The 72,089-nt window shown below is 39.2% G+C and overlaps 1 protein-coding gene across 1 annotated transcript; it reads left to right on the plus strand.

Moving 5' to 3' along the window:
* The first annotated feature begins 41,267 nt into the window (after positions 1–41,267).
* LOC145013073 (G-type lectin S-receptor-like serine/threonine-protein kinase LECRK3) lies at positions 41,268–44,312 on the plus strand. The gene has a single exon (XM_078971877.1). The coding sequence runs from the start codon at positions 41,289–41,291 to the stop codon at positions 43,671–43,673; it is 2,385 nt and encodes a 794-aa protein (XP_078828003.1). The 5' UTR covers positions 41,268–41,288; the 3' UTR covers positions 43,674–44,312.
* Positions 44,313–72,089: the final 27,777 nt, after the last annotated feature.

A 72,089-nucleotide genomic window follows, 5' to 3' on the forward strand; every position in this document is an offset into this window, starting at 1 on the left:
GAGAGCTCTCACACTACAATGGTTAGGAATCAAACAAGAGCTGTGCAATAGCGATAAACCATAATCTTCTGAAATTATTTAGTTCCCATAATATGAAACGTTCATCTACACATAACTGCCAATAGGCACTAAGTCCATAACTGCCAATGTTATTTCTTAAGCACAAAGTCTATAGCACCAATGTTTACTCACATCATCTCTTATCTCTCATCATTCATCTACCCATGTCATACCCAACATAGTTGTATATATAAAATATGTATCCGGTTTAAATCATTTAAAACATGTATAAAAACGTTCATCTAGCATAGACAGTAAGTATTCAAATAATATGCACACATAGCACGTAGTTTATATAAAATACTTCATATCTATGTGTAAAGATGAAAGGGACCATGCACTCACCTGGTAAGGTGGTGAGTCGGCACTCGGACATCACTTTGTTTCTCTTAAAACAATTATCCCTTGACGAAACCTAGTATCATTACCACTAGAGTTTAGTCTAATGTTTGATGAGACTAACTAATAGTCTAGCTATTATTACTATTATATAAGCGTTAAACAATACCTATATAACGCATAATAATAACCCAAATACTCCTTATAAGGTCCTAATAACATTACTATATTGAAACATAAGCTATGCTAAAGATATGGTAGGCATAGCTCCCTTACAGCGGGTTTTATTGAAAACCGGGCTTCGCTGGAGCAGTGTTCCTGAGCTGAAAGCTCTTCTTTTCGGAGCCGTCGGGCCCTCCGAGGCTTCCGCCTCGTGCTAGGGGTTCCCTAGGCCTTTTTGGGGGTTTTAGGGCTTAGAGAGATGTTATAGAGAGAGAAAGAAGTGGGGAAAGGTAAGAGAAAATAGGAAGCCTCGAGCCTCTATTTATAGGCCTCCAGGGGCGTCACCATGTCGTGGTGTTGCGTAGGCTCCAAGTTTTCACCTGGTGCTGACACGTGGCATCGCACACATGGTGGAAATCAGCTGATTTTCAAAAATTCATAACTTTCGCATACAAGCTCCGTTTTTGACATTCTTTATATCCACGCGTAGGTAAAAATAGGATCTACAACTTTCATTTTGACTCCATTGGCTAATTCTTGACCGATGTTAAATTTAACAGTAGGAGGAGTTTAGACTGTTAAATGACTGCGAAGAATTCGTAATTCCTTCATACGGACTCCGTTTTGGTCTGTATTTTTGCCGTTGAGTTCCTATTAATAAGATATTCAACTCTCATTTAGGTCGCGTAAGCCAAAAAACCGCTTGAACTAAAATTCAAGTTTCGGGTCGTGCACTGCTAAGCCGAATCTTAGAAAAATCATAACTTCCTCATACGAAGTCAGATTTGGGCGTTCTTTTTATGGATGTTCTCGGTTTAATGTATACTAAAACTTTGGGTTAGATCAATAAGGCTAAAAAGTCCTCCATCATAAATTCACTATTTACGTCTCACGGTGTCGTGCTGGTTTTGCCGTAAAACTTCGACGGGCCATAACTTCTTCGTTATAACTCGGATTTCGGCGCTCTTTATATATACGAAACACTTGAGACATATTCTACAACTTGGTTAAGATTAATTATTCTAAATAATATTTTTTTGAAAAGTCATTTTCGACCCCTATTATCTCTAAATTAACTAGCTCGGATCAACGGACGTTACGCCATACATAATAAATAATATATTGGGCCCCAGCTCGACATCGAGTCACGCTCGGTATACAGATTTGTTATTCCCAGGCCTCACCTTTCACTGGGCCTCACCCGCTATATACATACAATAAATACCATATAATCACTCTAACACATATAGAAATCATAAACAACAACATATGTTCCAGTCCTCAGGCCTCACCTGGCATCGAGCCCCGCCCGATACGCGTAGCAGTACATAACACATGCAAGGGTCACATAGACTCCTAGCATCCTAACATACCAACAAGATCCGACATTGGTGCCTTAGACCCGCTAAACCCAGTGAGGAAACTCACCTCGAAAGTCGAATCTCACAGGAGGGAAGTCTCTAGCTGTTGCGCTGACGAATCCCCGAGCTATAAAAGATAAATATAACACCTAATCAAAACTTGGGTTCCAAACTATAACCAATAATCCATACTTGGGGTAAAATGACAACTTTATCCCTAGCTTAGCTTGATCCACAACTAAGGCCCAAAACCACAAACCACTAAGGCCTAAAACTAAATAATCATCCAAAACCTACTAGTTGCCCACTTATGGCTCGATTTCCCAAATTGGGCCCAAACCCTTCTAATGGGCGTTACCCTAAAGCCCAAATATATCCATAGCCCAGAAACCTATTTTTGATGGCCCACTATAACCCAAAGTAAAAAGTTCCAAGAAAATGGCCCAATCCGAGGCCCAACCAATGCCAAGCCCAACTACCAGAGTAGGCTAGGCATACTCGATTGTACGCTAAGCGTACACGCTGCATGGCTTGTACGCTGCATGTACGAGCTTGTACGCCCAACATGCTCACCCATTAAGCCTTTTCTCCCTATTAAATCCTTAACCACTTAAGTCCAGGAGTCCCAAACACATATCTGAATCATATACAACCTATTAATCCATAAAGTCGACATCTTGGCGGCTTTTTATGCCCCAATTGGGCCCAATCTCGAAATATGACAACCTACTTCTATAAAAATGGCCATTACTCATGCATGGTTGGATTAAAGCTTCAAAGGTTACAACTTTATGACTCTAGAACCCAAGTAACACTAAGAGTAGCAACTCTAAGCTTCAGAAACGGAAATAATCCACAAGAGCTCATCTACAGGACCAAAAAGGATCGAAAAACTACAACATGGAAATCTAATCTTCTAAAGATCATGATCAAGACTTTATACCTTGCACAAGCTAGACATGAAGCAGAAAATCAAGATCTACAAGCTTCTCCTTGAACCAAGACCTTACTCCAACCTTATCTTCCTTTAAAATGAGACAAAACACACCAAAATGCACTCAAAAGACCCTTCAAGCTCAAGAACACTCAATAATGAGGTTAGGGTATTATGGAGGTTTTTTAGGGGAAAAAGGGAGGCTGGTAAGGAAGATCACCATCTCATTATGTTCTTTAAATAGTGCTCAAGCCCTAAATATTAGGATTTTGTAATGACTTTGTAAAACCCACTTGCATGTGGAGTATTAGCCTTGTGACACATGAGAGATAGAGAGTGAGAGAGAGACATGTAAACACCTTTATATAAGGTGGGTTCATACCACTTGTAGAGGTGTGCTTGAGAGATGTAAAAGTGAGTGTGTAAGTGTGTGTTATTTATGTAGTCTAGATCTAGATCCTTTTTGTAACACCATATACAATCAATACATCTCTTGATCACCCAAATCACCATGTTCAATTGTGCAAGCTTTAATTCCGCATGCCAAACCATGTTCTTTGTCACTACAATTGATATCATAGCGGGTCTTCAAGATCAAGGTGATTTTTGAAGAACGATTCTCGGTTTGGCAAAATCTATCACAATTGGAGCAATTTTGGTGAGTCTCTCTCTATGATCTCTCTTAATTTCATTGAATCGTGCGTTACATTTTTTATTTGTGATCATTTGACTCTTTGGATCTAATTTTCTTTTAAAAATCCATTTGTTATGATCCAATATTTCTTTGTTGATCAAATCCCTTTCCAATTCTATTTATTTGTTCAATTCGATTTTAAATTGATAATGTTCATTTGAATCTATCATTAAATCAAATTTGTAAACAAATTGTTTGCATCTGTTTAGAATTCACGAGTTGAGTCCAAATATCAATTAAGCCCAAAATCAAATATCACTAGTAATGTTCATCATTTTTTAAGCCCAAATATCATTGAATCTAATTTTAATAATGGAGCCCATTGATTCATCGAAGTTCAATCAAATATATGTGTGTTCATCTTCATTTGCATTTCCAGTTTGTATAATCTGAAATCGCAGTCACTTTTTCTTGAATTCTTGAGTCGTATTTTCTTCTCATCATTTTTATCGATCGATGAGTTTTGACAGTAGTGATGAAATTAAGAATCGGTTGTTTATCACGACTTCCAATTACAAACGGATGAGGATCAATTGAGTCAATTGTTTATAGTTTTGGTAAAATTGATCAAGAAATTTGAAATTGTTGTGAAGAACATGTGAAGAGTAGTTGGTTGAACACTTTTTGATCCAAAATTAGCCATTTGAATCATCAATTTCATGTTTGTTTATCTTTGACTCCGAAAAGTCAAACTGTGAAAAAGTCAAAGTCAATGATTGTGTGATGAATTGATGAATTGGTAGATGAAATCGATAGATACAAGTTGTTTTGAGGTTGTGTGTGTCGAAATCAAGTTCAATTTGAGAGTTAATTTCGAAATTGGTTGGATTCATGGACTTGATGTTGAGCACTGTGAATAGGTTCATGTTCGCCTCTTGAACGTGATTTGGAAATTGAACCTCTTGTGGTCAATATTGATGTCGAACGATGGAGTCTTGGAAGTCAAAAGGAGTTAATTTCGACATATAGGGTCAAATTTGGTTTGGAATTGGATCATGGTGTCGAACATATTTGGAATGATGTTGATTTGAGAGCGAAGGGTTGTATTTGTGGTCAACAGATAAATTTGGGAGTCTATTGTTGCTTGGGTTAATTGATGTCGAAATCAGGTTCAATTTGTGGTGATTAGCTTGATGTCGAATGCTCCAAACCAGTTTGATATGTGAATAAAGTGATTTCGCATTTGTCGTCACAATCGTGTTTTGGTTTTGTGGGTCAAAATCAATTTCGCATATGAGGTTGCATTGATTCGGTTGATGGTCAAACAAGACTTCGCATCTAAGACCGATGATTGGGTTGCTGTGAAAGTGTTTCGTTCGCATCCATGTTCAGTATGCGAAGAATTGTATATTGACGTGCGAAGAATTTGACTGGAACGTGCGAAGCGTGTTACTGTGAATTCGTTCATTGAAGAAGAAAAAAAATATTTTCGAATTGGGTCCCTGATCCTTTCACAAAATGACACAATTTGTACAACTTCGCAAATGGGTAATAAAAGCTGAGAAATTACAAAATTTTCATTTATGGTCCCTGTAGTTTGTGCGAATTCACACATTCTACCCAGTTTCGCAAATGGGGGAGAATTTCGTATTTTTGGCTGTTTTGGGCGCAACGGGTCACTGCAGAATTTTGAAATTGACAATTTCTACCCATTTTTGAGAAATTTTGTAAAAGGCAATCCGTGAACGAAGATAAAAATTGATTTTTTTTGGATTTTCCGGATTGAAGCACAAAGTTTATGCCACATGTTAAGGGGGAGTTTTGACATGAAAAATTCCAAACAGAGTGCGTTCTTTTTACTTGGAGTTTTATAATTAAGTTTCGATTATAAAAAGGGGGAGAATTTTTATATGGAAATTTGAACTTGAATTTTTCATATTACGGGGATTTGAAGACCGAAGTGATCTTGAAGTTTTGAGGCCACGAGATGATGCAATTGGAAGTTCGTAAGTGATGTATTCGAAAAGGGTTTGGTTTTATTGAAGATTTTTGGGATGTGTTTTTATGCGCAACTTTAGGGTGATTATTTGGAGTTAATCATTCGTTGCTGCTCGGATTGTATGGTCTCACATCTAGAGCCCAAATTGAAGAATCATGGAAGAATTGAAGATTGAAGTTCATTTCGACATATGGCACCTTTGAGGCTCGAACCGCGTAGTTGCTCGACTTTGGAAGAACTGAAGTGTGTCATTCATTCCTAACTTTGAGGGGGAGAATGTTGGGGGTACAAAGTTTTCCATGAATGAATTTGTAATGTTTGACTTTTGTAAAACCCACTTGCATGTTGTAACAACCCAAAATTTCCGCTTCATTCTTTTTGTAACTTTTTCATAAATCAACTCGCGCAACCGATCGTCATTCCGATTTCCAATTTCTGATTTCTCCGTTTAATTAAGTCATTAATTAGGACACATTTAAAATGACTTAATGGGTGTCTTAATACATTTAGAAATCAATTTAACACCCAACTTTAGTGATCGGAATAATTCTAAAATTTACCGTATCGGGTTACGGTAACTCAATCGGGTACGACCAAAAACCCCGTCTAACGCCGGCATCGGGTAGAATTCCACCGTGTCCAAAACCTAAACACTATATAAACGTGTTTAGGACTTCATTTGAAGCCTTTGGTCAAATTATCACTAAACATTACCCACCTCTCTCCTAATCCAAGTTTAAGAGATCAAAACTCAAAATTAAGGCTTCTAATCTCTAAGGTACCTTCCTAGCCTTAATTTATAACATATTTAGCATCCAATTTCGAGTTTAAGACATGAATTAGACCAACATTCATGAGTTTACGGCCATGGAACCTTCATGGGCCGTAAACTCACATTTCAAGGGTTTTTAAGCCCTAAAACCCTTCCTTTGAATAGTTGGACACTAGATATGACTTAAGGGCTTAAAGGGAAGAACTTATAACATGTAGAACATGGATCTAGAGGGAAAAAAGTGAGTTTACAGCCAAGGAACATTCTTGGACCGTAAACTCATATACAAGGGGTATTTAAGCCAATTTACCCTTCCAAAACCTAGTTGGGACTTAGACATGAACCTTGGACTTGCTAATCTAGACTTGGAACACTTTAAACTTGATTTTTGTGTAACAAAGAAGAGTTTACGGCCAAGACACTCTCTTGGGCCGTAAACTCCTTTAAAAGGGTGATTTAAGGCCTTTATACATGTCCAAATGCTTCCAAACTCAATCTATGGCTTTGTGGTAAAATCTAGATGCATCTAAAAATGGTTTAAAGGATTGAAACACAACAAAAGTATGATTTATGAGAGTTTACGGCCTAGGAACATACCCTTGGCCGTAAACTCATAAAACAATGTTATAGATGCATCAAACACACCCAAATGGTTTGTATAAAATTCTAGAATCACATGTGATTGTTTTAAGCACCAAAAACTATCTTTTTCAAAGGTAAAAGAGAGTTTACGGCCTTAGAACATTCCTCTAGGCCGTAAACTCATACAAAGGTCTTCATTGATGTTCTAAAATCATATCAATGCCTAGAAAATTAGTTTGAATCACATGTGATTACCCTAAGTAGCTTAAATCAACTTTTCAAAGCCATTGTGAGTTTACGGCCGTAAACTCAAAGAGTGTGGCCGTAAACTCATGTTTTAAATGTTTTAAATCCATTTCAAGTGTTCCAAGGTGTTTAGATAATTATTTCTAGCAATCCTTAAGTCCAATTGAGCACTTAAAACACCAAAACCTCACCCACATGAGTTTACGGCCGTAAACTCATGTATGTGGGTATTCCAATGTTATAAACTCTTTAAAATGTTTACTTATGGGGAGTAAACTCGAGTCCCAAGTCCCTTGTGTCATTACAAATCCAAAGATGTCACCCGGGTCACCCCAAACGCTCGTTTTGAGGTGCTTAACCTCATTGGAGTGTAATGTTCCATATGATTAGTGAATGTATCTCTAATTGTACATATATGGACATTATATCATTTTACATAGGGTCATCGCGCGTAATCAAACCCCGAACCGACGTATAGCATTCAAAACCGACACGTTTCCGAGTCCGGTGAGTTCATACCCCTACCCTTTTTCACTGTTTTCACTGTTTTCAGGGGGGAACACAAGCAAAGTACAAGGGAATTCTTGTACTCATAACATGTTTTCAAATATGTGTTTCATATTCTTATGCTTTTATAACTGATAACTACAACTGATAACAGATCGAATATACAGATCACGTAACATATATTTGTGAAATAAGTCTTTAAACTAGTATGTTTTACATGTATTTCACAATTGGTTTTCCACATTCTATTAGTTAAAAGCATGACATTAAAATATTTGAATATAATACCTATACACTGTTTTGTCCTCGGTAACACTCCACGCACATACGCGAGTGGAGGACTTTCATATTATTACTAGTAAATTTGTTATTCCGGTACGATTGGAGACACGTCCTCGGAGAACACTCCACCTGGATTACGCGAGTGGAGGACTACACCCATAACCAGAATCTCTGGTATTTAGAGAACGTGACTTGAGTGTATAGATCTATACGGGGCTGACTACCCCACACCTGGCTGCTAGCTACAGCCGAACCGAAATGGTTCAAGGGTGACGAAAGTCATAAGTATGTGGACGACTTATTGCCACATGTGGACTACTTATTGCCACAGGTTTCAGTCTATTGTATGGTTATGGAACTCGCAATTAGGATAACAGAGATTTACTTACAGTAATAATGGATTACTTTATACATCGTTTACATCTTTTACATCTTTTACTTACTGTAACTAACATTCAGGAAGGTACGGGACCTCCCTGGGGAAAACATGGAATCTAATCACGATTACATCTTTTACATCTTTCACATCGTTTACATAAGATACATATATATAGGAAAGCATGGGGCTTTCCTGGGTAACACTTACATAACTAGAAAGAGTCACAGAATGGATAACATTACATCTTTTACAATTTGTAACATACAATAAGGAAAGTATGGGACTTTCCTGGTAACACATGATAAGTAAACAAAACAGTTTAACCAGTCAGATAACCAACTATACATTTTCACATGAGTAAACATGTTTTCAGTGTACAAACTTACTATACTTTACAATTGTGAAACAATAACCAACTTTTAAGAAAATACGGGATTTTCTTGGTGTACATAACATTTCAGAAACAGAAAGGAAACCGATACATTTTCGTAAAACAAAACCGCTTATGAACTCACCAGCTTTAAGCTGATTTTCAAACCGCTTGTGTTCTCAGGTCAGCGTTAGAACAGGTACCCGAAGATCCTTTTGCATGAAGACGGTGTACATGAAGACCGTTACATTTTGTCTATATATACTATGTATCACAACTATACAAACTTTACTTTTGAAACAACTGTAAAACTATCATTATGTAATGTAATGCTTGTTTTACTTTACTTACTATGTACATTGGATTTGATACTCAACACGGTAGTCAACCCCGGAAATGTATTCCGCCTTCGGTTTTCGGGGTGTGACAGATTGGTATCAGAGCCCTTGTTTATAGTGAATAAAGTATACCAAACCTTACATGGTATAAAACTATAAACACTAAAGGGGCCTAAGTGCTCTGAATTAAAAGTATCTTCACACTACAAGTATTTTCAAAAGTATACAAGTATACCAAACCGTCGCCATCCATAACCACAAGTAGAACAGAACATAACTAAATGGGTGTTGTGTACTACGGTTAAACCTGGGCAGTTATGTAGTCGTGTCTAGGGTCAATATGGCCTGGCCAACTATATTCATTCGAGACACGACCAACATGTGCTTGGGAGTGACTGTGGTATGTGGCATGCCTAAAACTTACCCTAATATTCCAAACATCGAATCATTGTCGTAAACAATTCATGAAATACTATGGGAGTATTTCTCGATCCCGATCCTCTGTATTAGTCCTTATTCAAGTGGTTTCCCTGTGATCACTCTTAGCGATAAATTATCTGTTCGATAACTCTTTCCTGCTTTACCGCTTACTCGAATCATATAACTGTCATATCTATCGATTCAATGTAGAGGACTTACCATCCTCTTTTCCTTGATCTTATTAGATCAAGATGCCTCCCCGAAAGAGACCTAGCTCAAAGAACAACAACAATCCTTCCTCGTCGCCACCTCCTCCCCAGTTTGACCTAGCATCAGTTCAGACAATGATGACAGCTGCAATGGTAGCAGCTATGTCACAAATGAACCCTGGTGGTTTGGGTGGTGGTACTCAATCTCAAAACCCTGAGGGTAGCCAGGGACACCAAAGAGGGGGTTCCTATAAGGATTTCATGAATGCGAAACCAACATCCTTTAATGGAGCTGGAGGTGTCATTTCTTTATCTCGATGGTTCGAGAAAATCGAGTCCATCTTTGAAATCTGTGCTTGTGCGGAATCCGATAAAGTCAAATTTGCAGCCTGTACCTTCGCGGATAAAGCTTTGACTTGGTGGAATGGCCGAGTCAAATCTCTGACCTTACCCGTAGCCAATGCCATGGGCTGGGAAGCCATGAAGGAACTTCTCATTGCTGAGTATTGCCCCCGTGGTGAAATGCAGAAATTAGAGCACGAGCTCTGGAACCTGAAAATGAAAGGTTCCGACATTGCTGCATATACTTCCCGATTTGATGATCTCGCACTTCTCTGCCCGGGGTTAGTCACTCCTGAAAACAAAAAGATCGAAAGGTTCGTTTGGGGATTATCTCAACCAATAAAGAGTCATGTTTTGGCTGCTCGTCTGGATACCTATGATAGTGCCAAGTCCTTAGCACAAATTCTGATTGATCACAACGATGATATTAAGGAAATCACTACCACTTCTGAGCCGACTCAAAGGAGTGGTGAAAAGAGGAAATTCTGGAAAAAGAAGAAAGGTCGATCTTCTCAAGGATCATCTAAGAAACAACAGACGGTAGCAGTTCATGCTGCTACTACTACTCCTGTTGTTGCTGTTTCTGCCATGGGATCCACTGCCTCAACTCCTACCAGTAAATATGCTGGTAACCTTCCTCAATGTGACAAGTGTAAATACCATCATCATCCTGGTCCCTGTCGAGAATTGTCTTGCACCAACTGTGGTAAGAAAGGGCACACAGTTCGGTACTGCAGAACCCCTACTCAATCAGCTAACCAATCGTCAGGAGCAGGTGTTAGTCAAGCCTGCTACAACTGTGGTGAAGTCGGACACTTTAAAAGGGATTGTACCAAGAAGTCAACTGCTGGTAACACTGGAAGGGTCCTAACCATGGGACGGGAGGAAGCAGTTGCCGATCCCACTGTTGTTTCGGGTACGTTCCTTCTCGACAACTCATATGCTAGTATTCTTTTCGATTCGGGTGCTGAAAGGAGTTTTGTTAGTCATGCATTCAAACATAATCTAAAACCAAATCCTCAACCACTAACTGAAACGTTTACCATCGAGATGGCTAATGGTGAGAAAGAAAGCGCTAACGACGTATTCATAGGTTGTACGCTTACCCAAAATGATCACTCATTTCCTATAGACCTCATGCACGTTTCCATTAAGAGCTTTGATGTTATCATTGGCATGGATTGGTTGAGTCCCAATCATGCTGACATTCTTTGTTACGAAAAAGCTATCCGTCTCAATCTTCCTTCGAATCAAACTCTCATAATCTATGGCGATAAACCCAGTTCCAACCTTCATATCATTCCTTGCATCAAAGCTCGAAAGCTCCTTCGAAAGGAGTGTGTTGCATTCTTAGCTCATGTGATCAATGAGAAACAAGAAGTTAGAGACCTCGCGAGCATTCCTGAAGTCTGTAACTTTCCCGATGTATTTCCCAAAGAACTTCCAGGAATTCCTCCCGAACGTCAGGTCGAGTTCTGTATTGACCTAATTCCTGGAGCTACTCCCGTAGCAAAATCCCCGTATCGCTTAGCTCCCGCAGAAATGCAGGAGTTATCCAGTCAACTCAATGAGTTGCTCAGTAAAGGATTCATTAGGCCGAGTTCCTCACCCTGGGGAGCTCCGATTCTGTTTGTCAAAAAGAAAGATGGATCCTTTCGGATGTGTATCGACTATCGTGAACTGAACAAGTTAACCGTTAAGAACCGATATCCTCTTCCAAGAATAGACGACCTCTTCGATCAACTTCAGGGAGCCAGTTACTTCTCTAAGATAGACCTTCGGTCGGGGTACCATCAGTTACGAGTCCAGGAGAATGATGTCCCCAAGACAGCATTTAGGACTCGGTATGGACACTACGAGTTTGTAGTGATGCCCTTCGGTCTAACCAATGCACCGGCTGTGTTCATGGACCTGATGAACCGGGTGTGCCGTCCCTTCCTAGACAAATTCGTTATCGTGTTCATTGATGACATCCTCATCTACTCCAGAAGTGAAGAAGACCATAAACAACACTTGAGGCTAGTGTTGGAAACTCTTAGATCCGAAAAGCTTTACGCAAAATTTTCCAAATGTGAATTCTGGTTACGGAAAGTAACTTTCCTCGGTCACGTAGTAAGCGAGGAGGGTATTCATGTAGATCCTTCCAAGATTAAAGCGATAGAGAGTTGGTCGGCACCGAAAACACCCACGGAAATTCGTCAATTCTTAGGTCTCGCCGGCTACTATCGACGATTCATTCAGAACTTTTCCAAAATCGCCAAACCGTTAACCACTCTAACACAGAAAGGTGTACCCTTTTGTTGGAGTGATAAGCAAGAAATTGCATTCCAAACGTTGAAGAGAGCCTTATGCAGCGCGCCTGTTCTGTCTCTGCCAGAAGGAATAGAGGACTTCGTTGTCTATTGCGATGCGTCTAATCAAGGTTTAGGTTGTGTACTTATCCAAAGAGGAAAGGTGATTGCCTATGCCTCTAGACAGCTGAAAGCACACGAAGTCAACTATACCACACACGACTTGGAGCTAGGAGCAGTAGTCTTCGCATTGAAGATTTGGAGACATTATCTCTACGGAACCAAGTGCACAATCTTCACTGATCACAAGAGTCTGCAGCACATCTTTAATCAAAAAGACTTAAACATGAGGCAACGGCGATGGGTAGAATTACTCAGTGACTATGAGTGTGAAATCCATTAGCACCCCGGCAAGGCCAATGTGGTAGCAGATGCCCTTAGCCGAAAGGATAGTACAAGCCACAAAGTGAAGAACCAGACGATGACCATCCATTCCAACTTACCTACGCAAATCCGAGAAGCTCAGTATACAGCCCTCAAACCTGAAAACGTGTCAGATGAAACCTTGAGAGGAATGGAAAAGAAACTTGAGATCAGAGGTGACGGAGTTCACTGTCTCATGAATCGAATCTGGATTCCCAAATCAGGTGGATTCAGGGAAATAGTCATGGAGGAAGCACATAGAACCAAATACTCTGTTCACCCAGGTTCGGACAAGATGTATCTGGATCTCAAGAAACAATACTGGTGGCCAAACATGAAAGCTGAGATAGCTACATTCGTGGGCAAGTGTCTGACTTGCGCCAAAGTCAAAGTCGAACATCAGAAACCTTCAGGTCTGCTCCAACAACCCAAGATCCCCGAGTGGAAATGGGAAATGATTACCATGGACTTCATCACCAAACTACCCAAGTGTTCTAGTGGGTACGACACCATTTGGGTAATTGTCAATCGTTTGACAAAATCCGCTCACTTCATCCCGATTAAAGAATCATACAAGATGGAGAGACTCGCGCGAATCTACATTCAGGAAGTAGTACGTTTTCATGGTGTACCTGTATCCATTATCTCTGATCGAGATAGTAGGTTTACCTCCAGATTCTGGCAATCTCTTCAGAAAGCCCTTGGAACCAAACTAGATATGAGCACGGCGTATCATCCTCAGACCGATGGACAGAGTGAGAGAACAATCCAAACCCTGGAGGACATGCTTCGGGCATGTTTCATTGACTTTGGAAAGTCGTGGGATACACATCTATCCTTGATCGAGTTCTCATACAACAACAGTTACCACACCAGCATTAGGGCTGCTCCGTTCGAAGCCCTATACGGTCGTAAGTGCAGATCTCCTCTGTGTTGGGCCGAGGTGGGGGATACACAGTTAGCCAGGAGTCGAGTCCCCGACAGTGCTCTCACTGGTCCTGAAATCATCCGCGAAACCACCGAAAAGATCATTCAAATCTGTAACCGACTGAAAGCCTCACGTGATTGTCAGAAAAGTTACGCTGATAATCGTCGGAAACCACTAGAATTCCAGGTTGGAGACCGTGTCCTGTTAAAAGTCTCGCCCTGGAAAGGCACTGTACGCTTTGGCAAACGTGGGAAACTTAATCCGAGGTATATTGGACCCTTTGAAATCCTCTCCAGGATTGGTCCAATTGCCTATAAACTTCATTTACCTCACAAACTCAGTAACATTCATCCTGTCTTTCATGTTTCAAATCTTAAAAAGTGCCTATCCGATGAAACCCTAACAATTCCCTTAGACGAGATCGAGATCAATGAAAACCTCAACTTTGTGGAGGAACCAATCGAAATCATGGATCGAGAAGTCAAACGTACAAAACAAAGTCGCATCCCGTTAGTGAAGGTTTGCTGGAATGCCAAGCGGGGACCGGAATTCACTTGGGAACGGGAAGACTCCATGAAACAAAAGTATCCACAACTCTTTTCTTATCCATGATTTGTATCTTGTCTTATATTCTAAACTTGAATTTCGGGACGAAATTCCCTCTATCGGGGGGATAATGTAACAACCCGAAATTTCCGCTTCATTCTTTTTGTAACTTTTTCATAAATCAACTCGCGCAACCGATCGTCATTCTGATTTCCAATTTCCGATTTCTCCGTTTAATTAAGTCATTAATTAGGACACATTTAAAATGACTTAATGGGTGTCTTAATACATTTAGAAATCAATTTAACACCCAACTTTAGTGATCGGAATAATTCTAAAATTTATCGTATCGGGTTACGGTAACTCAATCGGGTACGACCAAAAACCCCGTCTAACGCCGGCATCGGGTAGAATTCCACCGTGTCCAAAACCTAAACACTATATAAACGTGTTTAGGACTTCATTTGAAGCCTTTGGTCAAATTATCACTAAACATTACCCACCTCTCTCCTAATCCAAGTTTAAGAGATCAAAACTCAAAATTAAGGCTTCTAATCTCTAAGGTACCTTCCTAGCCTTAATTTCTAACATATTTAGCATCCAATTTCGAGTTTAAGACACGAATTAGACCAACATTCATGAGTTTACGGCCATGGAACCTTCATGGGCCGTAAACTCACATTTCAAGGGTTTTTAAGCCCTAAAACCCTTCCTTTGCATAGTTGGACACTAGATATGACTTAAGGGCTTAAAGGGAAGAACTTATAACATGTAGAACATGGATCTAGAGGGACAAAAGTGAGTTTACGGCCAAGGAACATTCTTGGACCGTAAACTCATATACAAGGGGTATTTAAGCCAATTTACCCTTCCAAAACCTAGTTGGGACTTAGACATGAACCTTGGACTTGCTAATCTAGACTTGGAACACTTTAAACTTGATTTTTGTGTAACAAAGAAGAGTTTACGGCCAAGACACTCTCTTGGGCCGTAAACTCCTCTAAAAGGGTGATTTAAGGCCTTTATACATGTCCAAATGCTTCCAAACTCAATCTATGGCTTTGTGGTAAAATCTAGATGCATCTAAAAATGGTTTAAAGGATTGAAACACAACAAAAGTATGATTTATGAGAGTTTACGGCCTAAGAACATACCCTTGGCCGTAAACTCATAAAACAATGTTATAGATGCATCAAACACACCCAAATGGTTTGTATAAAATTCTAGAATCACATGTGATTGTTTTAAGCACCAAAAACTATCTTTTTCAAAGGTAAAAGAGAGTTTACGGCCTTAGAACATTCCTCTAGGCCGTAAACTCCAACAAAGGTCTTCATTGATGTTCTAAAATCATATCAATGCCTAGAAAATTAGTTTGAATCACATGTGATTACCCTAAGTAGCTTAAATCAACTTTTCAAAGCCATTGTGAGTTTACGACCGTAAACCCAAAGAGTGTGGCCGTAAACTCATGTTTTAAATGTTTTAAATCCATTTCAAGTGTTCCAAGGTGTTTAGATAATTATTTCTAGCAATCCTTAAGTCCAATTGAGCACTTAAAACACCAAAACCTCACCCACATGAGTTTACGGCCATAAACTCATGTATGTGGGTATTCCAATGTTATAAACTTTTTAAAATGTTTACTTATGGGGAGTAAACTCGAGTCCCAAGTCCCTTGTGTCATTACAAATCCAAAGATGTCACCCGGGTCACCCCAAACGCTCGTTTTGAGGTGCTTAACCTCATTGGAGTGTAATGTTCCATATGATTAGTGAATGTATCTCTAATTGTACATATATGGACATTATATCATTTTACATAGGGTCATCGCGAGTAATCAAACCCCGAACCGACGTATAGCATTCAAAACCGACACGTTTCCGAGTCCGGTGAGTTCATACCCCTACCCTTTTTCACTGTTTTCACTGTTTTCAGGGGGGAACACAAGCAAAGTACAAGGGAATTCTTGTACTCATAACATGTTTTCAAATATGTGTTTCATATTCTTATGCTTTTATAACTGATAACTACAACTGATAACAGATCGAATATACAGATCACGTAACATATATTTGTGAAATAAGTCTTTAAACTAGTATGTTTTACATGTATTTCACAAATGGTTTTCCACATTCTATTAGTTAAAAGCATGACATTAAAACATTTGAATATAATACCTATACACTGTTTTGTCCTCGGTAACACTCCACGCACATACGCGAGTGGAGGACTTTCATATTATTACTAGTAAATTTGTTATTCCGGTACGATTGGAGACACGTCCTCGGAGAACACTCCACCTGGATTACGCGAGTGGAGGACTACACCCATAACCAGAATCTCTGGTATTTAGAGAACGTGACTTGAGTGTATAGATCTATACGGGGCTGACTACCCCACACCTGGCTGCTAGCTACAGCCGAACCGAAATGGTTCAAGGGTGACGAAAGTCATAAGTATGTGGACGACTTATTGCCACATGTGGACTACTTATTGCCACAGGTTTCAGTCTATTGTATGGTTATGGAACTCGCAATTAGGATAACAGAGATTTACTTACAGTAATAATGGATTACTTTATACATCGTTTACATCTTTTACATCTTTTACTTACTGTAACTAACATTCAGGAAGGTACGGGACCTCCCTGGGGAAAACATGGAATCTAATCACGATTACATCTTTTACATCTTTCACATCGTTTACATAAGATACATATATACAGGAAAGCATGGGGCTTTCCTGGGTAACACTTACATAACTAGAAAGAGTCACAGAATGGATAACATTACATCTTTTACAATTTGTAACATACAATAAGGAAAGTATGGGACTTTCCTGGTAACACATGATAAGTAAACAGAACAGTTTAACCAGTCAGATAACCAACTATACATTTTCACATGAGTAAACATGTTTTCAGTGTACAAACTTACTATACTTTACAATTGTGAAACAATAACCAACTTTTAAGAAAATACGGGATTTTCTTGGTGTACATAACATTTCAGAAACAGAAAGGAAACCGATACATTTTCGTAAAACAAAACCGCTTATGAACTCACCAGCTTTAAGCTGATTTTCAAACCGCTTGTGTTCTCAGGTCAGCGTTAGAACAGGTACCCGAAGATCCTTTTGCATGAAGACGGTGTACATGAAGACCGTTACATTTTTACTATATATACTATGTATCACAACTGTACAAACTTTACTTTTGAAACATCTGTAAAACTATCATTATGTAATGTAATGCTTGTTTTACTTTACTTACTATGTACATTGGATTTGATACTCAACACGGTAGTCAACCCCGGAAATGTATTCCGCCTTCGGTTTTCGGGGTGTGACAGATTGGTATCAGAGCCCTTGTTTATAGTGAATAAAGTATACCAAACCTTACATGGTATAAAACTATAAACACTAAAGGGGCCTAAGTGCTCTGAATTAAAAGTATCTTCAAACTACAAGTATTTTCAAAAGTATACAAGTATACCAAACCGTCGCCATCCGTAACCACAAGTAGAACAGAACATAAGTAAATGGGTGTTGTGTACTACGGTTAAACCTGGGCAGTTATGTAGTCGTGTCTAGGGTCAATATGGCCTGGCCAACTATATTCATTCGAGACACGACCAACATGTGCTTGGGAGTGACTGTGGTATGTGGCATGCCTAAAACTTACCCTAATATTCCAAACATCGAATCATTATCGTAAACAATTCATGAAATACTATGGGAGTATTTCTCGATCCCGATCCTCTGTATTAGTCCTTATTCAAGTGGTTTCCCTGTGATCACTCTTAGCGATAAATTATCTGTTCGATAACTCTTTCCTGCTTTATCGCTTACTCGAATCATATAACTGTCATATCTATCGATTCAATGTAGAGGACTTACCATCCTCTTTTCCTTGATCTTATTAGATCAAGATGCCTCCCCGAAAGAGACCTAGCTCAAAGAACAACAACAATCCTTCCTCATCGCCACCTCCTCCCCAGTTTGACCTAGCATCAGTTCAGACAATGATGACAGCTGCAATGGTAGCAGCTATGTCACAAATGAACCCTGGTGGTTCGGGTGGTGGTACTCAATCTCAAAACCCTGAGGGTAGCCAGGGACACCAAAGAGGGGGTTCCTATAAGGATTTCATGAATGCGAAACCAACATCCTTTAATGGAGCTGGAGGTGTCATTTCTTTATCTCGATGGTTCGAGAAAATCGAGTCCATCTTTGAAATCTGTGCTTGTGCGGAATCCGATAAAGTCAAATTTGCAGCCTGTACCTTCGCGGATAAAGCTTTGACTTGGTGGAATGGCCGAGTCAAATCTCTGACCTTACCCGTAGCCAATGCCATGGGCTGGGAAGCCATGAAGGAACTTCTCATTGTTGAGTATTGCCCCCGTGGTGAAATGCAGAAATTAGAGCACGAGCTCTGGAACCTGAAAATGAAAGGTTCCGACATTGCTGCATATACTTCCCGATTTGATGATCTCGCACTTCTCTGCCCGGGGTTAGTCACTCCTGAAAACAAAAAGATCGAAAGGTTCGTTTGGGGATTATCTCAACCAATAAAGAGTCATGTTTTGGCTGCTCGTCCGGATACCTATGATAGTGCCAAGACCTTAGCACAAATTCTGATTGATCACAACGACGATATTAAGGAAACCACTACCACTTCTGAGCCGACTCAAAGGAGTGGTGAAAAGAGGAAATTCAGGAAAAAGAAGAAAGGTCAATCTTCTCAAGGATCATCTAAGAAACAACAGATGGTAGCAGTCCATGCTGCTACTACTACTCCTGTTGTTGCTGTTTCTGCCATGGGATCCACTGCCTCAACTCCTACCAGTAAATATGCTGGTAACCTTCCTCAATGTGACAAGTGTAAATACCATCATCATCCTGGTCCCTGTCGAGAATTGTCTTGCACCAACTGTGGTAAGAAAGGGCACACAGTTCGGTACTGCAGAACCCCTACTCAATCAGCTAACCAATCGTCAGGAGCAGGTGTTAGTCAAGCCTGCTACAACTGTGGTGAAGTCGGACACTTTAAAAGGGATTGTACCAAGAAGTCAACTGCTGGTAACACTGGAAGGGTCCTAACCATGGGACGGGAGGAAGCAGTTGCCGATCCCACTGTTGTTTCGGGTACGTTCCTTCTCGACAACTCATATGCTAGTATTCTTTTCGATTCGGGTGCTGAAAGGAGTTTTGTTAGTCATGCATTCAAACATAATCTAAAACCAAATCCTCAACCACTAACTGAAACGTTTACCGTCGAGATGGCTAATGGTGAGAAAGAAAGCGCTAACGACGTATTCATAGGTTGTACGCTTACCCTAAATGATCACTCATTTCCTATAGACCTCATGCCCGTTTCCATTAAGAGCTTTGATGTTATCATTGGCATGGATTGGTTGAGTCCCAATCATGCTGACATTCTTTGTTACGAAAAAGCTATCCGTCTCAATCTTCCTTCGAATCAAACTCTCATAATCTATGGCGATAAACCCAGTTCCAACCTTCATATCATTTCTTCCATCAAATCTCGAAAGCTCCTTCGAAAGGAGTGTGTTGCATTCTTAACTCATGTGATCAACGAGAAACAAGAAGTTAGAGACCTCGCGAGCATTCCCGAAGTCTGTAACTTTCCCGATGTATTTCCCGAAGAACTTCCAGGAATTCCTCCCGAACGTCAGGTCGAGTTCTGTATTGACCTAATTCCTGGAGCTACTCCCGTAGCAAAATCCCCGTATCGCTTAGCTCCCGCAGAAATGCAGGAGTTATCCAGTCAACTCAATGAGTTGCTCAGTAAAGGATTCATTAGGCCGAGTTCCTCACCCTGGGGAGCTCCGATTCTGTTTGTCAAAAAGAAAGATGGATCCTTTCGGATGTGTATCGACTATCGTGAACTGAACAAGTTAACCGTTAAGAACCGATATCCTCTTCCAAGAATAGACGACCTCTTCGATGAACTTCAGAGAGCCAGTTACTTCTCTAAGATAGACCTTCGGTCGGGGTACCATCAGTTACGAGTCCAGGAGAATGATGTCCCCAAGACAGCATTTAGGACTCGGTATGGACACTACGAGTTTGTAGTGATGCCCTTCGGTCTAACCAATGCACCGGCTGTGTTCATGGACCTGATGAACCGGGTGTGCCGTCCCTTCCTAGACAAATTCGTTATCGTGTTCATTGATGACATCCTCATCTACTCCAGAAGTGAAGAAGACCATAAACAACACTTGAGGCTAGTGTTGGAAACTCTTAGATCCGAAAAGCTTTACGCAAAATTTTCCAAATGTGAATTCTGGTTACGGAAAGTAACTTTCCTCGGTCACGTAGTAAGCGAGGAGGGTATTCATGTAGATCCTTCCAAGATTAAAGCGATAGAGAGTTGGTCGGCACCGAAAACACCCACGGAAATTCGTCAATTCTTAGGTCTCGCCGGCTACTATCGACGATTCATTCAGAACTTTTCCAAAATCGCCAAACCGTTAACCACTCTAACACAGAAAGGTGTACCCTTTTGTTGGAGTGATAAGCAAGAAATTGCATTCCAAACGTTGAAGAGAGCCTTATGCAGCGCGCCTGTTCTGTCTCTGCCAGAAGGAATAGAGGAATTCGTTGTCTATTGCGATGTGTCTAATCAAGGTTTAGGTTGTGTACTTATGCAAAGAGGAAAGGTGATTGCCTATGCCTCTAGACAGCTGAAAGCACACGAAGTCAACTATACCACACACGACTTGGAGCTAGGAGCAGTAGTCTTCGCATTGAAGATTTGGAGACATTATCTCTACGGAACCAAGTGCACAATCTTCACTGATCACAAGAGTCTGCAGCACATCTTTAATCAAAAAGACTTAAACATGAGGCAACGGCGATGGGTAGAATTACTCAGTGACTATGAGTGTGAAATCCATTACCACCCCGGCAAGGCTAATGTGGTAGCAGATGCCCTTAGCCGAAAGGATAGTACAAGCCACAAAGTGAAGAACCAGACGATGACCATCCATTCCAACTTACCTACGCAAATCCGAGAAGCTCAGCATACAGCCCTCAAACCTGAAAACGTGTCAGATGAAACCTTGAGAGGAATGGAAAAGAAACTTGAGATCAGAGGTGACGGAGTTCACTGTCTCATGAATCGAATTTGGATTCCCAAATCCGGTGGATTCAGGGAAATAGTCATGGAGGAAGCACATAGAACCAAATACTCTGTTCACCCAGGTTCGGACAAGATGTATCTGGATCTCAAGAAACAATACTGGTGGCCAAACATGAAAGCTGAGATAGCTACATTCGTGGGCAAGTGTCTGACTTGCGCCAAAGTCAAAGTCGAACATCAGAAACCTTCAGGTCTGCTCCAACAACCCGAGATCCCCGAGTGGAAATGGGAAATGATTACCATGGACTTCATCACCAAACTACCCAAGTGTTCTAGTGGGTACAACACCATTTGGGTAATTGTCAATCATTTGACAAAATCCGCTCACTTCATCCCGATTAAAGAATCATACAAGATGGAGAGACTCGCGCGAATCTACATTCAGGAAGTAGTACGTTTTCATGGTGTACCTGTATCCATTATCTCTGATCGAGATAGTAGGTTTACCTCCAGATTCTGGCAATCTCTTCAGAAAGCCCTTGGAACCAAACTAGATATGAGCACGACGTATCATCCTCAAACCGATGGACAGAGTGAGAGAACAATCCAAACCCTGGAGGACATGCTTCGGGCATGTGTCATTGACTTTGGAATGTCGTGGGATACACATCTATCCTTGATCGAGTTCTCATACAACAACAGTTACCACACCAGCATTAGGGCTGCTCCGTTCGAAGCCCTATACGGTCGTAAGTGCAGATCTCCTCTGTGCTGGGCCGAGGTGGGGGATACACAGTTAGCCAGGAGTCGAGTCCCCGACAGTGCTCTCACTGGTCCTGAAATCATCCGGGAAACCAACGAAAAGATCATTCAAATCCGTAACCGACTGAAAGCCTCACGTGATCGTCAGAAAAGTTACGCTGATAATCGTCGGAAACCACTAGAATTCCAGGTTGGAGACCGTGTCCTGTTAAAAGTCTCGCCCTGGAAAGGCACTGTACGCTTTGGCAAACGTGGGAAACTTAATCCGAGGTATATTGGACCCTTTGAAATCCTCTCCAGGATTGGTCCAGTTGCCTATAAACTTCATTTACCTCACGAACTCAGTAACATTCATCCTGTCTTTCATGTTTCAAATCTTAAAAAGTGCCTATCCGATGAAACCCTAACAATTCCCTTAGACGAGATCGAGATCAATGAAAACCTCAACTTTGTGGAGGAACCGATCGAAATCATGGATCGAGAAGTCAAACGTACAAAACAAAGTCGCATCCCGTTAGTGAAGGTTCGCTGGAATGCCAAGCGGGGACCGGAATTCACTTGGGAACGGGAAGACTCCATGAAACAAAAGTATCCACAACTCTTTTCTTATCCATGATTTGTATCTTGTCTTATATTCTAAACTTGAATTTCGGGACGAAATTCCCTCTATCGGGGGGATAATGTAACAACCCGAAATTTCCGCTTCATTCTTTTTGTAACTTTTTCATAAATCAACTCGCGCAACCGATCGTCATTCCGATTTCCAATTTCCGATTTCTCCGTTTAATTAAGTCATTAATTAGGACACATTTAAAATGACTTAATGGGTGTCTTAATACATTTAGAAATCAATTTAACACCCAACTTTAGTGATCGGAATAATTCTAAAATTTACCGTATCGGGTTACGGTAACTCAATCGGGTACGACCAAAAACCCCGTCTAACGCCGGCATCGGGTAGAATTCCACCGTGTCCAAAACCTAAACACTATATAAACGTGTTTAGGACTTCATTTGAAGCCTTTGGTCAAATTATCACTAAACATTACCCACCTCTCTCCTAATCCAAGTTTAAGAGATCAAAACTCAAAATTAAGGCTTCTAATCTCTAAGGTACCTTCCTAGCCTTAATTTCTAACATATTTAGCATCCAATTTCGAGTTTAAGACATGAATTAGACCAACATTCATGAGTTTACGGCCATGGAACCTTCATGGGCCGTAAACTCACATTTCAAGGGTTTTTAAGCCCTAAAACCCTTCCTTTGCATAGTTGGACACTAGATATGACTTAAGGGCTTAAAGGGAAGAACTTATAACATGTAGAACATGGATCTAGAGGGACAAAAGTGAGTTTACGGCCAAGGAACATTCTTGGACCGTAAACTCATATACAAGGGGTATTTAAGCCAATTTACCCTTCCAAAACCTAGTTGGGACTTAGACATGAACCTTGGACTTGCTAATCTAGACTTGGAACACTTTAAACTTGATTTTTGTGTAACAAAGAAGAGTTTACGGCCAAGACACTCTCTTGGGCCGTAAACTCCTCTAAAAGGGTGATTTAAGGCCTTTATACATGTCCAAATGCTTCCAAACTCAATCTATGGCTTTGTGGTAAAATCTAGATGCATCTAAAAATGGTTTAAAGGATTGAAACACAACAAAAGTATGATTTATGAGAGTTTACGGCCTAGGAATATACCCTTGGCCGTAAACTCATAAAACAATGTTATAGATGCATCAAACACACCCAAATGGTTTGTATAAAATTCTAGAATCACATGTGATTGTTTTAAGCACCAAAAACTATCTTTTTCAAAGGTAAAAGAGAGTTTACGGCCTTAGAACATTCCTCTAGGCCGTAAACTCCAACAAAGGTCTTAATTGATGTTCTAAAATCATATCAATGCCTAGAAAATTAGTTTGAATCACATGTGATTACCCTAAGTAGCTTAAATCAACTTTTCAAAGCCATTGTGAGTTTACGGCCGTAAACTCAAAGAGTGTGGCCGTAAACTCATGTTTTAAATGTTTTAAATCCATTTCAAGTGTTCCAAGGTGTTTAGATAATTATTTCTAGCAATCCTTAAGTCCAATTGAGCACTTAAAACACCAAAACCTCACCCACATGAGTTTACGGCCGTAAACTCATGTATGTGGGTATTCCAATGTTATAAACTCTTTAAAATGTTTACTTATGGGGAGTAAACTCGAGTCCCAAGTCCCTTGTGTCATTACAAATCCAAAGATGTCACCCGGGTCACCCCAAACGCTCGTTTTGAGGTGCTTAACCTCATTGGAGTGTAATGTTCCATATGATTAGTGAATGTATCTCTAATTGTAAATATATGGACATTATATCATTTTACATAGGGTCATCGCGAGTAATCAAACCCCGAACCGACGTATAGCATTCAAAACCAACACGTTTCCGAGTCCGGTGAGTTCATACCCCTACCCTTTTTCACTGTTTTCACTGTTTTCAGGGGGGAACACAAGCAAAGTACAAGGGAATTCTTGTACTCATAACATGTTTTCAAATATGTGTTTCATATTCTTATGCTTTTATAACTGATAACTACAACTGATAACAGATCGAATATACAGATCACGTAACATATATTTGTGAAATAAGTCTTTAAACTAGTATGTTTTACATGTATTTCACAAATGGTTTTCCACATTCTATTAGTTAAAGGCATGACATTAAAACATTTGAATATAATACCTATACACTGTTTTGTCCTCGGTAACACTCCACGCACATACGCGAGTGGAGGACTTTCATATTATTACTAGTAAATTTGTTATTCCGGTACGATTGGAGACACGTCCTCGGAGAACACTCCACCTGGATTACGCGAGTGGAGGACTACACCCATAACCAGAATCTCTGGTATTTAGAGAACGTGACTTGAGTGTATAGATCTATACGGGGCTGACTACCCCACACCTGGCTGCTAGCTACAGCCGAACCGAAATGGTTCAAGGCTGACGAAAGTCATAAGTATGTGGACGACTTATTTCCACATGTGGACTACTTATTGCCACAGGTTTCAGTCTATTGTATGGTTATGGAACTCGCAATTAGGATAACAGAGATTTACTTACAGTAATAATGGATTACTTTATACATCGTTTACATCTTTTACATCTTTTACTTACTGTAACTAACATTCAGGAAGGTACGGGACCTCCCTAGGGAAAACATGGAATCTAATCACGATTACATCTTTTACATCTTTCACATCGTTTACATAAGATACATATATACAGGAAAGCATGGGGCTTTCCTGGGTAACACTTACATAACTAGAAAGAGTCACAGAATGGATAACATTACATCTTTCACAATTTGTAACATACAATAAGGAAAGTATGGGACTTTCCTGGTAACACATGATAAGTAAACAAAACAGTTTAACCAGTCAGATAACCAACTATACATTTTCACATGAGTAAACATGTTTTCAGTGTACAAACTTACTATACTTTACAATTGTGAAACAATAACCAACTTTTAAGAAAATACGGGATTTTCTTGGTGTACATAACATTTCAGAAACAGAAAGGAAACCGATACATTTTCGTAAAACAAAACCGCTTATGAACTCACCAGCTTTAAGCTGATTTTCAAACCGCTTGTGTTCTCAGGTCAGCGTTAGAACAGGTACCCGAAGATCCTTTTGCATGAAGACGGTGTACATGAAGACCGTTACATTTTGTCTATATATACTATGTATCACAACTGTACAAACTTTACTTTTGAAACAACTGTAAAACTATCATTATGTAATGTAATGCTTGTTTTACTTTACTTACTATGTACATTGGATTTGATACTCAACACGGTAGTCAACCCCGGAAATGTATTCCGCCTTCGGTTTTCGGGGTGTGACACATGTGGAGTATTAGCCTTGTGACACACGAGAGATAGAGAATGAGAGAGAGAAAGAGAGAGAGAGAGAGAGAGAGAGAGAGAGAGAGAGAGACATGTAAGCGCCTCTATATAAGATGGGTTCATACCACTTGTAGAGCTGTGCTTGAGAGATGTAAAAGTGAGTGTGTAAGTGTGTGTTATTTATGTAGTCTAGATCTAGATCCTTTTTGTAACACCATATACAATCAATACATCTCTTGATCACCCAAATCACCATGTTCAATTGTGCAAGCTTTAATTCCACATGCCAAACCATGTTCTTTGTCACTATAGAGCCTGTTTAGGGAAAAAAGGGAGGCTGGTAAGGAAGATCCTCATCTCATTATGTTCTTTAAATAGTGCTCAAGCCCTAAATATTAGGATTTTGGGGACTCGCTACGTACGTTGTGCGTACTCCTTTGTACGCAGTGTGTACGTGCATGGAATCCTCATTATTTCCTCACCAGTACGCCCAATGTATGTTTCGTGGTACGCCCCGCGTACTGCACCCCTAAGCCCAATAAGAACGATCCAATGGTTCAAGGCCCAAAATCATAACAATTACTTAACCAAAATATAATAAATACTTTGAATATTATCGAGTGTTACATCCATGTAGCTAAGATCTAACATCTATTGCTTCTAGAGTAGATCAACACTCAATTTTAACTCAAAAGACTCAAAAGTTCATAAATAACACCATGAAATAGATCTAGCACAAATGACCATCAAAGTGAGAGCTTTTACCTCAAAAGGCTTACATATGTGAAGGTAACTCTGGATCTACAAGCTCGAGCTATTCCTCCAAGTGTTCCTCCTCTTTTTCTTCACCACAAAACACCAACAAACTCATTTTCATCCTCACATCCCACCAAATGCACTTAGGGTTTTGTTTTTAGGGTATAGGGAGATGGAGGTTGGTCAACAAATGTCCAAGGGGTGGTTTAAGTTGTTTAAATAGGGTACAAACCCTAAAAATTAGGGATTTCCCCTACACCACGTGTAACATCATAAAATTTCCAACCAAAAATTTTCATTTTTACAACCATCAAAACATGAGTAATAAGTTTAGATTCCATAGTAACAATGTAGTCACAACCGATTACATAACAAAAGATAACAAAATAGTTTCCCCGAGTGTGTGTATGGTCACGCTGGCGCCTTCCCACGGTCCTCACTAGTACCTGAAACACATAATACACAACTATAAGCATAAAGCTTAGTGAGTTCCCCAAAATACAATATACGCACATACGCCTTTCCAGGCCTTGACCTTCCGGTCCTTGTGTCTCAGGGGACTTCCGTCCCGACTGGGTAAACCTTCCGGTCCTACCCATGTCAACCTTACAGTCGATATGACCACGCCTTCTGACCTATATCATGTTGCCTTCCGGCCCAAATCAAGCATATCATACATGGCACATATAACAAATAACTTAACACACATAAGGCATATATCTCATATCATATTCGACCTTCCGGTCACACAGTCAAAACCCTTCTGGGTACAGTATAGTGAGAAGACTCACCTCGTACGCCTCGCTAAGTCGCTAATCGTGAATCCTGAAATCACTCGAGCTCGAACCCTCGAGCTGCAATCCTCCTATGATATTATAAATCTATAATTATTAGTTGTACCACAAAGGTGGGCCATCCTTATCAAGTCAACACAGGTTGACTTGGTCAATCGTCTTTAGTCAATTTGGACCGGACTCGGCGAGTGCACACTGGTGACTCGGCGAGTCTACGCATTTTAATCAACTATCAATGTTTTTCCCTTTTAACTCGTCGAGTACTCCCCCGACTCGACGAGTTCCCCCTTGGCCTGAATCACAGGGCCACCGCGACTCAACTCGCCGAGTCTAAGGTCAACTCGGCGAGTCCCAACCTGACTCGGTCCACCTATCAAAACCTTTCCAACTCTCTGCGACTCACTGAGTCACCCTCAACTCGGTCCGGACTACACACAGGATGGTCTCAAGGACAATCTTCAAGCGACTCGTCGAGTCTGTTCTTCAGACTCGGCGAGTCCATGCCATGCACCAGCTAAAACTGGCTTTTGCGGTCAGATCCGTTCCATACATACATAGATCTGGCCTTCCCTAGCTTATTTTTCACGTAAAGTCTCGATCTTGGTTGCCATGCAATGCATACAAGGCTTATTTTGAAGAAACAACCTCTAATATGGCAAGTTTAGCTTCTAACTCAAAAGAATGGACATAAAGCTTGTCATAAGGGGTCTCCTGGACCTGCTAAAGTCCAGATCTAGGTTCCATATCTCCATGGGACCTCTCATACTTCTAATTCAAGCCAAGAAATGCAAGAAGAAACCCTAGATTTGGCACATCAACACAAAACACGAAGTTTGGCTCTGAAAATTACCTCAAGAAGACTCCTTTGGTGAAGTAGCAACAGATCCAAGCTCCCCAACTCTTCAAGCTTGATCCTCTCCCTCCTTTCCTTGTAATATCCCACAAAATAATGAACAAAAAGCCTCCAAACACTCTCACCAGGGCTCACAAACGTATGGGGGCTCTTAGGGTTCAAGGTGGCCGCATATGAGGGCCATAAGGTCATTTAAATAGGGCTTAGGGCCGGGAAATTAGGGTTTCATTAAACAGCGCGGACTCGCCGAGTCCATCCCTTGGACTCGCCGAGTCCGGACGCGAACCCCCGCCCAAAACCGCGACCCGACTCGGCGAGTTCGACCTCCAACTCGTTGAGTCCCCTCACAAAATGCCAAAAATATATGAAATGAAGATACCTGGGGATCAGGGCTGTTACAATTCTCCCCTACTAGAATAAGACTTCGCCCTCGAAGTCCCGCTAGACAAATAGCTCCGGATGCTGCTCCTGCATCTCACGTTCCGGCTCCCAGGTCATCTCTGATCCCTTCCGATGCTGCCACTGAACCAATACCAGGGGTACCTCCTTGTTTCTCAAAACCTTGATCTTCCGATCTCTGATGGCTACAGGTCTTTCAGCATAATTCAGGCTTGCATCCACCTGAATATCCCCTAACGGAACCACCGCCGATTCGTTGGCTATACATTTCCTCAGTTGCGACGCATGGAAAGTATCGTGAATCTGTCCCAACTCTGCTGGCAAGTCTAAACGGTAGGCCACCCGACCCACCCTTGCGATCACACGGAAAGGACCAATATATCGGGGTACCAACTTGCCTCTCTTCCTGAACCGAATCACTCCTTTCCAAGGAGAGACCTTCAGGAGTATGAGATCACCAACTTGGAACTCAAGCTCGGACCGTCGCCTGTCTGCATAACTCTTCTGTCGGCTCTGAGCGGTCAACAACCTTTGCCTGACCATCTGAATTTGCTCGGTTGTCTGAAGCACGATCTCCGTGCTACCCATAACCTGCTGTCCCACCTCACCCCAACAGATGGGGGTGCGACACCTCCGCCCATACAACAGCTCAAAGGGCGGCATACCAATGCTCGAATGATGGCTGTTGTTATACGAGAACTCTGCTAAAGGTAGATAGGTGTCCCAGCTCCCTCCGAAGTCCAATACACATGCCCGAAGCATGTCCTCGAGTGTCTGAATTGTCCGCTCACTCTGACCGTCAGTCTGAGGATGATATGCCGTACTGAAATGTAATCTAGTACCCAACTCCTCATGGAATTTCTTCCAGAACCTGGAAGTGAAACGCACATCGCGGTCCGAGATAATCGAGATCGGCACCCCGTGCCGAGATACTACTTCCCTCACATATATCTCGGCCAACTTCTCCGCAGAAGATCTCTCGCTAATGGCTAGAAAATGAGCGCTCTTTGTCAGCCGATCCACGATCACCCAAATCGCATCGACTCCTCTCGCCGTTCGCGGTAACTTGGTGATGAAATCCATAGAGATTTGTTCCCACTTCCATCCGGGAATCTCTACCGGTTGCAACTTACCGTGCGGTCGCTGGTGCTCGGCCTTGACCTGCCGACAAGTCAAGCACCTCTCGACGAACCAAGCGACATCCCTTTTCATACATGGCCACCAGTACTCCTTCTTGAGATCCAAATACATTTTCGTAGCACCAGGATGAATCGAGAATTTTGATCGATGTGCTTCCTCCATCAAAATAGTGCGCGCACCGCCCACAAACGGCACCCAAATCCGTCCCTGAAAAGTCATAAGCCCTCGACCATCCGTAACAAATCTTGATACCTGACCTACAACCCGTTCTTTCTTTTGATGTTCCGGCTTCGCAGCCTCCATCTGAGCCCCTCGAATAATATCCAGGATCGGGGTCAAAACCGTCAATCTCATACAAATATCCCGGATCGGGGCGCTATCCGCCCTACGGCTCAATGCGTCGGCTACCACATTAGCCTTGCCTGGGTGGTACAGGATCTCACAATCGTAATCCTTCACCACATCCAACCATCTCCTCTGTCGCATATTTAGATTTGGCTGATCCATCAAGTATTTCAAGCTCTTATGGTCCGTATAAATTGTACACCGAACCTCGTACAAATAGTGTCGCCAGATCTTGAGGGCAAACACCACCGCCCCCAATTCCAGGTCGTGCGTGGGATATCTCGACTCATGAGGCTTCAACTGCCTCGAAGCGTACACTATCACATGACCCCTCTGCATAAGTACCACCCCCAAACCCGATATAGAGGCATCACAGTATACCACAAAATCCTCCATCCCTTCCGGGAGTGCAAGCACTAGAGCCTCGCACAATTTCTCGCGAAGCGTCTCAAATGAAGACTGCTGCTCCGGTCCCCATGAAAACGTGACACCCTTCCGGGTCATCCTAGTAAGTGGCACAGCAATCTTGGAAAAATCCTTGATAAATCTGTGGTAATATCCAGCCAAACCCAGAAAACTCCTGATCTTAGTGGGCGATCTCGGCACCTCCCACCTCAACAGCGCCTCAATCTTGGCCGGGTCGACCAATATCCCTTTCTGGTTCACAAGGTGCCCGAGGAACTGGACCTCTCGTAACCAGAAATCACACTTGGAGAACTTGGCATACAGTCTCTCCGATCTCAAAACCCCAAGAATCTCCCGCAAATGTTCCTCATGCTGGTCCCTAGTCCTCGAATACACTAAAATATCATCGATGAATACGATCCCCGACCGATCCAGCATCGGTCGGCACACCCGATTCATGAGATCCATGAACACGGCCGGGGCATTGGTGAGCCCAAAAGGCATCACCACAAACTCATAGTGCCCATAACGAGTCCTAAAAGCAGTCTTTTGGATATCCTCCTCGCGAACCCTCATCTGATGATATCCCGACCTCAAGTGAATCATGGAAAACCAAGAGGCCCCCTGCAACTGATTGAACAGATCGTCGATCCTAGGTAACGGATATCGGTTCTTAACCGTCAACTTGTTCAACTCCCGATAATCGATACATATCCGATGGGAACCATCCTTTTTCTTGACGAACAAAATCGGCGCTCCCCAAGGCGAGCTACTCGGTCGAATAAATCCCTTTCCCAACAGCTCCTGAAGCTGCGAGGATAATTCCTGCATTTCCGGCGGAGCGAGACGATAAGGCGCCTTGGCGATGGGCGCCACTCCCGGAACCAAATCGATACGAAACTCCACTTGCCTCTCCGGAGGCACACCTGGTAACTCTTCGGGGAACACATCCGAAAACTCGCATACGACCGGAACGTCATCAATCGAATTGGGCCTCTCCGCGGTCACTTGAGTATCCATCACATAGGCTATGAATCCATCACAGCCCTTCTGCAAACTCTGCCTCGCCCTGGCCGCCGAACAAAACACCGACCCACACCGGGTCCCCTCGCCATAAACCGTGAGCACTCCCCCACTAGGGTCTCGAATCATCACCAGCTGTCTCTCGCAGTCAATGACTGCTCCAAACTTGCTCAACCAATCCATGCCCACGATAATGCAAACATCCCCCATAGCTATAGGGACCAAGTCTATAGGAAACTCGACCCCAAAAATCTCGAGCACGCATCCTCGAATCACCTCGGTGGCGTATACCGCTCTCTCATCCGCTATAGCAACTCGCAGGGGACGACTCATCGTCTCCCGATCGATATCGATGTGCTGGCTAAAAGCCAACGAAACAAAGGACCGACTCGCACCCAAGTCGAATAATACCAAAGCAGGCACATGATTCACAAGAAAAGTACCTACGCAGATAGTAATATAAGCATGATATCTTAGCATAAATGTAATACATGAAAGAATACATACCGGCCACGACATCAGGCGCCGCGCGGACCTCCTCCGCAGTCAACTGGAAAGCTCTCCCACGAGCCTTCGGAGCCTCGGTCTTTACTGGCCGAACCTCAGGAACCCTGGCAGCAGGCGAAGATCCCTGACGAAGCTGGGGGCAGTCGGCCTTCCGATGGCCAGTCTGGTTGCAATGGAAGCAAACCATGAATCCCTTGGAGCAATCCCTCGCAATGTGCCCCTCCTTGCCACACTTGTAGCAAGCACCCGATCGACATGCCCCCCCGTGACCCTTGCCGCACTTCCCACAACTGCGGCTCTTCTGACCTCCGGATCTCAAATCAGCGGACTTGGTCCGCTTGGCTGCCGGCTGAGACTGAGTCGGCCGCCAATCCACCCGTTGAGACTCGGCCACCTCCCTGGCCTGGGTCTCTAACTCGATCTCACGCTTCTTGGCATTCGCCTGAAGCTCCGCAAAAGTCTGATATGATGAGTTCGATACGAACTCCCAAATACCGGCTCATCCTAGCCTGCTCCGTGGACACCTGCTCGGGGCAGAACATCGCCCTCTCATGAAACTTCCGCGTGATCACCGTAACCGAATCATTACCCTGCTTGAGGGTCAAGAACTTCTGAACCAACCGTTCCCTCTCCACCCGGGGAACATACTCGTCTCTGAACATAGCAGTGAATCTCTCCCAAGTCACGGCTGAAACCTCCGCAAGAGTGATGTTTGCCGTCACAAACTTCCACCAATCCTTTGCTCCCAGGCGGAGCTGGTTCAAGGCGAACCGTACCCTCAGATGCTCCGGGCATGAACAAGTATAGAAGCATCCCTCGATATCAGCAATCCATCTCATCGCAGCAATCGGATCCTGCGTCCCGTCAAACTCTGGTGGCTTTGTGTTACTGAACTCCCGGAACAGCAACGAGTCACCCCCCTGTGGTCTGGCAGCGGCCACAGCTGCGGTAGCTGCAGCGGCGGCAGCCTCAGTCAACGTGGTGTACCGCTCATCAAACATCTCCATCAGCGTGGTCTTAATAGACCCAAACATCTCCGGAATCTCGGCCCGGATCGCTGCAGCTACCACCTAAGGGATCATCTGACGAAGCTCCTCGTCAGTCACTCCACTCATACCAAGTCTGTGTCATGGTCCAACCATGATGTCTCTGAAATACAACATAAAAATATCAGAGACTCTACCGGCATAATCGCGCTCGATAACGCAGTCCCGCTCAGTTTCCGATACTCAGGGATTCTTACTTGGGCTGCCCACTGACCCGGTGTCCTTGGTAGTATGGGCCCAATACTACCAATTACACCGCGTCGGTATTCACCCCAAGTCCTCCTCCCCAAACCCCGGATCCTGAGCACTCTATTCTTGTCATACACTAGTTACCCACTCGCTCTCCATCACCTCATAGAAACAGGTTTCCCTAGACTAAGGCATCACAAAATCAGGCCACTCTAGTCATAACATGTATACCTAGTCTACTAGCATGCGTATCCTATCATAACATGTCTCATAACACATATTGTAAGAGTAATTTGGGGATCTTTACCGTTCGGGCGCTGGCTGACCGTACACACTTTTTCTTCTTTGGTCGTCTCACTTATCAAAAATTTATTATTTATTATTATTTTTTTTTAATTTTCTCAAATCCCCGGTTTGAGTTCAGTTACGCCCGAAGGTGTACCCGAATCCCTCAAACCAAGGCTCTGATACCAACTTGTAACGTCATAAAATTTCCAACCAAAAATTTTCATTTTTACAACCATCAAAACATGAGTAATAAGTTTAGATTCCAAAGTAACAATGTAGTCACAACCGATTACATAACAAAAGATAACAAAATAGTTTCCCCGAGTGTGTGTACGGTCACGCTGGCGCCTTCCCACGGTCCTCACTAGTACCTGAAACACATAATACACAACTGTAAGCATAAAGCTTAGTGAGTTCCCCAAAATACAACATACGCACATACGCCTTTCCAGGCCTTAACCTTCCGGTCCTTGTGTCTCAGGGGACTTCCGTCCCGACTGGGTAAACCTTCCGGTCCTACCCACGTCAACCTTACAGTCCATATGACCACGCCTTCCGGCCTATATCATGTTGCCTTCCGGCCCAAATCAAGCATATCATACATGGCACATATAACAAATAACTTAACACACATAAGGCATATATCTCATATCATATTCGACCTTCCGGTCACACAGTCAAAACCCTTCCGGGTACAGTATAGTGAGAAGACTCACCTCGTACGCCTCGCTAAGTCGCTAATCGTGAATCCTGAAATCACTCGAGCTCAAACCCTCGAGCTGCAATCCTCCTATGATATTATAAATCTATAATTATTACTTGTACCACAAAGGTGGGCCATCCTTATCAAGTCAACACAGGTTGACTTGGTCAATCGTCTTTAATCAATTTGGACCGGACTCGGAGAGTGCACACTGGTGACTCGGCGAGTCTACGCATTTTAATCAACTATCAATGTTTTTCCCTTTTAACTCATCGAGTACTCCCCCGACTCGACGAGTTCCCCCTGGGCCTGAATCACAGGGCCACCGCGACTCAACTCGCCGAGTCTAAGGTCAACTCGGCGAGTCCCAACCTGACTCGGTCCACCTATCAAAACCTTTCCAACTCTCTGCGACTCACTGAGTCACCCTCAACTCGGTCCGAACTACACACAGGATGGTCTCAAGGACAATCTTCAAGCGACTTGTCGAGTCTGTTCTTCAGACTCGGCGAGTCCATGCCATCCACCAGCTAAAACTGGCTTTTGCGGTCAGATTCGTTCCATACATACATAGATCTACCTTCCCAAGCTTATTTGTCACGTAAAGTCTCGGTCTTGGTTGCCATGCAATGCATACAAGGCTTATTTTGAAGAAACAACCTCTAATATGGCAAGTTTAGCTTCTAACTCAAAAGAATGGACATAAAGCTTGTCATAAGGGGTCTCCTGGACCTGCTAAAGTTCAGATCTAGGTTCCATATCTCCATGGGACCTCTCATACTTCTAATTCAAGCCAAGAAATGCAAGAAGAAACCCTAGATTTGGCACATCAACACAAAACACGAAGTTTGGCTCTGAAAATTACCTCAAGAAGACTCCCTTGGTGAAGTAGCAACAGATCCAAGCTCCCCAACTCTCCAAGCTTGATCCTCTCCCTCCTTTCCTTGCAATATCCCACAAAATAATGAACAAAAAGCCTCCAAACACTCTCACAAGGGCTCACAGACGTATGGGGGCTCTTAGGGTTCAAGGTGGCCGCATATGAGGGCCATAAGGTCCTTTAAATAGGGCTTAGGGCCAGGAAATTAGGGTTTCATTAAACAGCACGGACTCGCCGAGTCCATCCCTTGGACTCGCCGAGTCCGGATGCGAACCCCCGCCCAAAACCACGACCCGACTCGGCGAGTTCGACCTCCAACTCGCCGAGTCCCCTCACAAAATGCCAAAAATATATGAAATGAAGATACCTGGGGATCCGGGCTGTTACACCATGTATGCCATGCGTACTCCATGTACGCCCCACGTACGTGGGGGAAACCCGCGATCAGCTAAGAGCTAGTACACTAACATTACTCACTAGCCAAGGACCAAAATGTTAACAATTTTGCATAAAGGCCTAAAAGGAAACTTCCATATTTCGAGTGTTACACATTCTTTTCAATGTTTTCTTAATTTTTTATAATAATTTTCTTTTTTTTTATGTTCTTTATAATTAGTTTTTTCTTGAAAAAACTATTACTTTCTTTTATATTTTTGTTTAGAACTTTTATATATTTGTTTTTTTAAATGGTATTTTTTGAATTCTTTCAATGTTTAAAGACTAGAATTATTAAAATATCAGTGTTGAGAAATATTTTCTGTTTGTAAAATCAGTTTATTTATATTTCAGTTTATTGCAACAGTCTGCAGATGTTAAAAAACAAACAATCTTCTTATTGTAGGGTGTAGTCGTTTGGTCTACTTCTTCTACTGCAGAGAGTTGTAGATTTGGTCTGCATACTTTATGAATTTTCGCTTCGAAAAAACAAACAACACATTCGTATTGTCAAACACCTTTTTAACTTATTGGCTTTTTGAAAAGCCAGTAAGCTAATAAGTCAATTTAAAAAGTACTCTCAAACACCCACTTAGTGTTTGTTATAGAATCTTACTTTTATTTCTTTCTATGACGTTATTATAATTTCAATTTTTTTATCAAAACATTGTCATTTCACCTTTTTTTGTTATTGAGCTATTACTTTTTTTTAACAGTAGTAGATTGTGTTATTAACCCATGAGTCCCAAGACAAAGATCTCCCCTACTTAGCTCAAATTTTAGCAACAAAAACCCTAAAGATTTGACATCAAAAGCAAGAAGTGAAAGGTTTTTCACTTTGCTATTAAAGATCAAACCGTTCCTGTACGTCCATATAACCCATAAGAAGACCATAGAGATCACGTCCATGATATCTTTCTTTCTGCTGCCTTTTGTGGATTGAGTTTACTCCAATGAGGTTCTCCAAAGAGTCATTTTCATTGAGAGCATCCTTCCACCACACACGTAGAAGAGCTCCTAACTCCCTAGTGGTTGAACAATCTTTAAATATATGATCTTCATTCTCCTCAAAAGTATTGCACATCGGGCAGAACGTAATTGGAATACCGACCCCCCTCTGTGCAAGGTTAGCTCTCGTCGATAATCTACCAAGTCTAGCACGCCATATGAAAATGTTGATTTTCCCTAGAACAATATTAGTCCAAACCGTAGGCATATTGGTAGACTCCAAGAAGCTTTTGTCAATTTCTTTCCTAAAGGAAGATATAGTGAATTCGCCACTAGCATCAAGACTCCGGCTACACTTACTACCGTTGGAATTACCCCCATAATCATTTCTTCTATATAAAAGTGTATTAAGATCAATATTGAAAGGCTCCAGATCATTACACACATTGCTTATTCTGCCCCAAACTGTATTCATTTTACCTAATGGTATCGTCACTCCTAGCCCCCATGTTCCCCATAAATGCAAGTAATAACCTTTTTCCAAATTCCTTATGTATCATCTTTATAGCACCACCACCACTTCATGATAAGAGCAAGGTGACACACTCGCAAGCTTCCAATCTCTAAGCCCCTTAAAGCTTTGGATTTTAGGGTTTTCTGCCACACAATCCATGTGATATTTTTTTGATCCGAGGAAGTACCTCATAAGAATCCATTACGGATACTTTCGAGCTTTGAAATTGCCTTTTTAGGGACCTTATAAAGCGAAAAGAGAAATGTTTCAAGGCTACCAAGAACGGACATTATCAAGGTTAGTCTCCCTTCTATGGAAAGAGTTCTTGCTTTCCACATTTAAAGTTTTTATTGGAACTTGTCAATAAGAGGAACCCAAGTTAACACATAAGAAGACTTTCCACTTACCGGCATACCAAGATAATAGAAGGGAAGTTTGCCTTCATGACACTTCAATGACCAAGCTGTAGAAGACACCTCTCCTCTAGAAACTCCATTACATAAAATCTCACTCTTCTGATGGTTCACCTTTAGACCAGACGCAAGGTGAAAGCAAGTTAGGATTCTTTGAAGATTTCTAGCATTGTCCTTAGACCATTTCCCCAAGAAAATGGCATCATCATCATATTGAAAAAGGGAGATATTTGGCCCTTCATTAGTCATCTCAATTCCTTCAAAGATCCTTTTTTGTATAGCCTCTTCCAAAACGACTTTGAGACCCTATGTTGCAATAATGTATAGAAAAGGGGAGAGTAGATCTCCCTATCTCACCATTTTTTCTAAAAAGAAATCTTTGGTAGGGCATCCATTGACCAGAACTGAAACCTCCAAGGATGAAAGAATAGCCCGGACCCAACTTCGCCATGTGTTTCCAAACCCCATTTTCCTCATGAAATCCTCCAAATAATTCCAACTTAAAGAGTCAAAAGCTTTGTCGAAATCAACTTTAAACAAAATATATTTTTTCTTTTTCCTGTTGGCCGACGATATAATCTCATAAACTAGTAACGGTTCGTCCATGATATTCCTTCTGCTAACATAGGATGATTGCTTGATACTAACAATAGACCCGATAACCTATTCAAGGCGACATGCCAAAGTTTTTGAGATAATTTTAGTGATGCACCCAATAAGATTAATCGGCCTATACTCCATCAGGTTGACATGGTCATTTGTTTTGGGAACCAAAGAAATGAATGAATCATTACTACCTGGGTTTAAGACCTTATGAAGTTCTAAATGTTTCACCGCATCCACCACATCCCCCCCAATAATATCCCAATAATTCTTTATGAACTTAAATTTGAAACCATCTGGACCTGGGCAATTATCATTACCACAATTCCATAAGGTATCTTTAATTTCATCAATTGTGAATATCCATTCCAGGTAGTTCCGATCTAGTTCTGTAAGGATTCTGAATTTGGAACTTATAAAGGTCGGTCTACAGGGAAGATTTTCTTTGAACTTGTTCTTGAAGAAATTAAATACCTCATTTTTTATTCTTTTCGGATTGGTAGTCCACACCACGTTGATGTTTAAGCCATTTATTCGAGCTCTCTTCATGGTCATGTTGATGATACCATGGAAAAACCTTTAGTTCTCGTCCCCCCTCTAAAATCCACTTGCACCTAGCCTTCTATCTAATGTCAAGCATCTTATACGTCTGTAATTGTTGAATTTTTAACAAGGTATCTTATCTTTCTTTAAGGGACGTGTCGTCTAAACCAATGGCTTCAATAATCACATCCAAAGCCACAACTTTAGTTTGAAGAGCCAGTTCAAATGTAGAAAACTCAAGGATGATGTTTAGTCATCCTATGTAAGAAAGAGTGATGTCATGGATGCCTTCTGAGTCTTTAAACATGTTGAAGTTCTTGAGCAGATCAAAAGACTTGACCTCTCCAAGAAGTGCACATTTGAGTTTCTTTCTCATGACTTCCGATTAGCATACATTAATCTCATGCCTATCCAGATCTTGACTTGATTTCCGATCCTTTCCATTCTCTTCACTTCCTTCACCATTACCCATTGAAGCTTTGTTACATTTCACAACCTCAACAAAAGAAGGCTTCCCAAATGCCTCCTTATTCTTTTGAATAACTATGCTCTTTAATTTGTTTGGTCTAATAATCACACTTTTTAGTTTGTGATTTTGATTTTGTTCATTAACTTTTACTATTGACCTTTTTTGGGATCTTGCAAGGTTGACTCTCAGTTTGAAAAACCCTAGCCAGATTTTGTTGAGTTTCACCTCAAAGATTTTAACGTTCTCTATGCCCAAATATCTGACCAATCCAAATCTCTGATTAGCTTTCTTCTTTTTCCTTGCAATGAAGATGTCCACAATCTTTCCAAACTTCTTGAAGGTTTCCCAAAGCTCTGGTTCATTATGATCTGGAGGGATGTTTGTGAAGTAGAAAGAAACTGTGTTTTTACCATTGAACTTATCGTATACGAAGAAGTGATGTCTTTCCTGATCTGTCTTACCTCCCGTCTTTGATGATCCACCATATCCTCTCATCGTTGACTTTTACTATTAGTATTTATCTTTACCATATTGTTAATTTTTGGTTTATACTTATTCGGACTTAATCGTATACGGATCAATTAAATCGTAAACCAAACTTTATTCGATTCAATTTTCGTTGATATTATTGAAATTAGAAGAATATTGATTAAGGGGGTGTTTGGATAAATTAGATTATAGCTTATTAGCTTATTTGCGGTGGGAATAACCAATAAGCAACAAGCAAGGGGAGAGATGCTTATTAAAATCAGTTTATTTAACTTATTTCAACCACAATAAGCTGATTTTCAAGGATTCCTATCCAAACACTTAAACTTAGTTTATTATAGTGAGAATAAACAATAAACAATAATCACCATTTTTTTTACTATCCAAACACCCCTAAACTCAATAGCACAAATGATAATTGTTAAACGAACGACATATCTTTAAGAATAGGATCTTTGTTTGTGTAAATCAAAAACCTTTATAATTAGATCGATTTTTGGAATTATAATTTATAAATTATATATATAGTTTTTAGAGTAAATTACTGAAATTGTCCCTATGGTTTGGTAAAAATTATATGTTTGGTTCCTAATATTTTTTTTGCACTCGGATCGTCCCTGTGGTTTGATTTTGTTGTGTTTTTCGTCCTTATGGTTTGGTCGAAATTGCACCTCTGGTCCCTAACTTTATGTACGTAAGGGACAAAAAACGCAACAAAATCAAATCACAGAGATGATCTGAATCCAAAAAAGAATTAAGGATCAAACTTGCAATTTGATTAAACACGATTTCAGTAATTTACTCTAGTTTTTAACAGTGGTTTTCACATTTTTTAAACCTATTTAATCTTATAAAGGCAAAGGATTTGAAATTTGGCGACCGAGTACACAGTCCCATCAAACAAGTTGAACCTCCTGCATAGCTTATAAAATACGCCAAGTTGACTCCATAAATTTGCTCAATGAATTTTTCTTTATTTTTTATATTCCATATTTGATAAAAACTTGCTATGTTTTTTAGGTAAAGTTGGTGGATTACAAATTGTGCTACATGCATACAACAGTAATATATTTTCACTCATTACATCAGTATAACATCAAACATTTATTTAAAAAAAAATAAAAAATAAAAAAAAAAAAAAAAAAAAAAGCCTATTCGTTGTAGAATCTAAAATTAACTATACATGTAATTTAATGATTTATATTTTTATCTAAACCAAATTAAAAGCAATCCTTTTAATTGACGACCCTAACCAATAATATTAAATCAAAATAAAACACTACAAAACTAGATCAAATCAAAAAAATGAAATCAATATGTAAATCATAGCAACGATACGACGTCTAATTTGAGCATTAAATATTGGTATAGAATGATGTGATAAAAGAAACAATTAATTAACATCTTTTTCATTACGCCTATATACTAATTAAAAAAAAAAAAAAAAAGCTGTCTACACCATAGGAAGAATATTGTCCTTCCAACTGTTACAAGTCCTTCATTTTGGAAACATTTATTTTGATTTATAAACTACCTAATTATATTTTACTAATAGATATTTTTAAATGCTAGATATCTGCTTAAAAATGTACCCACTGCCCCTATCCTTTTCCTATAAAACCGGGCGAACTATACCTTCATTACCATAAATGGCGACTTCTAGTTCTCATCTAGCCAGCTATATTTCCTTTGTCTTCACCATTTTCCTTACCTTCAATATAGCGAAAGCCCAATCCAACGTAACACGAGGTTCCTCTTTAAGGCCTACAGGTGCGACCACCTCATGGTTGTCGCCATCGCGACTATACGCCTTTGGTTTCTACCCACAGACAGGTGGCTACGCCGTCGGTATTTATATTGCCGGAATTGCAGAAAGAACTGTGGTATGGACGGCCAGACGCGACACCCTTCCACTCTCCAGTAATTCTACTTTGACTTTCACAATCGATGGAATGCTCGTGATCGTGGACCAAACACAAGGCCAACAGATCAGTATCTATAGTACCGGCGGTGCTTCTATTGCTTCCATGCAAGATTCCGGCAACTTTTTGCTCTATGGTTCCGACCGGAGGACGATATTATGGCAAAGCTTTGACCACCCTACTGATACCCTTTTGGTTGGACAGCGTCTTGTACCCGGTCAAGATTTAATTTCTTGTGTCTCGGAGACTGACTACTCCATTGGGATTTTCAAGCTCAGTATGCAATCCGATGGGCACCTTGTCCTATACCCGAATTTAGGGTTTCCAAATGGGCCTACCACTGCATACTGGGGGTCTGGAACCTTCGACAAGGGACCTAACGTGACACTGAATCTTGATTCTGGTGGCTTTCTGTACTTGTTGCAAAATTCAACTTTTTATATCATGAATCTAACGCAAGAAGGCTATTCTAGAGAAGATGCAATCTATCGCATGAAAATTGACGTCGACGGCATCTTTCGAATTTATTTTCATAATTTAAGTAGCACGAGCCATAATGAATCAGTCGTATATGAATTTTCTACAGACAAGTGTATTGGGCGGGGACTTTGTGGCGTAAACGCGTATTGTGATGTCATGAACGAGGCTGCGAGATGCAGATGTTTACCAGGGTTTGATTTTGTAAAACCTGGGTCTTGGTCTTCAGGTTGCAAAAGATATTACACAGCAGAAACCTGCAAAATTCCTGAAGGAGATAAAGGTAACTTTTCTCAGATGACAAGGTTGCCTAATAATACGCAATGGGAAGATGCGGCATATGCTCTCCCAAAAGCATCAAACCAAGAAGAGTGTTCACTTGCTTGTATGAATGACTGCAAATGCGAGGCGGCGCTGTTCACACCACCTGAGAGTTGCAGGGTGCAGAGGCTCCCTATAAGATACATTCGAGTAGGAGATAGTGAGTCAAATGTCGGATTGATTAAAGTATACGTGGCTTCTGTAAATAACGGATCGGATCCAACTAATTACCCATCAGACCAGGTCAGGAAAGTGCGACAAGTGAAATTCTTGGTTATAGGGGTTTCACTTGTCTCAGTTGCAGTACTCGCTTTGCTACTTTCTGGAGTAATCATGTGGAGATCTCACGTTTGGGCATACAAAAAGATTTCTGAGCATGTAAATGTTCAATTGTTCGAGGATGTTGGGCTCCGGGCATTTTCATATGCTGAGCTAGAGAGAATGACAAATGGTTTTAAAGAAGAATTGGGTAGAGGATCATTTGGAATAGTGTACAAAGGAATAATAGAGAGCCCCATGAAGATGGTGGCAGTGAAGAAATTGAAGAAAGAGTTGGCACAAGAAGGGGAAAGAGAGTTTCAAACTGAAATGAAAGTGATTGGGAGAACTTATCATCGTAATCTAACAAGGCTGCTAGGTTATTGCTGTGAAGGTCCCGAAAGGCTCCTGGTTTTGGAGTATATGACCAGAGGATCACTTGCGGATGTATTATTTCATTACAAAGAAAGCAAGCCATGTTGGACAGAGAGAATTAGGATTGCTCTAGACATTGCCCATGGCATCTTCTACTTACATGAAGAATGTGAAACACCCATAATTCACTGTGATATCAAGCCTCAAAATATCCTCATGGACGAGTATGGATGTGCCAAGATTTCCGACTTTGGATTGGCAAAACTACTCGAACATGACCAAACTAAAACATCCACCTTGATAAGAGGAACAAGGGGTTATGTTGCGCCTGAATGGCACAAGAAGCTCCCCATAACAGTTAAAGTGGATGTGTATAGTTTTGGAATTGTTCTTTTCGAGATTTTATGTTGTCGAAGGAAGCTTGACAACGACCTTCCTTATGAGGAAGCTATTCTCGAAGAATGGGTCTACGAATGTTATAAAGCAAATGAATTAGGAAAACTAGTTAATGATGAGGATGTAGATAGAAGCTCACTAGACCGGATGATCAAGATAGGCCTTTGGTGCATTCAAGAGGATCCATCCCTCCGCCCCTCTATGAAGAAAGTGGTGTTGATGCTTGAAGGGACTGTCAAAATCCCAATACCTCCCAAACCTACTTCATTCTTGAGTATCATTTAGTGTGCACTTTCATTATCTTTTTACTACAACAATAACCGGCAATAGCAGCGAGGCCTTTAGCAGCGACGGAGACTTTTAGCAGCGACAAAAAAGAAAGGCGTTTTTTGTCGCTGCTAAAAGTCCCTTTCGCCGCTAAATGTTTATTTTGGCGATCCACGTCATTTCAATCTCATCCGTCGATTTAAGAGATGATCCTACGACTAGGATGACATAAGAAATCCGGCATTGTTTTCCCTCCGGTGTGTCGCTGCTAAAGAGTGCACGTCGCCGCTAAAGGCTTATTTTGGCGATCCGTGTCATTTCAATCTCATCCGTCGATTTAAGAGATGATCCAACGACGTAGAAAACTCCGCGTTGTTTTCCCTCACATGTGTCGCCGCTAAAGACCGTCGACAATAAAACCCCTCTCTTCATTTTTCTGTGTTCTCCCTTCTTTCTCACCATTATCGTCGACCTCATTGAAATTTGACAAAGAACTTCGCAATTCCACCCATCTTTGCTCCATTTTTCTCCATTTCCTTTTCACTTCTCTTTATTAAATTTCTAGCATTGATGTGTATTTATATGTGTATTTTGTGTTTGTAGAGATGGATGTGTATTTGTATGTATATGTGTATTTTGAATGTATTTTATGTGTAATGACCCAATTTTCACGTCTAAAAATTTCATTTTTGATTAAGTGATTTGCAAGACATTTGTAACAAAATATCAACAGATCATATAAAAACATGTCTTGAGTCTGAAAACCAAATCGTAAAACATAATAATATCAGAGTACAATTCCCAGAATAACTCATAGTGCAGAAAACAATGTGTGTGTATGATGTGCCGCTACCGCGCCAGCTCCTTCCCCTTCGCTGAAGAGGTACATGAAACCAAAACTATAAACTTTAAGCACGAAGCTTAGTGAATTTCCACATCGTACCACATACCATACAATCACATCACATACATACTACCGGGCAATTCTAGGGTGCCCGACCTACCCGGTACGACCATTCTGGGGTGCCGACCTACCCATGCGGCCATTCTGGGGTGCCGTCCTACCAATGTCAAGCCATTCTAGGGTGCTGACCTGCCCATGCGACCATTCTGGGGTGCCGTCCTACCCATTTCAAGTCATTCTGGGGTGCTGACCTGCCCGTTGGTCCTAACAACCGACCCTCGGGGACTATTCCACTCCCTACTGCTACTATCATATATATCATAACATAAGCATATTATTAGACATATATGGGGTGTCCGAACTACCCTTCAGTCCTAACAACCGAACTCTACTACTATCACATATAACATATCATGCCAGCATATAACATATCCGGTAGTAGCAAACCTAGATGATATCACAAAAACAATCATCTAACATATAACTCCTACCGGTAGGCCGGCATTGTGGCCGTAAACCCACCGTTACTGGAAGGTAACTCACCTCGTAGTAGCTGCTGAACTGTACGGGAATCCTCTGACTGTTGTCGTTGCTGCTCCAGAAATCCTATGGCTATAATTCCTACAAAACACTTAGTCATACACTGCTAACAGTTCTTAGGGTAAAATGACCATTTTACCCTTGACCAAGTCAAAGTCAAAGTCAACTTCCAGTTGACCTGACTCGCCGAGTCCCTATCCTTCCATTTGTCCTTATACCCGTCTCTACTCGTCGAGTTAGGCGATGACTCGACGAGTTTTCCTTCTAAATGATCATCGACTGAATCCTCATCCGACTCGCCGATTTGTAAGAACAACTCATCGAGTTCATCATCAACTGGTACACAGGTCTTGTCCTTGACTCGCCGAGTTGTATGAACAACTCATTGAGTTCATCTTCATCCTTAGAAGATTACCTTGGACTCGCCGAGTCCTTTCATGCACTCGCCGAGTCCCATGAACTTCCAGAACAAAGGCTTAGTCTAGATCGCTGGGTCACTCCCCGGGACCCTCCCTAAAACGTTTCCTCACTCACTGGGTCCTTTTGACCCTCAACTGATACGGGACAGAAACCTTGGACTCGCCGAGTCCAAGAATGGACTCATCGAGTTAGTCACATCCACTCACTAAATCTTTGATTTCTGATGTGCAACCCTTGATCAAAAGATAGATCTATGCTTCTACAATCGATCTAGCACGTAAAGTTACAACCTTTACGTGCTTGCATGGGACTTTGAGCTCAATAGGTCCTAAAACAAGCTCTTACAATGCATGGGGCCCTCTTTGAGTGCAAAACCACTCCTTTCTGCCTTGTAACCCCTCTAAGGAACCAGATCCGAAACATCAACCCCAAACCATGCTTGCAATCATGGTTGGTGACCAAAATGGCTTAGAAAAAGCCCTAAAACTCCACAAAATGGGATCTATCAAAAGAGCAAACAAGGTATAGACTTTATACCTTCTGTAGACTGCAAATGATGCTCAAAGTTGGATCCCTCTAGCCTCCTCTTGATCCTTCAAGCTTTTCCTTCCTTCCTTGGATCACAAAAGCACCAAAATCACTCCAAATGCCTTAGATTGCTTCAATAACGGCTAGGGTTTGCTATGGGGGTTTTCTGGGAGCAAATGGGACGAAGGAGGCCGAGTTAAGGTGTTTAAATAGGGTGCAAACCCTCAGATTAGGGTTTTTGTCCAGATAGGTCCTACTTGCCGAGTCTGGGACCCGACTCGTCGAGTCCACAGCTTAAACTCCGCGTCTCATCCCGCTTCTACTCGGCGAGTTGGTGCTTCAACTCGCCGAGTCCAAGGCCAAAATGCAAAATATTTAAAAGAAGGGAATACGTACCAAGAACCAAGTGCTACATTATGTATGTATATGTGTTTTTGTATGTACAATCCTATGTATATATGTATATTTATGTATGTGTATGTGTATTATGTATGTGCATGTATTTTCGTATGTAAAAGTGTATTATATATGTATGTATTTTCATATGTATATGTGAATTTTGTATGTGTATTATGTATGTATATGTGTATTTGTATGAATAGAAATAAATAGTAATAGCAGTGATGCCTTTAGTGGCGACGGAGAGCATTAGCGGCGACGCAACTTTAGCGGCGACGTATGGAGCATCAGCAACGACCAATGGAGCATCAGTGACGAGCCAACAACGACGACCCTTTAGCGGCGACATGTCGCCGCTAATACCTTTAGCAACGACATGTTGGACCTTTCGCGGCGACGCCTGTCGCTGGTAATACTCTTATTTCTTGTAGTGTTTTTGGATGATTTTGTATGGCATTTACAATCTTTTGGATGACTTTTAATTTTATGTTATGGATTTAAATGTTATGTTATGTTATGATTTGGATGAATTTTAAATTTTATATTGTGGAAATAAATGTTTTTAATTTATAATTTACAGGTTACATATGGATATGGATGGTGAAATTTTAGCTTTCTTTTTATTATCATGGTATTGGTTGATGTCAGCTCGACGAAGGCAAAGATATATTGAAAGAATAAAAGATAATGATTCAGATAAAAGCGGGCATGAATATACTCAAGAATTGCTACACGGAACTTCTACACAATGTCATGATATGATGCGTCTTTCACGCGAGGCCTTTGTACTACTATGCAATCATTTTACTCAAAAAACTGGTTGCAAGCTAGTAAGACATTAAGCATTGAAGAAAAGATAGATATATGTTTACATGTTATAGCACATAATCAACGCTTCTGAGTGGTTAAAAGAAGATTTCAACACTCCACACAAACAATTCATAAATGTTTTCATGAGGTCTATATTGCAATGATCTCTTTTGCTAAAGAAATTATAGTGCCGATAACTTCTAGTGCGACTACAAATACCTCGGAACACCATAAAAGGCTAAAAGCTATATTTCCCAGAGCAATATGTGCGTTAGATAGTACTCTTGTACATGCAGTTGTGCGCGCTGATCAACAAACTCATTATAGGGGAAGAGGAAAAGATGAGTGTTATCAAAATGTATTGGGAATTTGTGATTTCGATATGATATTCACCTTTGTATGGGCTGGATGGAAGGGCATAGCACATGATTCACGAGTTTTGAAAGAAATTGCATTTAATCCGACTTCTAGATTTCCATTTCCTCCACCATGTTTATATTCTTTCTATACCTTTTATTATTATCTATATTGTTTATATAATATGCATCACGCTCACCTTTACTGATAAATATTACCTTTGTGACGCTGCATATACCAATACTCGTGGATTTATGACTCCATATCGCAATACAAGGTATTGGTTAACCGATTTTCGACGACGAAAGGCGTTAACTAAGGAAGAAAGATTTAATCATGCTCATGCACAACTCAGAAATGTTATAGAGTGCACTTACCGATTTTCGACGATGAAAGGCGTTAACTAAGGAAGAAAGATTTAATCATGCTCATGCACAACTCAGAAATGTTATAGAGCGCACTTATGGTGTATTGAAGGCAAGATTCCCAATCTTAAAACTAATGGCTCCTTATCTGTTTCCAGTTCAACGAGACATAGTCATTGCTTGTATCGTAGTACATAATTTTATAAGGAAATATAATATTCAAGATGACTTATTTACATGCTTTGAAGAGAACAATGTGGTTACTCCTAATACGAAAGATGGAGGAAATGAGGGCATATAATGGGGTTCGGGAGGAGTTGAATATATAAGTACTTTGCGTAACCATATTGCAAATCAACTGTTTTCAAATGGTTCAAGTTAAGTTTTTATGCAAAAAATTTTGGTTTGTTTCAATTTTAGGATCTTTCTATTTGTAATTTCAATGAAATCTGTTTAATTTGATTTTTTTTATGACATTTTCTACTTTTTTATAATCAGTCAGCAATTTTATTTAAATATCTTATAGAAAATAATACAGTTTATCCAACAGAAAACAAAAAAAGGGTAAAATGGTAATTTTTATCAGTCAGCACAGCCAGTCAGATCCATAATCAAACAAGATGATTTCAGTCAGAGACAGATGCAGACAGACCTTTAGACCAGTCAGTGCCTGACTCAGTCAACAACTATCAAACAGCCCCTAAGATCATCAATTATGTTTCACACGTTTTTGCCTTCTTACCACAATATAGACAAACTATATATGGCTTCACCAAGTAAGTTAAATGGAAGAAATTATAACCATTGGAGCATCCAAATGTGGGTACAGAGTCATCAGACCTATAAAGTTTTGTTGAAATGGATTGAACAAACCAGCAAATGAAAAGGACCTAACTTCACCACAAACCTCTGAAATCCTTGAAAACAAAAGGATGCGTGGGATACATTGCATAAGAGTTACAAACACGATGAAAAGGTGATAACCTATTAAGATTGCAAAAACTAAGATGCTAGTTTGATAACTTAAGAATAAGATATTAGGAATCATTAGAATAATTCTCTAACCAAATGATCCTTATATAACAAACCAAATGATAGTAAATGGTTAAGAAATTGAAGATAAAAGAATTTTTGAAAAACAACTCAAAAACCTCACTATAAGATTTGAGCAAGGTTAATTTTAGAAATTGCAAGAAACATGATTATTAGCGACAACATGCGTCTCCTCAAAAGAGTGTGCATGTCGCCGCTAAAGCTATTAGCGGTGACCTGTTGCTGCAAAAAGGTCGCCACTATTGTCTCGTTGCAAATGCTTAACTTGTCGCCGCTAATGTTATCGGTTGCCGCTAATACTTATGTATTATCACTAAAGGCGCCCCCTAAAATATATTTTATTTATTTATTTATTTAACATTAAAATTATAAGAAACAATATAACATGCATAAAAACTACTACAAAACTTAATTTTGTAAAAATATTAATCTATACACAACCGGTCCAAAATATTCATTCAAACAAAGTGCAATATATCCAAAATATTAACTAAAAAAAACATCCTATAAAATCTTAAAAAAGTTGCTACTCGTCCTCATCACTCCCATCGTTTCCTTCGTTACCATTTCATGGCAGCAATGAACGAAATCAGTCTTCCAGTGTCGTAGAATAGGCGGGTCCTTTAGTATTATTTGCAGCATTTCCAACTACAAAGAAAACAAAATATATTACCAACATATCATATAAGCATCGTACTTTCCAAAAATTACCAAAATAAGAAATACTAACATATCAAACTATAACCAACATATCATTGTAGCATTCTACTTTCCAAATACACTTAAACATACATCATACACAATATTGCATATACATTATAACATTGTACTTTTTTTCATTTTTCCATTATAGCATTTTACTTTCCAAAAAATTACCAAACTACAAAATACCAACCTATCAAACTATAACCAAACTACATGATACATAATATTGCATATACATTATAACATTGTATTTTTTTTTCATTTTTCCGTTATAACATTGTACTTTCCAAAATTAAAAAAATATAAAATACCAACATATGATTATAGCATTCTAGATTCCATTATAGCATTGTATTATATACTAAACAAACAATTACCAACATATCATTATAGCATCTTTTTTTTTTTTTTTTCCGTTATAGCATTTTACTTTTCAACATAAACTAAAAAATACCTGTGATTGTGGTGGTTATTGTGTCATTGTTTGTTCCTGGTCGTACATAGACACAACCATAGGAGGTATATGCCCACGTGGAACACCCGATATTCTTTCAAACAAATTTTTGTATCATTTCGTGTTAGATTGCTTGCTTCAGAAGAAGCTTGAGTTTGTTGATTGATCTCTTGGAATAAAGCCAACTATATTTTTATAAAATGATAAACATCATAAAAATTAGATTACTAAATACCCCTTGACGATATAAACACTTATATGAAAATACAAATTAACCACTTACGTATTGTTGCTCGACTGTAGGACTACTAAATAACCCTTAGCAATTTTTATTAGCCTTACGAAATGCTTCAATTCGAGTGATGTCATATTTAACATTAAAAGTTAGATTAATTATACTTTAAATAAATAGTTAAATATATCATAACTTACTTCTTTAAAACAAGCATTGCTATACGAGCTTGACCACCTCTGTTTACATCTTGTTGTTTGGCACAGACTTCTTATTTTGGCGTCGAACGCTTTAAAACTCCAAACATTCGAAAATGTTCAAAAACATGTGCCTAATTTTCACATGACATACCCATGTGGGGGGGGGGGGGGTTGTCTAATGCCCTGGAGATATCTACAGTCCCCCCCGATATCCTTAAAATAAGCACGTGCTTCAATCTTCCGACCTCTATAAGATTTTGCAAGACTCACATCAATGCTCCGCAACAACTGAGCATGTTCGGGATCCAAGTTAACCTTATCCAAATCAAACTCATTCTATAAATACAGAAAAGTTAGTTAATTAATACCAATCACAACTAAACTTCAAATATTATCCAAGTTACCTTTAGATGCACAACCGTTGCATTCCTTATAGTGGGGAAACATTGTTCCAACCAAATACGCTAAAAGGGATGTTCCTCCACATATACCTCCCAGTCTAATGTGAAAACCAATTCGCACTCTTCCCGACACGGGAATATGTGATCTCCCTATTGAAATCCAAATCCACAGGCTTTCCCTTGTTTGCTCGTATCAACTTTCCTAGCTTGATGTTTTTTGATAAACTCATTCTTTTTTGGAAGCTCAGCTGATAAAATACAATTAAAAATATTAGTCATAATAACTTATAATAAATTAATAAAAAAAAGCTAATAATAATCACAATAACTTCTAATACAACAATGCCTTGTAAATACATAGAGATTCGAAATCATTTGGATTTCAACTCCTTACACACTCAAACCTATTTCGACTCCTCACAATCAACGTTTTGACCCCTATAATATATATATATATATATATATATATATATATATATATATATATATATGTGTGTGTGTGTGTGTGTGTGTGTGTGTGAGTTTGTGTGTGTGTAGGTAGTAATAATCACATGTGTGTGTTAAATAATAAATCATTAAGTATATTATACATATTAATCACTGAGTTGGTCGAGTTTTACGACACTGCTCGCTTCAGTAAGGGGCCGATTGGGGAGTACTTGTATTCTGTAACCGATCGAGCTACATTTATGGCATAATAAATTGTACTAAATATGTTGAATTGAGGCACAATTGTCCAAGAATGGCACTACTTTGATGAGTTGTTGGAATTCATATGCACATCAATATATAGTACTAAAAGTGTGCAGAACCCGCAAGAAAACCGAGCAAAATGAAGCTAACGAGCATGGGAGACGAACTGCTAAAAGAATGAAGAAAAATGGTGTCGAGAAATTTGACCACTCTTCAATGTTTTGATCATATCTCAAGATCTAGAGCTCCAATGGACATGAGTGAAGAAGTTCTGGAAACTAGAAAAAATTTCCTATAACTTTGATGTTTTATGGTTTTACTGATTCTACCGTTTTCATTACTAAAAAGGGGCAGGGACGTCCTAGAACGCGTCTAAGATGCCCCCTAGGATGCCTACCCGTTTTAGGCGATTTTCAAGTGCAAATCAAGGACGGCAGAAGGCATGTAAAACAACCCGAAGGACGCCCAGACATCCTATATGATGTCTAAGATGCCTACTAGGACTCCGACACGGAAAACAACTTCAAAAATCAGTTTTTAGCAACTATTTAAGGGAGATTAAACCCTGATCGACTTTGGAGTTCTCCCATGTGATTTTCACAAGTTTTGGAGGGTTCCAAACACTTCCAACCATCATCCAAACGCTTTCTTGATCATTAATTTCCGAATCAAAGTGAAGAAATCATCAAGTTAATAGTCATTTAAAATTTGAAGATCGTTCAACCGGTGGATTTTCATCAATCCAATCAACTTCTAGAATTGATTACTTGTTCTCTAAGGTTCCATTGTTCTATGATTTATTGATCATCATACATCATTCATTTTATGATTTTTAGTTTGTTTATGGATTTTATACCAGATTTCTTTGTTTTTATTGAAGTTGTTTGCTTTTTCATTGTTATGAAAAGCTAAACCATTTATGGTTACTTCCGGGAATGTTTAGGATGATTTGATGAACGTGTTTTGATTATTACTTCTATTCCAATCAAATTTGGTTATTATATGTTCTTAAATTTATGATTTATATTAAGGATAATTTAAGTTGGGTTTTATTCATGTGTTTAATTTTACAATTAAGATAGTTTATTGTCAATTCACTAATCGTGCCAAATTCATGTAGTTTAGGAACTAAGACGATCAGTTGAATCAACATATACTATTCCAAACTTGTGATTTTAAATGCTAAACATTGTAATTGGTAATCACAAGACACAATATTGCCAAGACACTCATTGTTCCTAATCCATTTAGACATAGGGAGTAAGACAATTAGTAGGAATAACGTATTGTGTGCCCAAAGTTATTTATTGCATGTTGATTGACCTTAGTTACATTTTCATAATTAATTTGGAATTTCAGGGAAGATAAACACGTGATTCTTAATCATCCAACACTGAACCTAAAGTAACCTTGTTTTTCTCATTGGTAATCGTTTGCAATATAAAGTTTCTAGTTTTTTTATTTAAATCTTAATTTAATATTTTTCGTGACAATTGCAAGTATTAGTTCTTTTTCATTGACTACTATAGCACAAAGTTTTACCACGAACTTCTCGTGGATTCGACCCTTACTTACCCTAGCTATCTAGTGGTTTTGAGGTTATTTTTGATTGATACAACAACATCGATCAAAATTTGGCGCCGTTGCCGGGGAGATTGTTCGCTTAAACTATTGTGTTGAAGTAGTCTTTAAGTTTTATTTTATTTTGTTTTATTTTTAGTTTAGAATTTTCACTATTTTACTGTTTTTGTGTAGGGATTGTCGTGAATGGAGGAATACATTTATATTAACAAAGATATGTGGTTGGGGAGTGGAAATCCGGGTCAAGATCAATACAATAATAATCCATACAATCAGTCATACAATGATTATCCATACAATGATCCATATGATGATGATTGTTGGTGGACTGACGAATCGACTCAAAACCAACACCATGAACCATATTATTTCCCGGACGACCAAGAATCAGAAAAATCTTCATTTAGCAAGAAGTTGGATCAAATGTTGGACATGTTGAATGAAACCTTCAACAAGGAGGAAGACAACTCCAAATCAATTTCGACAATTGAAGATCAACTAGAACAAATAATGGAGCACCTAAAGCAACAACCACCGGGCAAACTTTCGAACACTACCCAAGTAAATGAGGTAAGTTTTCTATGCAATGACAACGTTGTGCATAATCCTACACCACCCAATCTTGAGGTTGTAGTGGAGGATGATGTACCTTTAAATGATAATGATACCCAAAGGATGTTCGAAATTAAAGAAGCTGTAATTGAATTTGAAAAGTCTAATGAAGAGTTTCATGAGTTAGAAGAGTCCAAAGTTGGGGAGGGGTTTGTGAAGGCTAATACCACCCCTTACCCAACAATTTTGAAAAAACCCGAAATACAACTTCTTGTTGCAATAGATTCTAAAAAAATTTCCAAATACAAACACAAAAATGTAATCATTGATCTTCCCTTTTTGGTAACCATCTATGCTCAGATTAGTTGTCGGGAAGGTGCAATTGATATGATATTCAAAAATCATAAATTGAGACTCCAATTATTTGGACCTACTAATGGTCCTCCAATTAGTGGGGAACTATCTGTGATTAATACGATTCATGATAATGTCTATGAGTATACCACAAATATGCTCTCTCACACCACCCTCGGTTTTCTGATGTAACAGGTCAACGTCATTGGATAGTATTGGGAGTCAACACCTGGAAAGAAAGTTATGGAACTAAAAGCATTAAACAACATGTTCCTGCAAATTAAAAATTAAAGTGTTCCATGATATCAAGCCTCTACTAAAGAACTTTACCCGAAAGAAAAATTATTTATGGTTCTTTAAAACAAGGTTTAAACATTCTCGTGGAAGGATAGAAGATAAAAGGTTAGGATTCCACATGGTGAACGAAGGCATGCCATACGATCCAGGTAAAACAAAAGAATATGGGTTCATGAATGAAACTAAGTGGACTGATCTATTAACATGCTTACCTCCAGTTAGTAAAAATAACATAAATGACCTCATGGTTAACTTTCAAAAAAGTCCACGAATATATGATCCTCTGTAGTCATCACTCGAGGTAACCCGTCCCGCTAATGACGTTAAACTTGGTAATTTTTGGAACTTTGAGGGTAAGTTCACTGCAAACCCTCACGAGACTTCACTCGTCCACTAGGGGTTTAAAAGGCTTGTTGTACGTGCCAACTGAAATCGTGGACCCCGGCGAAATTGAGGGCTAGTTAGTGTAGTTTATTTTTATTTGATTTGATTTGTGTGCTAGTAGTTGGTTTCTTTTATTATTTTAGGAATTTATCTTTTGAAGCATCAAGGACGATGCAAGACTTAAGTTGGGGAGGGGGTGTACACAAGAAAAGATGGAAGATTGAAGAAAAAGTGATTTTTTTTTAAAAAAAAAATCATAATTATTTGATGTTTATTCGAGCATAACGAAACATTATGCAAATACCTCTAACTAGTAAAGTTTTTTTTTTGGAAATCAAAACCGCAGCTACTATCAGTACCATCGGGTGTGTCGTCCTCCATATATTTAATTTCATTTACATTAACTTTGATGAATTTTTTTTGGATAATCAACCTAGGATGAATGTACAACTATCTTAAACTCTATCTTTAATTATCTTATCTTAAAGTTGGTCACTATGAAATATGTGATGAGTTAGTAGCTTCTCTATATCTTGAATGTAACTCTTCAAGATGGAAAATGATAGGAGTTTCGTACATCGAGTCATAATATATATTTAATATTGATTTTGTGGGTTGCTAATCTGGTTGGGAAATATTTATATTTATTTAAAAATTGTTATGTGAAATACCCAAGTGTTTGAAAAATGAAGGTTTTTGGCTCGAGCCTACGATCTTTCAATTGAGGACCCAACCGAACAATATATGCCATCATGCTCTAAGTACTTGGTGTTACTTACTCCTACGCCTTTGGGGTTGGGAGGGGACTATTATTGTTTTAACACAACCAAAAAGAATCATAAGACATTGAAAAACTTCCAAGTATATATATTCAAGCTTAAGTCAAATACAAAGATGATCAAATCCGATGAAGCCATCAAAGAACTTGAAGAATGTTCAATCAAGATAAATTTGAAGAAAAGTTCAAGTTGAAGACATTGTGTGAAACAATATGTGACCCCTGGATAGCGGGAGTGTATGGGTTGATCCATTAAGTGTTACCGACGACGCTAATTATGTTAGTGAACCGTGAAAATGGGACTTTGGCAATGAGTTCAATTGATTACTCATGAGGTTGATTATTGGAAAGGGTTCAAAAAGTGGAGGGTTTCAAACAACAACGTAAAATAAGCATAACATGTATTTTGTTTAAAAGTCCGGATAAGCAGCTAATAATCCCCAAAATCAATATATTATGCAAATTAAAAATATTTTGATGAAATGTACGGAATTCGTGATTCCATTGAGTTTTTCTTAGGATTAGAGAGTAAGCCTACGCTGATTATTTCAGGGCAACCTCGGGACGAGTTTGGAATAAATTTGGGGAGGTTTGATCGGTCTACATTTATGGCGTAATAAATTGTACTAAATATGTTGAATTGATGTATAATTGTCCAAGAATTGCACTACTTTGATGAGTTGTTGCAATTCATAGTCAGGCCAATATATTGGACTAAAAGTGTGCAGAACCTGCAAGAAAAACAAGGAAAATGAACTAACAAGCATGGGAGACGAATTGCTAACAGAATGAAGAAAAATGGTGCTGAGAAATTTGATCACTCTTCAATGTTTTGATTATATCTCAAGATCTAGAGCTCCAATTAACATGACTGAAGAAGTTCTGGAAACTAGACAAAATTTCCTACAACTTTCGTGTTTTGTGTTTTTACTGATTCTACCGTTTTCATCAGCAAAAAGGGGCAGGAACATCCTAGAACACGTCTAAGACACCCCTAGAACGCCTACCCGTTTTAGGTCATTTTCAAGTGCAAATCAAGGATGGTAGAAGGCATGTACAATGTCCCGAAGGACGCCCAGACGTCCTATATGACATCTAAGATGCCTACTAGGACGCTGACGTAGAAAACAGCTTCGAAAATCAGTTTTTTAGCACCTATTTAAGGGAGATTAAACCCTAATCGACTTTGGACTTCTCCCATGCGATTTTCACAAGTTTTGGAGGGTTCCAAACACTTCCAACCCTCATCCAAACGTGTTCTTGATCATCAATTTCCGAATCAAAGTGAGGAAATCATCAAGTTAATAGTCATTTAACATTTGAAGATCGTTCAACCGATGGATTTTCATCAATTCCAACAACTTCCAGAATTGATTACTTGTTTTCTAAGGTTCCATTGTTCTATGAGTTATTGATCATCATACATCATTCATTTTATGATTTTTAGTTTGTTTATGGATTTTATATCGGATTTCTTTGTTTTTGTTGAAGTTGTATGCTTTTTGATTCTTATAAAAAGCTAAACCATTTATGGTTACTTCCGGGAATGTTTTGGATGATTTGATGAACGTGTTTTGATTATTACTTCTCTTCCAATCAAATTTGGTTATTATATGTTCCTAAATTTATGATTTCTATTAAGGATAATTGAAGTTGGGTTTTACTCATGTGTTTAATTTTACATTTAAGATTGTTTATTGTCAATTCACTAATCGTGCTGAATTCATATAGTTTAGGAACTAAGATGATCGGTTGAATCAACATATACTATTCCAAACTTGTGATTTTAAATGCTAAACATTGTAATTGGTAATCACAAGACACAATATTTCCAAGCCACTCATTGTTCCTAATCCATTTAGACATAGGGAGTAAGACAATTAGTAGGAATAACGTATTATGTGCTCAAAGTTATTTATTGCATGTTGATTGACCTTAATTATGCTTTCATAATTAATTTGGAATTTAAGAGAAGATAAACACGTGAGTCTTAATCATCCAACATTGAACCTGAAGTAACCTTGTTTTTCTCGTTGGTAATCGTTTGCAATATAAAGTTTCTACTTTTTTTTATTTAAATCTTAGTTTAATATTTTTTGTGACAATTGCAAGTATTAGTTCTTTTTCATTGACTACTCTAGCACAAAGTTTGACCACAAACTTCTCGTGGATTCGACCCTTACTTACCCTAGCTATCTAGTGGTTTTGAGGTTATTTTTGATTGATACAACGACATCGATCAAAATTTGGCGCCAACCGAACAATATGTGCCATCGTAAGACATTGAAGAACTTCCAAGTATATATATATATATATATATATATATATATATATATATATTCAAGCTCAAGTCAAATACAAAGATGATCAAATCCGATGAAGCCATCAAAGAACTTGAAGAATGCTCAATCAAGATAAATATGAAGAAAAGTTCAAGTTGAAGACATTGTGTGAAACAATATGTGACGCCTGGATAGCGGGAGTGTAAGGGTTGATCCATTAAGTGTTACCGGCGACGCTAATTATGTTAGTGAACCTTGAAAATGGGACTTTGGCAATGAGTTCAATTGATTACTCATGAGGTTGGTTATTGGAAAGGGTTCAAAAAGTGTAGGGTTTCAAACAACAAAGTAAAATAATCATAACGTGTATTTTGGTTAAAAGTTCGGATAAGCAGTTAATAATCCCCAAAATCAATATATTGTACAAATTGAAAATATTTTGATGAAATGTACCGAATTCGTGATTCCATTGAGTTTTTCTTAGGATTAGAGAGTAAGCCTACGCTAATTATTTCAGGGCAAATTTGGGACGAGTTTGGAATAAAGTTGGGGAGGTTTGATCGGTCTACATTTATGGCATAATAAATTGTACTAAATAAGTTGAATTGATGTATAATTGTCCAAGAATGGCACTACTTTGATGAGTTTTTGGAATTTATATGCAGGTCAATATATTGGACTAAAAGTGTGCAGAACCCGCAAGAAAAACATGCAAAATGAAGCTAACAAGCATGGGAGACGAATTGCTAACAGAATGAAGAAAAATGGTGCTGAGAAATTTGACCCCTCTTCAATGTTTTGATTATATGTCAAGATCTAGAGCTCCAATAGACTTGAATGAAGAAGTTCTAGAAACTAGACAAACTTTCCTACAACTTTCATGTTTTGCGTTTTTACTGATTCTACAGTTTTCATCTCCAAAAAGGGGCAACAAAGATGAGGGACGTCCTAGAACGCATTTAAGACGCCACCTATGATGCCTACCCGTTTTAGGCCATTTTCAAGTGCAAATCAAGGACGGCAGAAGGCATGTAAAATATCCCGAAGGATGCCCAGACATCCTATATGATGTCGAAGATACCTACTAGGATGTTGACACGGAAAACAGCTTCGAAAATCAGTATTTTAGCAACTATTTAAGGGAGATTAAACCCTAATCGACTTTGGAGTTCTCCCATGCGATTTTAACAAGTTTTGGAGGGTTCCAAACACTTCCAACCCTAATAGTCGAAAGTTAATAGTCATTTACCATTTGAAGATCATTCAACCGATGGATTCTCATCAATTCCAACAACTTCCAGAATTGATTACTTGTTTTCTAAGGTTCCATTGTTCTATGAGTTATTGATCATCATACATCATTCATTTTATGATTTTTAGTTTGTTTATGGATTTTATACCGGATTTCTTTGTTTTTATTGAAGTTGTTTTCTTTTTGATTGTTATGAAAAGCTAAACCATTTATGGTTACTTCCGGGAATGTTTAGGATGATTTGATGAACGTGTTTTGATTATTACTTCTATTCCAATCAAATTTGGTTATTATATGTTCTTAAATTTATGATTTCTATTAAGGATAATTGAAGTTAGGTTTTATTCATGTGTTTAATTTTACAATTATGATAGTTTATTGTCAATTCACTAATCGTGTCGAATTCATATAGTTTAGGAACTAAGACGATCGGTTGAATTAACATATACTATTCCAAACTTGTGATTTTAAATGCTAAACATTGTAATTGGTAATCACAAGACACAATATTGCCAAGCCACTCATTGTTCCTAATCCATTTAGACATAGGGAGTAAGACAATTAGTAGGAATAACATATTGTGTGCCCAAAGTTATTTATTGCATGTTGATTGACCTTAGTTATGTTTTCATAATTAATTTGGAATTTAAGGGAAGATAAACACGTGAGTCTTAATCATCCAATACTGAATCTGAAGTAACCTTGTTTTTCTCATTGGTAATCGTTTGCAATATAAAGTTTCTAGTTTTTTTTATTTAAATCTTAATTTAATATTTTTCGTGAGAATTGCAAGTATTAGTTCTTTTTCATTGACTACTATAGCACAAATTTGACCACAAACTTCTCGTGGATTCGACCCTTACTTACCCTAGCTATCTAGTGGTTTTGAGGTTATTTTTTATTTATACAACGACATCGATAAGTAACTCGCCTCATTAAGGGGCTGAGTAGGGATTACTCGTCTATGTAATATGCCAACTCGACGAGTTTTAAAACACTGATGATATGTGCTTAGCTTCACGGACCACTTTGCCATCCTTCCTGACATCTCTGGTTTTCTCATAATATTATTAATGGGGTAATTATCTCTTACATGTATAGTATTTGTTTCAAAATAGTGTCTTTATTTTTTGGAAGCAGTTACTAATGCAAGTATTAGTTTTTCAAGGTGGGAGTACCTGATCTTAGGATCCAGGAGAAAAACAATAGTAAGTGTTCTTAGGAAGTTATTACTCTTCTCCCTCATCCTCGAGGGCATTGACCCTATGATGATCTGGTTTGGAATAAGGCTTCGTTTTGTAGGATCTTGGATTCGAGGATTCGGCTTTTCTGTTGGGTTTATCATATGGACTCAAAGGGTTGCTTCTCTTCTGGATTTATCTATCCTCTTCGAGCCGTATGAACCTCAATGTCCAAAACCATACCTCATCCAATCTTTTGCATGGGGAATCACAAGGTCTTCATAGAAGGCTGAATCCTTCTTATGTCCCATTTTAAAGGCTTCTACAGTGGTAGCCATGCTGATGTTGGGGCTGCTCAAAGCTTCCCTGCCAAACCTATTAACGAGCTCCCTAAGTTTCTCATTAGGATCCTGAACCACTCGTTAGACATCGCTAGTGATCTTTTCAGAAGTTCTGCTGCAAGAAAACTGGTTATTAAATATATTGACTAAGTGTGCGAATGAAGTAATAGAGTATAGGGGAACGTTTAGCAGCCATTTGTGGGTTGATCATGTAAGGGTCAAACCAAAGCCTTTGCATAGGTAGGCTTCCATCAAGTGTCCCTGGATAGGAATGATCTCCATCCTTTCTCTGTATTTGGCTATGTGCTCTTCAAGATCTGTAGTTCTATCGTATAGCTTCATGTTGGGGGTTAGGAAGGGCTTAGGAACTACAGTAACGGCTATCGCTGGAGCAAATCTCGAGATCATGCGACTTGTAAGAGATGCTTCCTGTATGGGTTGGACCACTCTCGGTACACTTGAGATCATCTGCCTTAGTTGTTGAAGTTACCTGGTCATGTCTGGATTTATTCCTACATCAACATTAGTATAGTTAGTATTAGTAGTATTGATGTTGAAGAAGTTACTAGAATCAAGGTTTCTAGGAGTATTGAAAGTCTCATTGAGATCATTGATCGTAGATGCTCGGTTGTCTATGGCAGTCCCCCAGGGCAATGCCACAACGGAAGGAATTGTGTTCTTCTGGTGATTCTTGTTAAATCAATATTTTTCTTTTTGCACACTTTTTCCAACTCCTTATTTCAGTAACCATCACATAGGGGAAACTGTTGGAAATATTTTGATGTGATTGTCACTTGAAATGAGTTGAGTATTGATTTACTTTTTCTAACACACATTATCATAATGTTTCAGGATGGAAAGATGTTGAAGATTCAACAAGTGTTTGAAGAATCAGATGTTGGAGCACTTGAAACTTACATGGAGCACCTATTGTTGACATGAATCACTTGCTGAATGCTAATTGGATCATCATGATCTCATATGGAACATCTAGATCATATGTGCAGCATCAAGACACTGATGGATCATTTGGAATATTGATGGCTCATCAGAAACATTATTGACTCATCCACAGCTCTATGGCTCAACAAGAACACTTGGTGGCTCAACTCAAGTCAATGGATCAACATGATCACATTAATGGCTCAACAAGGTTGCACATGGAACATCATGTACAATGAAGGCACGCCCAAATGCTCAAAGGAACATGAATTTCGTCCATGACCCATCATGAACATGTAGTGCTACATCTTCAAGTTCAAGTCATAGTCCAACACTCAAGTAATAACTCAACTTGGTCAACAACACTTCTGGAAGTTGATGACATCTAAGAAGACAATTGAGCAACCTGATGCTCATGTTGCTCATCACTTTTTCAATGTTGATCAAGAAGGTTCAAGAATTATGAAGACTCATAACTTGGATGGAACCCTAACGGAATACTAACAGAATTGGAATGTTCCATCCATTCTCCGTTAAGTAGGGAAAAGGTGTCAAATGATGACTTAGTCATGATGATGTGTCAACACCTAATTGGTCAATCCATGTCATGGGCTTTTCCAAAGCCTATAAATAGGCCCCTTGGGATCCATTATAAAGTTGCTCTTTCTGGCTCTTCCTTGCTCATTTCAGATCATTCTGCACAATTGCTGTTTAGATTAGTCTTCAGAGAGCCATTTGAGTGTTTTAGCTTGTCTATCATTCAAACACTTGTAACTGAATCTTGATGAATATGAGACACTTTTGAATCATTGATATTGAACATATAAAAACATTTTTGTTATTAACTTGGTGATTCACAACACTTTATTTTCCGCATTACTTGACACTTGATGATTCTGAAACTCTGTTTTATAGGCTTTGGAAAAGCCCATAACATGGCTTAACCAATCAGGTGTTGGCACATCATCATGACTAAGTCATCATTTGACAACTTTACCCTACTTAACGGAGAATGGATGGAATATTCCAATTCTATTAGTATTTCGTTAGGGTTCCATCCAAGTTATGAGTCTTCATAACTCTTGAACCCTCTTGATCAACATTGAAAATGTGATGAGCAACATGAGCATCATGTTGCTAAATTGTCTTCTTAGATGTCATCAACTTCCAGAAGTGTTGTTGACCAAGTTGAGTTGTTACTTGAGTGTTGGACTGTCACTTTAACTGGAAGATGTACCACCACATGTTCATGATGTGTCATGGACGAAGTTCATGTTCCTTTGAGCATTTAGGTGTGACTTCATTGTACATGATGTGCCATGTACAACCTTGTTGAGCCATCAATGTGATCATGTTGATCCATTCACTTGAGTTGAGCTACTAAGTGTTCTTGTTGAGCCATAGATTTGTGGATGAGTCAACAATGTTTCTGATGAGCCATCAATATTCCAAAGGATCCATCAGTGTCTTGATGCTCCACATATGATCTAGATATGCCATCTGAGATCACGATGATCCAACTAACTTTCAACAAGTGATCCATGTCAACAGCAGGTGCTCCATGTAAGCTTCAAGTGCTCCAACATCTAATTCTTCAAACACTTGTTGAATCTTCAACAACTTTCCAACCTGAAACATTCTGATAATGTTTGTTAGAAAATGTAAATCAATACTCAACTCATTTCAAGTGACAATCACATCAAAATATTTCTAAAAGTTTCCCCCTATGTGATGGTTACTAATATAAGGAGTTGTAAAAAGTGTGCAAAAGGAAAAATATTGATTTAACATTTTCCCCCTCTGCTTCAATGGAATTTTCTGTTGAAGCAGATACACAAACAAAAAAAACAAAAAAAAAAAAACTTTAAAAATTATTCGAGAAATGTGTTCGTCGAACCTGAAAATTTTGGTTAAAGAAAATATTAACTATCAACATGACAATCGAATTTTTTAATCGAATAAAAAAAATATGTTCGAATTTGCGTGGTCTAGACAAAAATTTGTTTTGTCAAGATAGGAAAGTAAAGTGACAGAGAGGAATAACTTGCAAACTCGAGTCGTGTTTTATTTAGGTAAGAAGTTTGAAGAAAAAAATCAAGTATTGAACAAAATGAAAAACTTGATCTTTGTCTACAAACTGAAAAAAATAAATAAAAACTTTGATAATTTGTTGAATCATATCAATAAGTGTTATGATAAAACAAAGCAGTTAAGTCTTGACCTTAAAAGACTATAACATATCAAAAAAAATTGAAAGAAAAAATACATTTTTTTAATTATAAATGATATTTTCAAAATATGTTTAGAAAAAAAATATGGATATCCCTTGAATAACAAATAAATGCTAATAACCTGATAAAATTTTGAAATTTAAACTACGATAGTGTTTGTTGATGCCTTCTCCAAGAAATAAACAAAAAATAAATAAATAAATAAATAAAAGAAACAAAAAGATAAAAAAAATAGTAATAAACAAAATTGAAATAAAATTTTGTTTTTTTTAAATTAAATAAAATAAAATAGAATAAAAGAAAAAAAAACAAAAATCGTGCATGTATGCTGTGAACCACAAAAAAATGTATGATTTTCTTTTATCACACCACAACTTGAATGTACCTTTTGTGACACCAAAAATGTCACAAAAGCTTCATGCAAGGGTCACAAAAAAATTTTGATTATCACAAAAGGTTTGTGAAGCCTTGTTTTGAATGCTTATGTGTAACCCTTCTGCGACAACAGGACCGCCACAAATGATTAAAAGCATGTAACATTCAAGTGTCACCAAAAAAAATTTTGTCACAAAAAGTTTTATGAAGCCTTGGTTTTACACAACATGTTGTTGTTGTTGGGGGGGGGGGGGGGGGGGGTCTTGAGGTGCATGAGCACTTCACGTTGGCTTTCCAAGATAGCTCGATGGTGACTCAAGAAGAAAATAAAAATTGGCTCAAGAAGAAAAGAAAGAAAAATAAAAGAGAGATCTTCACTCAAGAGATGATGATGAGATCAATTGATGTTGCTCCAAGACTTTGATTTTCACTAGGGTTTCAAAACTTGAAGGTGGCTCAAGTAGGGTTTCAAAATTTGAGGGTGGCTCAGGTAGGGTTTCGAAATTTGAGTATTGCTCAAGTAGGGTTTCGAAATTTGAGTGTGGCTCAAGAACGGTTTCGAAATTTGAGTGTGGCTCAAGAAGGGATTTCAAAATTTCCTTGATGATCAAGATAAGGTTGTTGATGATCACGATGGAATTTCGAAAATGGGATGGCTCAAGAAGGGATTTCAAAATTTCCTTGATGATCAAGATAAGGTTGTTGATGATCAAGAGGGAATTTCGAAAATAGGATTGCTCAAGAAGGGATTTTGAAATTTCCTTGATGATCAAGACAAGGTTGTTGATGATCAAGAGGGAATTTCGAAAATGGGATGGCTCAAGAAGGGATTTCAAAATTTCCTTGATGATCAAGATAAGGTTGTTGATGATCAAGAGGGAATTTCGAAAATGGGATGGCTCAAGAAGGGATTTCGAAATTTCCTTGATGATCAAGATAAGGTTGTTGATGATCAAGAGGGAATTTTGAAAATGGGATGGCTCAAGAAGGGATTTCGAAATTTCCTTGATGATCAAGATAAGGTTGTTGATGATCAAGAGGGATTTTCGAAATTAGGGTTTGGTCAAGAAGGAATTTCGAAAATTGCTTGATGATCAAGATAAGGTTGTTGATGATCAAGAGGGTTTTTCGAAATTAGGGTTTGGTCAAGAAGGAATTTCGAAATTTGCTTGATGATCAAGATAAGGTTGTTGATGATCAAGAGGGTTTTTCGAAATTAGGGTTAGGGTCAAGAAGGTTTTCGAAATTTGCTTGACGGCTCAAGAGGGCATAAAAACCTTGTTGATCATGAATGGCTCAAGAGGGCACAAAAACCTTGTTGATCAAGAATGGGTCAAGAGGGGTTTCGAAATTAGTGATGGCTTAAGAAGGATTTCGAAAATAAGGAGTGCTCAAGAGGGTATATGAAATCCTTCATGATCACTAATAGGTCAAGAGGGGTTTTGAAATTAGTGATGGCTCAAGAAGGAGTTCGAAAATAAGGAGTGCTCAAGAGGGTATAAGAAATCCTTGATAATGACTAATGGGTCAAGAGGGAACAAGAAGTCCTTGTTGATCACTAATAGGTCAAGAGGGGTTTCGAAATTAGTGATGGCTTAAGAAGGATTTCGAAAATAAGGAGTGCTCAAGAGGGTATAAGAAATCCTTGATGATCACTAATGGTTCAAGAGGGAACAAGAAGTCCTTGTTGATCACTAATGAGTCAAGAGGGCACAAGAAGTCCTTGTTGATCACAATTAGGGTTTGTTGAGCCAAACTAGGGTTGTTGAGCCAAAATAGGGTTTTGAGAAAAACTTGTGGCTCAAGAAGGGATTTTCGAAAATAGGATGGTTGTTGAGCCAAATTAGGGTTTGAAACTTACGAAGACTTATGGCTCAAGAGGTTTTTTTCGAAAATAAGGAGGTAGTTGAGCCAAACTAGGGTTTTGCAACAAAAAACTTGTGGCTCAAGTGAGGTTTTTCGAAAATGGGTTTGTTGTTGAGCCAAACTTGTTGTGCCAAGGCTACTTCTTTCTCACCAACTTAAGTTGCCTGTTGCATACACGACTGTTGCTCACGACGCCTTGTTGCTCCAAGCGAGTATGGAAGTAAGAATTTGTGAGAGAGTGAAAAAGCAAGAATGAGAAGTAGAAGTGAGGTATTTATAGTTGAAGGGTTCTAGGGTTTCTTAATGGGCCAAAATAGGGCTTTCATGGGCCAACATTTGGGTCCATAAGGCTTGGATGGTACTCAAGTATAAATAAGAGAATTTCAACTTGAGTCACGAGCGCGAGAATGATGCCTTGAGAATGAAGAAAGAAAAGGTGGTGCATGCATGTATGTTATCTTTGAGATGTGCATGGCGCCTAAGGAAAGATCCACTCGAAACGTGCATGACATACGTGACACATGCATGGCCTACTTTGAAACACGCATGGATCATTAAAACGTGTATGACCTATTAGAAACTTGCATTGCACATTTATTAGGCTCTATGTGGACTTAATGAGCCACATGGACGTAATGCACCAACTGACTGAAGATGCTTCAAGTTGTTGATAATGAGCCAATGTTCTTGATCATGCTCCAATGTTGTTGAGCATGGTCCAACGTTTTTGAACATGCTCCAAAAGACTGACGATGCTCCAAGTTGGTCCAAGTGATCAAGATCTTTCAAGTTGGTGAAGTTTCTCCGAGGTACTTCTAGTTGATCGAGATGATGAAGACGATCCAAGATGCCTCAAGATGGTCAGGATGATAAAATTGATCAAGCTGATGAAGATGGTCCAACATGCGTCAAGATGGTCAAGATGATCAATATGATCAAGCTAATGAAGATGGTCCAAGATGCCTCAAGATGGTTCAAGAGCATGCAGTTGCTCCAAATTTGGTCCATGTTCCTGAAGTTGTTCCATGTTGGTCTAAGAGCACGAAGTTGCTTCAAGATGGTTCTATAAGGCTTTTGATCTTGACTTTATTCACAATATACAAGAATGCTCCATAAACCAAGAGACAAACACATATGTTTTTCTTGAAGAGGACGATCCATTCTCATAAGATGCTCCACTTGGCTAAGGATGTTCCATGATCAAGTAAGTGATGTTCTCTATCTTACTTAGCTGCTTTACCTAGATTCTAAGGCAAGAGTTAAACAGAAAGTATAAAAGTGCAAACACTAAATAATTTAACTTTGAAAGTGATGTGTGTGCACATGGATAGAGAATATGAGAAGGGAATAGTAAAATGTAGTGAAATGTGTGTATGTGGAAACAAGAACTTTAAGTAAACACTAGTTGACTCATTTAGAGGCATTAATGATTATCTTGTTGTTACTTACAGATTTGTTTAGCAACTAAATTATGTGTTTGATTCTTCACTTCGCATTGTAAAGAATTCCCTTATGCATTATTAGGTTTTGAATTCCTTAACATCACACGGAATAACCCGATTTGTACTCACCAATTATGTCGCACCGCACCGCAATGCTTATATTTGTGTTTAAGGCCTAGTTACTTCCCAAACCCTAAATACTGACAATCCTCATAAACGTTCCCCACTTATTTTAAACGACATTCATTTTTGGCATTCCTATCACCTATACCTTTTTATTGACCCCTTTCGTTGCAAAAGGTATCGCCAAATTCCAAGTGACACAACTTTAAAAGAAAAAAAAATAGTATACATAATAGTTGACCTAAGAATATCACTAGATTTTTTTTTTGAATCTTTTCTTATAACTCTAACTTTGACACAGTACACAAGGAAATAGCTCTTAGCTTTACTTCTATTTGTAATTTAGCTCGTGACTTTCTAAGAAATTCATTGAAGTGCTCGGAATCTCTTAGGTCACTAATGGAGTCCATGACTTTCTATGAAAACCCATGTAGCAGACTTCTTCCCGGTCCAATCCACGTTAATGTACTACAGGTGGACAGATTTTCAATATCCCGTAGGGTTTACTGGCCGAGTTCTCATTGGTCACAGATTGACTCCACTCCTGAACTATAACTTATTGAATATATAACTAGACTCAAAGTGAAGAAATTAAACATATATACTTGGAACTTGACTCGCTTTGTTTTAACTAAGAAGCTTTTTATTGGGTATAGATATTCACAAAGCAAAACTTTTTATGTCCCTCAAACTACACAAGTTGGCGTTTTTGTCTCATGAGTTCACTAGGACAGGGAAGCCACAAATATACTATAACACATTGGCTTAACTAAACCTTAAAGTTCGCCACAAATTATCCCACATAACATTAGTACTTGATGTATGTTTTAACTCTAAGTAGAGTATAACCATGAAGCTTGTTAATGGTCACTAAAGTGCCAATATTAGTTGTGTACTGAAGCAAACTGAAGAACCACATAATTTAGTATTTTGAAAAATCATTGAAGTGTGGAGCAACTAACCTTCTTCATTTGCATAGTTGTGATGAAAAATTGCATTTTTATAACAAAAATAAAGATAAAATATTTTTGGTATTTTCTTTTGTTTAAAGTAAAGACAAAATACAGAAAATAAAATCTTTTTGTAGTTTTATCTTATGTAAAGTAAAACTGTAAAATCTTTTTGAGGGTTTTTTTTGAAAAAATAAAGCAAAAATACAATGAATTAGAAATAAAATATTTTTGGAGTTTAAAAAAAAAAGAAAAATTTTCAAATGCCTAGAGAATCTGGATTAAGCATGCCAAGTCATCCTAGAAAGTGTAAGAACTTGGATTCATCTAGAGCTTTTTGTGAACACATCTGCAGTATCTTCTTCTGTAGGAATAAAATGAAGCTCAATATGACCTTTTTGAATATTATCTTTAAGGAAGTGATACCTGATATCAATGTGCTTGGTCGTTGAGTGCTTGACTGGATTGTGAGAGATTGCAATTGCACTCTTAAAGTCACAATAGATTGAGATATGTTGCATTTTGAATCCATAATCTCTTAGTTGTGTTTGCATCCAGAGTACTTGAGAACAACAGCTGGCGGCATCAACATACTCAGCTTCAGTAGTAGAGGTGGAAATAGATGTTTGCTTCTTTGAGGTCCAACTAACTAACCTGTCTCCTAAGAATTGACAGCTACCAGAAGTGCTCTTCCTGTCGAGCTTGCATCCTACATAATCTGAGTCAGTAAAGGCTTGGAGATAGAAGTTACCTTTAGCAGGATAGAATAGAACCAGAGAGGCAGTTCCTTTCAGATATTTGAAAATTCTTTTGACTGCATTGAGGTTTGATTCCTTGGGATTGGCTTGAAAGTGTGCACACAGACATGTTGAAAACATGATGTCTGGTCGACTAGCTATAAGATACAGTAATGAGCCAATCATTCACCTGTAGTGTTTTTGATCTACAGATTTGCCATCAAGGTCTGAATCAAGCTTGTAAGATGTTGACATTGGTGTCTTTGCAGATGATGCATTCTCCATGGAGTATCGCTTCAACAGGTTTTTGATGTACTTCTCTTGACCAATGAAGATTCCTTTAGGAGCTTGACGAACTTGTAGACCTAGGAAGTAGTTGAGCTCACCCATCATATTCATTCTAAATTTACTTTTCATCAACTCAGCAAACTCATCACTAAGATCCTTGTTGGTTGAACAGAATATGATGTCGTCGACGTAGATTTGCAAGACAATCATATGGTTATTGTGGATTTTCCTAAAGAGAGTGGGATCGATAGAACCTTTTTGAAATTTGGATTCTTCCAAGAATTTGGACAGTGTTCCATACCATGCTTTTGGAGCTTGCTTCAATCCATATACAACCTTTTGAAGCTTATAGCAATGGTTGGGGAACTTTGGATCTTCGAATCCAGGAGGTTGTTGAACATAAACATCCCTATCGATTTCGCCATTTAAAAATGCACACTGCACGTCCATTTGGTAGACCTTAAAATTCTTGTGTGCAGCAAATGCCAAGAAAATCCTAATGGATTCTATTCGTGCAATGAGTGCAAAGGTTTCATCATAGTCTATGCCTTCTTGTTGTGAGTAGCCTTTGACAACCAGTCTTGCTTTGTTCCTGATGATGACTCCATCTTCATCATTTTTGTTCCTGTAGACCCATCGTGAACCAACAACTGATACTCCTTCTGTTGTTGGCACTAAGCCCCACACGTTGTTGCATTCAAATTCAGCTAACTCTTCTTGCATTGCTTTTACCCAATCTGCATCTTGTAGAGCCTCTTTGATTCTTTTAGGCTCTATCATGGATAGAAAACTTGCATATAGACATTCATTCTTGGTTGCTGAACGAGTCACTACTCTAGAATCTAGATCACCTATGATTTGATCGACTGGATGATCCTTTTTCCATTTTGTGAGGCGAGCTTCCTTATGGATTTGAGGAGTACAAACTACCTCATATTGTTCTCTTGGACGAGGAGGGTAGTCAGAAGTGAATTTTCCTTCAAAAAAATCGTCTTGGAAAAGTCCAGAACTACCTGAAACAGGTGGTTCCCCCTTAACTGTTGCATGCTTGAATTCAATAGATGGAGTAGACGTGAAGGAACTTGAGGGACTGGAACCAGTCGAGTGGGGTTCCCCCTGAAACCATGGACTGGATGGTTGGGAGGATTGTAAAGTACCTTTAAGAATGGAACCATTCAAAGGTTGTTCCCCCCTCGAAAGATGCAGTGACTGGTGTTATGAATGTTCCAGATTGATGGGAGGTTGGGGAAGAAGGTTTAGAAGATTCTAAATGACTTTTAGGAATAGAGTCATTCAAAGATGGTTCCCCCTCAACCGAAGATTTGATGGAACTTGATACTTTTGATGGTTGATGAGGTTGAGAGATATCAGGAGAAGCTGTTTTGTGAGCTATTTTGGTTCAAGGGCAGTAGGTTGAGTTGGAAAGAGGGAATCAAAATCTACTTCAATAGCATAGACTAGAGCAGAAGAATTAGCAGGTGATGGCTGGTTCATTTTATCAAATGGCACTACCATTTGAGGACCAAAGTGGTTTGGATCCAGAACACTTACATAACTTTCATCAAAAGTGACATAACTGCTTTCCTCTATCACCCTGGTTCTTTTGTTCAGAACTCTATAGGTTGCAGCTTTAAGGCAATATCCAAGAAAGATATCTTTATCATCCTTGGGTACAAATTTCCCTAGTTGATCCCTATTGTTCTTAATGTAGCAAAGACAGCCAAAGATGTGAAAGAATTTGACATTGTGCTTCCTCTTGTTCATTGCTTCATAGGGAGTGACTTCAAGCCTGTTGTTGATTATGGATTTGTTTTGAGTGAAACAGGCGGCAGCTGTGGCTTCAGCCCAAAAGTATTGTGGTAGGTTTGCGAAAATCAACATAGATTGAGCAGCTTCACATAGTGTCCAGTTCTTCCTTTCAACTACACCATTCTGTTGTGGAGTGTAGGGTGCAAAAAAAATGTGTTGGATGCCTTTGGATACAAGAAAGCTATCTAAGGCATTGTTCTTGAATTCACCACCATTGTCACTTGCCAGTCTTCTAAGTGGCTTGCCAACCCTAACTTCTATGTAGGGAATGAATTTAATTAGCTCATTGGTGGTTTCAGATTTGTTTCGCAGAAAGTACACCCAAGTGAATTTGGTGTGGTCGTCCACAATCACAAGAATGTATCTCTTACCACTTAAGCTAGGAACTGTAGTGTTACCACACAGATCAATATTTATAAGCTGAAGAGGTTCAGATACACTATGTTCTGTTATACTTTTGTGCGGGGATTTGGAAAATTTTCCTTGTTCACAGGCAGAACAAAGTATATCATTGTCAAGTTTTAACAATAGTAGTCCTCTCACAAGATCCTTTCCAATGAGTGTGTTGATATAACCAAAGTTGAGGTGGGAGAGTCCTCTATGCCACA

Source organism: Lactuca saligna, chromosome 8, assembly GCF_052625555.1.
Source record: "Lactuca saligna cultivar CGN05327 chromosome 8, ASM5262555v1, whole genome shotgun sequence".
NCBI lineage: Eukaryota > Viridiplantae > Streptophyta > Magnoliopsida > Asterales > Asteraceae > Lactuca > Lactuca saligna.

What these genes read in the sequence shown, in the direction of transcription:
- LOC145013073 (XM_078971877.1), top strand. Translation starts at nt 41,289, where the DNA reads ATGGCGACTTCTAGTTCTCATCTAGCCAGCTATATTTCCTTTGTCTTC.